The sequence below is a fragment of the Vicia villosa genome, linkage group LG6 (genome assembly GCF_029867415.1).
Source record: "Vicia villosa cultivar HV-30 ecotype Madison, WI linkage group LG6, Vvil1.0, whole genome shotgun sequence".
Classification (NCBI taxonomy): domain Eukaryota; kingdom Viridiplantae; phylum Streptophyta; class Magnoliopsida; order Fabales; family Fabaceae; genus Vicia; species Vicia villosa.
The window spans coordinates 11,076,309-11,148,397 of NC_081185.1; the positions used below are offsets into that span (position 1 = coordinate 11,076,309).

General features: G+C 37.1%; 2 protein-coding genes and 1 pseudogene across 2 annotated transcripts; all 3 read right to left on the reverse strand.

Annotated features, from left to right (window-relative positions):
• Nucleotides 1-17,185: 17,185 nt before the first annotated feature.
• On the reverse strand, nt 17,186-17,929 carry LOC131613190 (uncharacterized). Its single transcript, XM_058884882.1, has one exon. The coding sequence runs from the start codon at nt 17,927-17,929 to the stop codon at nt 17,186-17,188; it is 744 nt and encodes a 247-aa protein (XP_058740865.1).
• Nucleotides 17,930-25,565: 7,636 nt separating this feature from the next.
• LOC131608899 (phenolic glucoside malonyltransferase 1-like) lies at nt 25,566-27,394 on the reverse strand. Its single transcript, XM_058880483.1, has one exon. It carries the CDS (start codon nt 27,377-27,379, stop codon nt 25,964-25,966), a length of 1,416 nt encoding a protein of 471 aa, XP_058736466.1. The 5' UTR covers nt 27,380-27,394; the 3' UTR covers nt 25,566-25,963.
• A 2,161-nt stretch (nt 27,395-29,555) lies between these two features.
• LOC131611224 (probable WRKY transcription factor 21) lies at nt 29,556-42,454 on the reverse strand (annotated as a pseudogene).
• Nucleotides 42,455-72,089: the final 29,635 nt, after the last annotated feature.

The window sequence follows — 72,089 nt, forward strand, 5'->3', positions numbered from 1 at the left end:
TTCTGAGCGTGATACCATCAGAACTTCAGTGCTTCTGTTCTCTTGTTCTTCTGATGCTTCCATAGACCCATGTTCTGATTCTGCTTCGACCATCTTCTGATGTCTTGCCAGACCATGTTCTGATGTTGCATGCTGAACCCTTTGAGACAAAGCTTCTGAGCGCTGAATTATGCATACTCTTTATATATTTCCTGAAAAGGAAATTGCATTGGATTAGAGTACCATATTATCTTAAGCAAAATTCATATTATTGTTATCATCAAAACTAAGATAATTGATCAGAACAAATCTTGTTCTAACAATCTCCCCCTTTTTGATGATGACAAAAACATATATAAATGATATGAATTTGCGATCAGAAAGAACAGACGGCAAAAGACAAATTACACAGCTATAGCATAAGCATATGAATATGTCTCCCCCTGAGATTAACAATCTCCCCCTGAGATAAATAATCTCCCCCTGAAATAAATACTCGAAGAACTTTAATAAAAGACTTCCCTGATTATTTCGGTAGAGACGATCATATAAGCTTCTGTCTTCAGAGAATTCATAGCTTCTGACTTCTGCTTCCATTGGACAGCTTCAGAACTAGAATTTCTTTAGATCCCTAGAACACTCACAGCTTCTGATTCCTGCTTCCATCTAGGACAGCTTCAGAACTTGAATTTCTTTGATCTTCTGAACATTCACAGCTTCTGATTTCTGCTTCCATTCAGGACAGCTTCAGAACTTGAGTTTTCTGGATCTTTAGAACATTCGCAGCTTCTGATTTCTGCTTCCCTCGGATAGCTTCAGAGCTTGAATTTCTACCAACATCACTTCATGCTAGATTTGTATCAGAACATTGTTGAATGTACCAGAGCATCATCAGAGCATCTCTACATCCTGAAATGTTACAGAACAAAAACTAAACGACAAAAGTCAGCATGAACGAGTTAGAACATAATATATGTTCGAACACATTATATGTATCAGAGCCATATAGGCTAAAATAATGTATCAGAGCAAATAGAATTTTGTCAGAACAAATAGACAAATATGGATCAAATTCTATTATCAGTGCTTCTGATTTCTGAAGCTTGATAGCACTCAGCTTGCTTCAGTTTCCATGGTTTTGCTTCTTGTGTTTGCTTTGAAGATTCTCTTTACTTCTTTATACCTGCAAAACACTTAAACCATATAGAACTTGCAGTTCTTGTTAGTAAATGTGTGGGAGCTTTACCCAGCAACTGATAGATTAATCAAATCATTTATCATTTATCTTCTCCCCCTTTTTGTCATAACATCAAAAAGAATATTTCAAAAGATTCAGATGAATAAAACGACAAATAAAATCACTGGAATGTAAAAACAAAGAAACTTTTCATTGATAATCAAAAGATATTACAAAAGGTTCCTATGTTTAACAAGATGAGAAACATTCCTAGCAAATACATAAAAAGTCATCCCAAGAGGAAATGACTACAAAAATTAAAAACAGCACCCTAGCAGGACACGCTCTGTGTCAACCCATCAAGAATCCCTGTGGACTCTTGTCTTCCAGACTAGAACCTCCACTGTAGGAGAGATCCAAGTGACCAAAGAGGAAGAGAGGGACAGTTCACAGACAGAGAGCTAATGTTGCAAACGGGGCTTTCCCTTAACATAGAAGTTAAGAATATCATTCTTAACCTCCTCCCATAACTCAAGAAAGTCTTCTGTCTTTGGGTGAAAGTTGATAACAACATCAAGGAAGAGGTCTGACTTGAGAGGTATTAGGAGAGCCATCCCGAGATATGCAGAGATCTGTCGCCTTTGAGTCATAGATCTTCAACAGGCTTAGGGTGAACGCTAGGTTTGAGCTAGGATTTTTAAAAGAAAGAGAAAACTAGTTTGAGCAAGAGACGAAAACGGAAGAGAGAGAGAGAAAAACTTGATGAGGAATGCAAAGAGATAGAGAAAGAGAACACAGATAGAGTGTAAAAAAAAAAAGAACATATATGAGGGAAGGAGAAGCGTTTGAAGAGTATTTAAAAGAAAATAAAATGAAACGAATGATGAATGGCATTTAATGTTACATGACATGAGGAGAGATAATAAAGACAAATGAGGTGACTAGCACAGTTACCTATGGTCGGCGTCCCTTCAACTGCACGCACGCTTATCCATGAATAGTAACGACAGGTTTACCATCCCGAGATAAAACGTTACAGCTGTTTTGCTTTAAAAGAGGTTCTGAATCAACTTAGACAATGAAACGTTAGTAATAACCGAATCATAATTTCTAAAAGATTTCAATCAAAACTTCTGATTAAAAAAAAATTCACATTCATTTCAGAAGATACTCATACGTAAGAACTTCTCATCTTCTCATTCTGGGCATAAATCCATACTGATGTTCTTCAGAATGAACTTAAACCTATCTTCAGCCAGGGGTTTTGTAAAGATATCAGCCCATTGATGGTCTGTATCAACAAAGTTTAAAGATATAACACCCTTCTGAACATAGTCCCTTATGAAATGATGTTTAATCTCAATATGTTTAGCTTTTGAATGAAGAATAGGATTCTTAGATAAACATATAGCAGAAGTATTATCACAGAATATAGGAATGTTACTCTCAAATATCTGATAATCTTCCAGCTGACTCTTCATCCAGAGCATCTGTGTACTGCAACCAGCAGCAGCGACATATTCTGCTTCTGTCGTTGATAGAGCAATAGTTGCTTGCTTCTTGCTATACCAGGAGATCAAATGACTTCCAAGAAATTGGCAACTTCCTGAAGTACTCTTTCTTTCAATTCTGTCTCCAGCATAGTCAGCATCGCAGAATCCTACTAAGTTGTATTCTTTAGATTTTCTGTAAACTAAGCCAACATTAGTAGTACCTTTCAGATACCTTAGAATTCTCTTAACAGCAGTTAAATGAGATTCTCTAGGATCTGATTGGAATCTAGCACACAAACAAACACTGAACAGAATGTCAGGTCTAGAAGCAGTCAGATATAGAAGAGATCCAATCATACCTCTGTATAACTTCTGATCTACCTTCTTACTTACCTCATCCTTACCTAGGATGCATGTTGGATGCATAGGAGTTTTGGCTTCTTTGCAGTCTAGAAGATTAAACTTCTTCAGAAGTTCCTTCACATACTTGGTTTGGTGAACATACGTTCCTTATGATGTTTGATTTATTTGTATTCCAAGGAAATACTTGAGTTCTCCCATCATGCTCATTTCAAACTCAGCCTGCATAGACTCAGCAAACTCCTTTCCAAGTGTAGCATTAGATGTTCCAAAAATAATATCATCTACATATATTTGACAAATTAAAATATCCCTTTTAAAGGTTTTACAAAAGAGAGTAGTGTCCACTTTTCCTCTAGTGAAACCATTATCCAGAAGGAAAGAACTTAAGCGTTCATACCAAGCTCTGGGAGCCTGTTTCAATCCATACAATGATTTCTTTAATTTAAAAACATGATTAGGAGACATAGAGTCTTCAAAACCAGGAGGTTGATGGACAAAAACTTCTTCATCTATATAACCATTTAAGAAGGCACTCTTAACATCCATTTGATAGAGAGTGATGTTATGTTGAGTGGCAAATGAAATTAATAGACGAATAGATTCTAACCTGGCCACTGGTGCAAAGGTTTCTGTATAGTCAATCCCTTCTTGCTGACTATAACCCTGAGCCACCAGTCTGGCTTTGTTCCTTACCACTTCACCTTTCTCACTGAGCTTGTTTCTGAAGACCCATTTTGTACCGATTATATTGAATCCATCTGGTCTAGGAACAAGATCCCAAACATCATTCCTTGTAAACTGATTTAGTTCTTCTTGCATAGCAATTATCTAGTCTGGATCTTCTAGAGCATGATCAACAGAAGTTGGCTCGATCAAAGACACAAGACCTAATTGACAGTCTGCATTGTTCTTAAGGAATGCTCTTGTTCTGATTGGATCATCCTTCTTTCCAAGAATGACATCTTCTGAATGACCAGAGATGAGTCTGGATGATCTTCTGACAGATGGTTCTTCAGAAATGCTTAGATTCTCCAGAGAAGCTGATACTTGATCTTCAGATTCTTTGCTTCTGAGAAGCTCTGCTTCTGATGCGTTGCTTCTTGGCTCAACAACTTCTGATATATCAATATCCCAATCTGCAAAATTATCAAACTGCTTTGGTTTTTCAGAACCAAGCTTATCATCAAACCTGATATTGATTGATTCTTCTACAATCAATGTTTCAGTATTGTATACTCTGTAGCCTTTTGAGCGTTCAGAATATCCAAGAAGGAAACATTTTTGTGCTTTGGAATCAAACTTACCAAGATGATCTTTAGTGTTCAGAATAAAGCATACACATCCAAAAGGATGGAAATATGAAATGTTGGGCTTTCTATTCTTCCACAATTCATAAGGAGTCTTATTTAGAATAGGTCTGATAGAGATTCTATTCTGAATATAGCATGCAGTGTTTATTGCTTCTGCCCAGAAATGCTTAGCCATATTGGTTTCATTGATCATGGTTCTGGCCATTTCTTGCAGAGTCCTATTCTTTCGTTCTACAACTCCATTTTGCTGTGGAGTTCTAGGACAAGAGAAATCATGGGCAATACCATTTTCTTTGAAGAATTCTTCAAAGGATCTGTTCTCAAATTCACCACCATGATCACTTCTAACCTTTATGATTTTACACTCTTTTTCAGATTGAATCTGAATGCAGAAATCAAAGAACACTGAATGAGTCTCATCCTTGTGTTTCAAGAATTTTACCCACGTCCAGCGGCTATAATCATCTACGATGACTAATCCATATTTCTTCCCTCTGACAGATGTTGTTTTGACTGGGCCAAACAGATCAATGTGCAAGAGTTCTAATGGCCTTGAGGTAGAAACAACATTCTTGGACTTGAATGCAGGTTTGGAGAACTTGCCCTTCTGACATGCTTCACAAAGAGCATCTGATTTGAATTTCAGATTAGGGAGTCCTCTGACCAGATTCAGTTTGTTAATCTGAGAAATCTTTCTCAAACTAGCATGACCTAATCTTCTGTGCCAGACCCACTGCTCTTCAGAAACAGACATAAGACAAGTCACCTTCTGACTCATAAGATCTTGCAGATCTGTCTTATAAATGTTGTTCTTCCTCTTGCCTGTAAATAGGATTGAGCCATCCTTCTGATTTACAGCCTTGCAAGACTCTTGATTAAAGATTATATCATAACCATTGTCACTCAATTGACTGATAGATAAGAGGTTATGTGTTAATCCTTCTACAAAAAGTACATTAGAAATGGAAGGAGAGTTACCAGACTTTATAGTTCCAGAGCCAATTATCTTGCCCTTCTGATCTCCTCCAAACTTGACTTCTCCTCCAGACTTAAGCACCAGGTCTTGGAACATAGACCTTCTTCCTGTCATGTGTCGTGAGCATCCAGAGTCCAGGTACCATGACATGTTGTGCTTTGTCCTTTTTGCAGTCAAGGATATCTGCAATAGGAATAATCTTATCCTTAGGTACCCACATTTTCTTGGGTCCTTTCTTGTTAGATTTTCTCAAGTTCTGATTGAACTTGGGTTTAACATTGTAAGCAATAGGAGGAACAGCATGATAATTTTTAATGTGAGTTTCATGATATTTCCTAGGTTGTGTCACATGCCTTTTGGTGTGTGTTATGTGAAAACTTTGAGCATGTGAAGTGTGCCTAATATCATGGGAGTGGCCATACTTGAACTGATCATACAATGGCTTGTATGTGAATTTCATTTCATCAACAGGTTCAAGTTTGTATGGGGTTTCACCCTCAAAACCAATGCCGACTCTTTTGTTTCCAGACACAGCATATATCATAGAAGCTAGCTGACTTCTGCCAATACTTCTAGATAAGAACTTCCTGAAACTTAAATCATATTCTTTCAGAATATGGTTTAGACTAGGAGTGGATTTTTCTGAATCAGAAGGAGATCCAACATTATTGGATAATTTTAAAAGTCTTTCTTTTAATTCAGAATTCTCCAACTCAAGCTTCTTTGTTTCAAATTCAAATAGCTTTTTCAGCTTTTTGTATTTGAGACTAATCTGAGACTTGAGTTCCAGAAGTTCAGTTAGACCGGAAACTAACTCATCTCTAGTAAGTTCAGAAAATACCTCTTCAGAATCTGATTCTGATGTAGATTCTGATCCGTCATCTTCTGTCGCCATCAGCGCACAGTTAGCCTGCTCATCTTCAGAGTCTGAACCATCTTCTGACTCATCCCAGGTTGCCATAAGACCTTTCTTCTTATGAAACTTCTTCTTGGGATTTTCCTTCTGAAGATTTGGACATTCATTCTTGAAATGTCCAGGCTCATTGCATTCATAGCACATGACCTTCTTCTTGTCAAATCTTCTGTCATCAGAAGATTCTCCACGTTCAAATTTCTTTGAACTTCTGAAGCCTCTGAACTTCCTTTGCTTGGTCTTCCAGAGTTGATTTAGCCTTCTGGAGATCAGGGACAGTTCATCTTCTTCTTCAGATTCTGATTCTTCAGGATCTTCTTCTCTAGCCTGAAAAGCGTTAGTGCATTTCTTGATATTGGATTTTAATGCAATAGACTTACCTTTATTTTGAGGCTCATTTGCGTCCAGCTCTATTTCATGACTTCTCAAGGCACTGATAAGCTCTTCCAGAGAAACTTCATTCAGATTCTTTGCAATCTTGAATGCAGTCACCATAGGACCCCATCTTCTGGGTAAGCTTCTGATGATCTTCTTTACGTGATCAGCCTTGGTGTATCCCTTGTCAAGAACTCTCAATCCAGCAGTAAGAGTTTGAAATCTTGAAAACATCTTTTCAATGTCTTCATCATCCTCCATCTTGAAGGCTTCATACTTCTGGATTAAAGCTAGAGCTTTAGTCTCCTTGACTTGAGCATTTCCTTCATGAGTCATTTTCAAGGACTCATATATGTCATAGGCCGTTTCCCTGTTAGATATCTTCTCATACTCAGCATGAGAGATAGCATTCAGCAAAACAGTTCTGCATTTATGATGATTCCTGAAAAGCTTTTTCTGATCATCATTCATTTCTTGTCTTGTCAGCTTTACGCCTCTGGCATTTACTGGATGTTTGTAACCATCCATCAGAAGATCCCATAGATCACCATCTAGACCAAGAAAGTAACTTTCCAGTTTATCTTTCCAGTATTCAAAGTTTTCACCATCAAATACCGGCGGTATAGTATAACCATTGTTACCGTTGTATTGCTCAGCAGAGCCAGATGTAGATGCAGGTGTAGACTTTTCACTTTCATCAACCATCTTTTACAGAAGCGTTTTTCTCTTCCTGAATCTTTTCTAAACACGGTTAAGTGCTTGCACCTAAGAACCGGCGCTCTGATGCCAATTGAAGGATAGAAAAACACTTAGAAAGGGGGGGTTTGAATAAGTGTAGCTTTAAAAAACTTGACAGATAAAAATAAATTGCACAGTTATTTTTATCCTGGTTCGTTGTTAACTAAACTACTCCAGTCCACCCCCGCAGAGATGATTTACCTCAACTGAGGATTTAATCCACTAATCGCACGGATTACAATGGTTCTCCACTTAGTCCGCAACTAAGTCTTCCAGAGTCTTCTGATCACACACTGATCACTCCAGGAACAACTGCTTAGATACCCTCTAAGACTTTTCTAGAGTATACTGATCCACACGATCACTCTAGTTACAACCTGCTTAGATAACCTCTAAGACTTCCTAGAGTATTCTGATCCACACGATCACTCTAGTTCCTTACAACTTAATGTAATCAATTCTAAGAGTATTACAATTGCTTCTTAAAAGCGATAATCACAAACTGTGATATTTCTCTTAACGTTTAAGCTTAATCTCACTAATATATTACAACAGCAATGTAGTGAGCTTTGATGAAGATGAAGATTCTGAGTTTTGAATTTGAACAGCGTTTCAGCAAGTTTAATATGAGTTGTTTTGGTGCAGAATCGTTAACCTTGCTTCTCATCAGAACTTCATATTTATAGGCGTTGGAGAAGATGACCGTTGAGTGCATTTAATGCTTTGCGTGTTCCGTACAGCATCGCATTTAATGTTATACGCTTTTGTCAACTACCTCGAGCCTTGTTCACGTTGTGTCTACTGACGTAGCCTTTAGTAGCTTTTAACGTTCCTTTTGTCAGTCAGCGTAGCTTGCCACTTGTACTTCCTTCTGATCTGATGTTTGTGAATACAACGTTTGAATATCATCAGAGTCAAACAGCTTGGTGCATAGCATCTTCTGATCTTCTGACCTTGAAGTGCTTCTGAGCGTGATACCATCAGAACTTCAGTGCTTCTGTTCTCTTGTTCTTCTGATGCTTCCATAGACCCATGTTCTGATTCTGCTTCGACCATCTTCTGATGTCTTGCCAGACCATGTTCTGATGTTGCATGCTGAACCCTTTGAGACAAAGATTCTGAGCGCTGAATTATGCATACTCTTTATATATTTCCTGAAAAGGAAATTGCATTGGATTAGAGTACCATATTATCTTAAGCAAAATTCATATTCATGTTATCATCAAAACTAAGATAATTGATCAGAACAAATCTTGTTCTAACAGTTTAGACATTTGTTTTGTCAAAAGTTCCACTTGTGAAGTTAGCAATTTGTTCTGAGCAAGTAGAGCATCACTGTTGTTCAACTCTAACATTCCGGGTTTCTTATCTCTTACCGTTCGATCATGATTGCCTTGACGATCATTTAGAGCCATTCGCTCTATTATCTGAGTAGCTTCTTCAGGTGTTTTGGACATGAGAGAACCGCCAGCTGTGGCGTCCAAAAGTGTCTTGTTTGTAGCTGTGAGACCGTTACGGAACATATGGATTTGGTCAACGTCTGAAAAACCATGTCCTTTGCACTTTCTCAACATAGCTTTATACCTTTCCCATGCTTCATTCAAAGATTCATTACTACCTTGAGAAAATACTGCTATTGCTGTTTTTGCTTCGAAGAATCGGTTTTGAGAGTAAAACCTTTCCAGAAATTTTTCTTCCAATGTGTTCCAATTTGTCATCACTACCTCGGGTTGATCCAGATACCAATCCTTTGCCTTAGATAGCAAAGAGTGTGGGAACAACCTCTTAAATAATGCTTCCTCATTAGCTTGAGCGACACCCGTAGTACCCGCTAACTCATAGAATCGAGTAAGATGCGTGTACGGGTCTTCATGGTCCAATCCGGCGAAAGGACTTGCACAAATCAATTGTATGATACCGGTCTTCAGTTCTGTCGGTCGCCCGTTGGCGGCAGTTCTCGCGAACTGAGGATTGAGTCTTGGACTATTAGCACATGGACCATTAGCAGCCATGTTGCCAACAGTAGGTTGTATAAAAACTTCCGGTTCTTCCTCCGTGAATAGTTCGTGAAAGAAGAATCCTTCTTGCGACTCGTCAATGGTTTCAAGTTGTTGTGACGATGTCGCGGTTGCGTTGTCTCTTGCTTTTGCTATGTTCGCTCTTTTTCGTGCTTTGCTATTTAACCTCCTAGCGGTCCTTTCGATCTCGGGATCAAAAAGAAGTTGATCGCTAGAAACTTTGCTGCGCATACACAATCTTCTGCAAAACTAGCAAACACGTGAAACAACCAAATAGAGAAAATAAAAATTAAAACTCAAAATAAGAACTATTACAATGCATGCAATATTGACACCAATCCCCGGCAACGGCGCCAATTTGTTGAAAGTATTTGTGGGTAAATATTTTCTGTAATATATCGTATTCACAGGGATTGGTTAATATCACTGCCGTTCTATAGTTGTTTATTTTGAGTTAAGAAATTTGGTTTGGTTTGTTTTATACTAATAATAATATCAAAAGCAAATAATAAAATAAAAGCAAGTAAAGGACTTTGTGTTAACAAATAAAGAAAGATGTTGAGTCTTTAGGGTTCATCAACCTAATCCTATACAATTATCAATTAATTCACAATAGAACAATCCTTTGAATCATTATCTTCACTTATCCTCAAATAAGATTCCATGTCTGCAAATCAAATTAGATAACTTTTACCGGTATGAGATTCGATCTCTCCAAATCACAATAACGATAATAGTAATTAAGAACGATAATTATGAAAACCCAATTACAATTCCATCTCTGCAAATTGCAATTGAATCAATATAGTAACCTAGGGCAAAAGTTAAATCCTTTCTTTCGATCAAAGATTCAACGATAATTTAAGAATAAAAACAAGATTTCTTATTGATAATGAATTCAAACAATTGTTCACAGGAATTAATCAATGGTAATGTACATTCATAGGTTAACTACTACCTTAGACTCAACAAGAGGGATTTAGCTCTCCATAGACATGAAGAACATACAAGAATCAATGGAGGAATTCATCTTCATCAATAGAATGCCTTCAATTGGTAAAGAATCCACCTTCTATTGTTATTCTCAGCTTCAGAATCAGATAGCTCTCCTAATTTCGCTCCCACAAAAGTATATCTAACCACTTGGAAAACTAGGGCTTTAAAACAGAACTTTTGGGCTTTTAACGCCGAGGCCGCGGCGCGGCAACGGGCTGGCGCGGCGCGCCCCTCAAACAGAAGTATTTTCGCGGCGCGCCTAGGAACTCTCGCGGCGCGCCCTTTGCACTTTCCATCTTTTTCTTCAGCCTTTGAGACTTCCAGCTTTCTTTCCTCCTCATGTTCTTCTTAAGTTCTTATTCAGCTCAAAACCTGCAACAATAACACCCACAAGTGATTCGATTTGCTTTACGCACGAACTAAACTTATTCAGTTCAATTCTTAATAAAAACCTATGGATTCATCACATTTTTGCATTGGTTTAGAGAAGAAATCACTTATATTAACACATGAATTTACCATTAATTTACTCCTAACAGGTGGAGACGCTGATTTAAAGGATTTTTTATATTTTATTTAGTGACTGACGTGCAAGGGTGTTTTCAAGATTTCCAACTAACTTAAGTGAGTCTGCACTATTTTGGAGAGTTTTGAAGATGAATTAGGGATCTTTTTGCCACACGAAGAATTGGAGGATTGAGAGCAGAAGCCTATGCAATTGGAGAAGAACAGTGAACTCTCATGAGCGGATGCCATTGAAGATCAAAGTTCATCATCTCTATTGTAATGTCTTTATTTGATATCTTTGTAATTTCTTTGGATGATATGAGTAGCTAAACCCCCCAATGCTAGAGGGGTGTCCCTGATTAATATTTGTGATGGTTTTGAATTCCGAATTTCAATAACATATTTCTCTTTCACGTTCAATTTAATGGTATAAGGTTTTTAACGCTTTCCTCGTCGGACCAACTGGATTGATTTATGACTGACAATTAGGATTGACCTCCATTGTTAGGGTTTTAATACCATTATACTATAGTAGATATCACCTAGGACTAGGGATACCCTATAGTAACCAGAACATTCTTGATAATAATAATGCTTGAATTCATCACTAATATCAAAGGACTTTGGGATTAGGTTTGAATGTTTAAAGGTTTGCCCACTAAGGACTTAGGAGAAAACACCCTTAAGAACTGGTAATTGATAAGTTGAATTTTGTTATGAAACAAAGGTTCAGAATTGTTACATGTTAATGCACACACCTACCCTGGCAGATTACTCATATTTGGCCAAATACATCTTTTACTTTTATTTGCAATTATAATTTCCAAACCAAAAAACCCCAAGGCTTTTTGTTTAACTGAATTCCTACTAACGCTATTATATCACGCTGTCCTTGAGATCGATATTCGGGGAATTTTCCCTTTATAACTACAGAGGCAAAATAGTAAACTTTCTATTTTTCCGATCAAGTTTTTGGCGCCGTTGCCGGGGACTGCCAGATTATAGAGTTTTTAGATTTATTTCAATTAGAATTTTGTTGCTCTGCGACTAAAATTTTATTTTCTGCACTTTTTATTTTTTTTCTAATTCTAATATTTGTCTAATCTGTGTATGCGAGGTAAGGCCTCAGCTGAATTTCTTTTTGACGCAGAAATTGAAAGATCTTGGCACGCAAGGGGCAGACAAGCTCGTCAAGCTAAACTGGAATCTGAGGAAGAAGTGATTACAGTTCATTCTGGTTCAGACACCGAAAGTGAAGAAGAGATCATGGGCGAAGTACCACCCCCAGAGAGACTTCTCAGAGACTATGGTGCTAGAAACACACCGGGAGGAAGACTAACAATTGTCAACCAACCGGTGAATGTTCCTAATTTTCAATTACATCCAAGCACCATCACTCAGCTCGAAAGAAAGCCTTTCACCGGAAAGGTTAATGAAGATGCAAACAAGCACTTACAGAGGTTTCTGACCATGAGTACAACTTTAAAAATCGAAGGTCATACAGAAGAGGCCAAGAATCTGAGAATGTTCCCATTCACCTTGGCAGAAGAAGCAGAAGAGTGGTTTTATTCCCTTCCAGCGGGCAGCATTACATCATGGGAAGAGATGGAAAAAGCTTTCTTAAATGAGTATTTTCCTGCATCTGTATTTATAAGGAAGATATATGACATCCTGACCCTCAAGCAGAAGGAGGGTGAGCCCTTTGGAGATGCCTACAAAATATTCAAATGAATTCTAGTAGCATGTCCCACTCACAATATGGACAAGACTGAACAGATGCAAGTATTTGTCAATGGGCTCAGAATGAAAACAAAACAGTTAATTAATACAGCAGTTGGAGGCTCGACAAATTTTACAACAGCCTCAGGCATCATCAAAATCACTGAAGCAATAGCTGCAAATGAGCATTTGGAATTGTATGACAGGTGTGCTAGCAAACCGGAAGGAATCATTGATCTTAAGCTGGAAACTTCGAAAATTCAGGTTGAAGATGCTATAGCTGCAGAAGTTGAAAAGAAACTGAAGGCTATGAACATAGGTACACAACAGGTGGCTCAAGTTCAACAAGCTCAACCTGTAAGTTGTGAAATTTGCCATGGGCCACACCAAACGGTGTACTGTGTTGCTACTCCCAAGCATATTGAAGAAATCAAATTCCTGAGGCAAAACAATCCGTATTCTAACACCTATAATCCAGGGTGGAAGAATCATCCAAATTTTGCTTGGAAAGATCAACAACAACAAGGCCCCCAGAAGGCAGATTGGGAAGTGACAATTGAAAGATTGGATGGGCAGTGCTCTCAGTTCCAAGAAGAAACAAGAAACAACCACAGAAACACCACCGCCTCAATTAAAAATCTGGAAGTTCAAGTGGGTCAAATAGCACATCATCTCACTCTACAGGCACAAGGTACCCTTCCGAGCTCAACTATGAAAAATCCGAAAGACCAAGAGAAGGTTATGCAGTTACAACAAGGAGTAAAAAGTTGTCCGAATTGAACCAAGAGAGAGAGGAAATAGATGACCCCATGGTAATAGAGGTGGATCTGGAAATAAGAGAGAATCCAAAAGAGCCAGAAGTTGTGGTACCACCGGTTAAACCATATGAAGAAAAAAATAAGAAAGACGTTGAACCGGTGATAAAACTACCTTTCCCTTCCAGAGTGACAAAGAAGGGTTCAAGAGAGAAAGACTTTGAGAAGTTTACTGCTTTGTTCAAAAAGTTAGAGGTAAATCTACATTTTTTGAAGCACTTGAGCACATGCCCTTGTATAAGAAATTTATGAAGGAGGTGTTGGCGAAAAAGAGATCACCAGGAGGAGAACCAAAAATTCCAAATGAGAAGTGTGGTATAGTCTCGTCAGCAAGAAAGATCCCAATCAAGAGTAAAGACCCTGGAGCGGTGCCGATACCGTGCACTATCAAGAATATAACATTTAAAAAGGTACTGATCGATTCTGGGTCCAGTGTGAGTTTAATGCCATTATCTATTTTCAAAAAGCTTGAATTGGGAGGTATTAGTGAAAGTAAGACAAAGTTACGGTTCGCTGATCACGCCGTTAAGAAATCATATGGGGTGGCTGAAGATGTATTAATGGAGGTTGATAAGTTTGTATTCCCTGTTGACTTCCACATCATGGACATTCCGGAAGATGAAGAAACTCCTATCCTTCTTGGGAGACCCTTTTTGTTGACAGGCCACTGCAATTTCGACATTGAAAAAGGGACACTAACACTAAAATCATTTGACGAAGAAGTAACCTTGAAGATGTTAGGAGTTAAGAGACATAGGGCAGTTGTAAATGATCAAACTTCTAATGGTATGACAGAAAGTGAGGAAAAGAGCAAAAGGTCTAAACAGTTCCAAGAAAAAGTGTCAAGCATAGCCTCTCGAGTGGAACCAACTCATATAGCCAACAAATGTTCCAAGAAAAAGAAAGGTGAAAAGAAGAATGTGGGAAGTAAATTGAAGAGAAAAGTTATCCATGATTTTCATCTTCATGAGTTCAGGGTTGCGGAAGTGAGAAGCAACAAGGTTTGGAAAAGGAAATACCCTCCATAATAAAGGGTAAGGGACCGTCGAGCCATGCGACATTAAATGAAGCGCTTCGTGGGAGGAAACCCACAGTTTTAATAATTAATTACTCTGTTTGTTTGTTTGTTTTATTTTCAGGAAATAAAAGAGGACGTCTCTAGTAAAAGCTCAGAAGTGATCATTGGAGTGCAATACCCTCTGTGAGTCACCTCTCTCGAGCTCGTTCTGAAACATTAAGGTCAATGTTTAGTTCAAGTTTGGCGGAGGCTCTTCTCTTTCCATTTTATATTTTTATGTTATTGGTATAATGTGAAACCATAAAGTGAATTCTTCCCAAAATTTGACCAAAATTTTAATTTTTGTTGAAGAGTTTTGATCTTAAAAAGCGATCGGGAATATTATATAGAGATGAAGGGATGATTGTTTGAGGACAGAAAGTTCGGAATAATGTGACAAGAAGAGGTTTGTTTAAACACACTTGGTTCCCTAAAATAAATACGAGTCTAACGTGTATATTTGCACCATAGTACTTGTCTCTTGAGAAGTACTCCTCGAGTAGTTTATTGATACAGTCTGGCATAATTCAGATTCACGTGCATGATGACTGGTTGAGAAAAAAAAGATGTAAAGTTGGCACCAAATGATGAAAAGGCGGTAAAAGGCAATCGGCTCGCTAAGTTGGGTAACCCTCACCCGGTTATTCAGCCCAAAGGAGATTGATCCCCAAACGTCGTCCAAAAGGACAATATATAACTGCAAAGTTTCAAAATTTCATCGGTAATTAAAAGTAGCAAATGCTGCTAGTTTGGTGCCAGAAAAAGAAAATAAAAAGCCTTGATTTGTCTCATGCATGTGATGATTATTATAAGAAATTTGTGCCTTAATATGATTGTCCGAATGAATGAGGAGGAAAATCGGAAAGAGACTTAAGTGCAAATCATAGTTGGAGAGGTATCCGAAAGGGGAGCTTAAGGTTTAATGTTGTAACAGAAACTCGTCGCGTCATGTGAATGTTGGACCAACTGTTTCTTGATCAATATAAACGGATATCTCACGTATGAAGACCAGTGTGCTCTGAAGGTCATTAACTCTTTTAATTGTCGCTTGAGGTCAAGCAACAGTTTAAGTTTGGGGGAGTTTGATCAGTAGTTTTCACACATATATTTACCGTTGTTTTTAAGTAACTTTAAGTTATGTTATTTAGTGTTTTATTTCATTATTCGTCATTTTATGCTTTGGTTGTATGTTTTAATGTTTTCAAACTCATATGGGGAAACCGGAGTAAATCAGTGCAAAACTCGGAGTTTCGAAGGAAGTTCATAAGCATGTTTCAGGAGGCCTGACACGGGTGGCCGTGTTGCTCAACACGGGCCGTGTCAGGAAAGGAGATGGGCGTGAAGTTTGAGATTTGGGAAAACAGTGAAGCAACACGGGTGCCCGTGTTGCATAACATGACCCGTGTTGCACGTCTTGGGACTAAAGAAGAAAAAGGAAAATAACAGTGAAGCAACACGGGTGCTCGTGTTGCAAACCACGACCTGTGTTGCACATCCTGGGACTCAACAAGGAAAAGAAAGATAACAGGGGACCAACACGGGTGCCCGTGTTGCACAACACGGCCCGTGTTGGGTGGCGACGCTGATATAAAGGATTTTTTCTATTTTATTCAGTGACTGGCCTGCAAGGGTGTTTTTGGGATTTCCAACCAACTTAAGTGAGTCTGCACTATTTAGGAGAATTGTGAAGATGAATTAGGGATCTTTTTGCCACACGAAGAATTGGAGGATTGAGAGAAGAAGCCTATGCAATTAGAGAAGAACAGAGAACTCTCATGAGCGGAAGCCATTGAAGATCAAAGTTAATCATCTGTATTGTAATGTCTTTATTTGATATCTTTGTAATTTCTTTGGATGATATGAGTAGCTAAACCCCCCAATGCTAGGGGGTGTCCCTGATTAACATTTGTGATGATTTTGAATTCCAAATTTCAATAACACATTTCTCTTTCACGTTCAATTTAATGGTATAAGGTTTTTAACGCTTTCCTCGTCGGACCAACTAGATTGATTTATGACTGACAATTAGGATTGACCTCCGTTGTTAGAGTTTTTATACCATTATATTATAGTAGATATCACCTAGGACTAGGGATACCCTATAGTAACCGAAATATTCTTGATAATAATAATGCTTGAATTCATCACTAATATCAAAGGACTTTGGGATTAGGTTTGAATGTTTAAAGGTTTGCCCACTACGGACTTAGGAGCAAACACCCTTCAGAACTGGTAATTGATAAGTTGAATTTTGTTATGAAACAAGGGTTCAGAATTGTTACATGTTAATGCAGACACCTACCCTAACAGATTACTCATATTTGGCCAAATACATCTTTTACTTTTATTTGCAATTATAATTTCCAAACCAAAAAACCCCAAGGCTTTTTGTTTAATTGAATTCCTACTAACTCTATAATATCACGCAGTCCTTGAGATCGATATTCGGGGAATTTTCCCTTTATTACTACAGAGGCAAAATAGTACACTTGCTATTTTTCCGATCAATGACCTTGTGAAAATATCTACTATTTACATCACCATCATTGAGCCACCTCACCCTCGCCTTTTGGATTAGCATATTCTCTCTAATTTTTAGATTCAACCAAAACTTACTATTCGCCTTACTCCTTGCTTCTGCCCATATCTCTTATTCTGCTTCATGATCGTCGATACCATTGATCTCCCTAACCCCTCCTCCATATCCAAGTCAAATTTTCCAAACACATTGATATTCCACCAAAGTAATCTACCTTTTAACAATCTCAATTTTTTCCTTTAAGACATAGTCTCCTATACCATAAACCTCCAACTCCTTCCACTCCCTCTCTACAAATTCCAAAAGCTCTTTATGTTGGAACCAATTGTTGTTGAATTTGAATGGCTTTGGGCCCCAATCCTCTCTATTCGTAACTAACCAAACAGGACAATGATCGGAAATATCCCACATACCAATAAGCTGAGCCACTACCCCCCATGAATCAAGGACGTTGTTAGAGATGAGAAAACGGCCTATGCGACTTTTGAACTTCCCATCTTCACTGTACCAGCTGAACTTCTTCCCTTTGCATGACACATCAATCAGACCAATATCTTCAATAAAACGGGAAAACTCTTCCCATTGAGTGTGGCAGCCCCCGATAGTCCCCCATTTCCTCTCCTTTCCTTCTTTAACAGCGTTGAAGTCACCTCCTATTATCCATTCACCGTCTGTGTATCGAGACTTCAAATCCAAAAGATTTTTCCACAACTCCCGTTTAAGTGATAGAACACAAGCAGAATAAACATTACAAATATAATAGAGATTTTCCTTCCAAAACACTTTTATACAGATATAGCCATTACCCCTAATGCTAAACATAAACTCCATAACTCTAGAATTCCACAAGGATATTTGGCCACCCGACATACCTTCCGAGTTGGAAACAGAATAATCGATTCCATCATCACGCCAAAAACTACGAGTCGTCGCCTCTGTACAAGATTGCATCATAGTTTCTTGAATCAAGAAGAAATCCGCCTTGCCCTTGCTGATGATATGGTGAATGCACTTTCTCTTCACCGCACTACAACCCCCTCTGATATTTAACGTTCCGATAATCATTAGGAAACGTTCAAGCTCTCCTTCACTCCTTCCTTTGGAACTATGTGGTATGTCTGTTGAAAATAAATTAAGGGAAACTGATGGGTTATTTCTAAGAAATTACTAGTACCTCATTGAATTCTACAGTTAAACCAATAATGGATAGATAGTTATAGCTAGCTAACTATTCATTCTACTCTTATATTATATGTAGCTTTGAACTAAACATAGACGTCTATTGAACAAACGGATATTAGAACTTATGTTATTTTTAATGTAGAAAATGGATCGAAGTTGGATGTATGATAGAGTAAACCCCGATAGGTATGGTTTGAAAGATGACTTTGTTAGTGGAGTTGAAGATTTTGTTAATAAAGTCATGAATCGGACTTAATTTTTAAACGGGGGGGGGGGGGGGGGGGCTAAGGTGTCCTTGTGTAAAATGTGTCTGCACTCGTTGAAGACGCCTAATGAGGTGAAACATAATTTGTACAAATATGGTTTTTTGCCAAACTATTATACATAGACTGATCATGGAGAAACAAATCAAAATGTGGACCTTAATGGTCATTCTAGTAGCGGCGGGAATGTTGGTGGAGATAATACAGGTGATGGAGAACAATTTGATGCAATGAATGAAATGGTCTCTGATGTTTTCCGGCCATTTGTTAATGCCTCAAATATGAATGCTAATATGGAAAACGAAACAGTTAGTGAGGGTGAGGTACCAAATGAAAAAGCTCAATGATTTTATGATGAATTGATCCCTGCAAGCCAACCGATTTATGAGGGAGCTTCTGAATCCAGACTCTATTTCCGTTAAGTTGTTGGATGCCGTGTCTAATTGGCATGTTCCTCTAAAGGCCATGGGTTTTTTCTCCCAAATGCTAATCGATGTTTGTCCAGCTAAAGGATGGTTACCTGAAAAATATTACCAAGTGAAAAAGTTATTTAAGTTAGGATTAGAAGTTGAGAAAATTGATTGTTGTGTGAATGGATTCTTATTATATTTTAAAGAAGATAGCACTTTAACTCAATGTAGAGTTTGTGGAGCTGCTAGGTATGTTCCTCGAAAGTGTGAAATGGGAATATACAAAGATGTGGCAGTGAAGAGAATGTTCTATTTTCCAATCATTCATAGGTTACAACGAATTATTGCTTCAGATGAATCTGCAGCTCAAATGTTCTATTATTTTTTTCAATGAATAAGATTTGAATTTGTATTGACATATTTTAACATGTACTATAGTTTTTTCAATAAAGTAAACTACTCTTGGTTTACTATTGTTGTAATATGCACGATAGTTTTTTTTTTTTTCAATAAGTAAACAACTCCCAATTTAAGCCAAAAATAACAAAATTAATATTTAAAAGTCTTCAATTATTAAGATTTATCATCTGTATTAGAAATTTGTTAAGGGTTTTTGCAATTGCCTTGTTAAATTGTTCAAGGTAACTGTTGCTTGTTTTCTAATGAATAGAACATAATGAAACAATATATATTATTTATTACTATTTGCTAATAGTTTTTTTTTTCAAATTTTGTGGCCAAGATTTGTTCCAAAGCACAATCCTTTGCGAAAAATATATTGGTGAATATATAAGCGTTGTATTTACTAGAAGGTTTGAAATAGATAGAATTAATGCAAAAAAATAGAAAAGAATTATGGATTTTACACCTTTTATTATAAAATCTGGTGTTAGAAAGGAACACGATGGCAACTTGTAAATAATTAGTAATAAATTTAGCACTTTACTATAGATACCTGATTTTTGTAAAAACGAGTGTTCAAAATTTTAGAATCTTAGATAGAAAATATCTCCTATCGGTTAGCTTTTTTTTTTTTTTTTAATCTTTCTCTATGCTAGTGAACTTGTTGTAAGCATGATGTTCTCGTTGATATGGTACTAATTAAAATAAATGTTATCTCCTTGTTGTCCTTGAACTATAGTATAAAGGTTAAAATAATTTATCCTTTTCATTTGATGAGTTCAATTTCAGTATAGTACTAATTTGATAAACTGAAAAGCTTGTTTATTTCATTTGAGAAGTTGGCTATTTAAAAGCCTTACATAACAGAATTAGAGAACAATCTGCACTAGCCTAAAAAATAGGACTTCCTAAAGACTAGGCAACTTATTAACAACACATAAAATAACTCCTACAACCTAGAAAATAACTCCTACAAACTAGGACATTAACGTTAACAAATTCTCCCTTAAACTAAGTAGATTACTTAGTTTACTTCACATACTCCAAGTAAATCTCTAAGTTTCTGAAACTGTTCCAACTTGAGAGGCTTTGTTAGAATATCAGCAACTTGATCCTGTGAGCCACAATGAACTAAACAAATTGCTCCTTCCTTGCATAAATCTCTTAGAAAATGGAATCGAACTGCAATATGCTTACTCCTTTTGTGCATAACCGGATTTTTGGATAATTTTATTGTTGAACTATTATCACAAAAAATGGTTGTGCATTCATCATTTTCATAGCCAAGTCTTTTAAGAACCATTTTCATCCACATTGCTTGACAAGCACATGTCGCCGCTGCTACGTATCCAGCCTCCGTCGTTGACAGTGTCACAATTGGTTGCTTTCTAGATGACCAAGCTACTGCTCCTGAACTGATCATGAAAGCATATCCCGAAGTGCTCTTTCTATCCTCCAAACATCCTGCGTAATCGCTATCGCTGTAGGCAGTCAACATGCTACTTGCTCCTTTCTGATATAAAATGCCAAAGCTGGTAGTTCCCTTCACGTACCTTAGCACCCTTTTTGCAGCATTAAGATGAAGTTCTGTAGGTTGAGACATGTACCTACTAATTAAGCTCACAGCATACATCAAATCTGGACGGGTTGATGTTAAGTAGATCAAGCTTCCAACTAGCTGCTTGTAGAAAGTGCTTTCAACCATAACTCCATTCTCATCTTTTGAAATTTTGAAACCAGGAACTATAGGATTTAAAACAGCATTGCATTCTTCCATTTGAAATCTTTTAAGTACATCACATGCATACTTCTTTTGGCTAATGAAGATTCCATTTTCCAATTGTTGCACCTCAATACCAAGGAAATACCTCATCTTTCCTAAATCCGACATATCGAATTCCTTCATCATTGACTTCTTAAATTCCCCCATCATTGATTCATCATTCCCACAATATATTAAATCATCAACATATAAACTTACAATCAAAAGTTTACCTTGGATGCTAGTTTTAACGAACAGAGTCTGCTCGCTGGAGCACTTCTCAAATCCCTCCCTTAAGAAATATGATTCGATGCGACTAAACCAAGCTCGAGGAGCTTGTTTGAGTCCATAGAGAGCTTTTCTAAGCTTGTACACTTTATGAGGTTCATCTTTCTTTACAAAACCAAGGGGCTGCTCTACATAGACATCCTCCATTAACTCGCCGTGCAAAAATGCAGATTTGACGTCAAGTTGATAAACCTTCCATTCTTTTTGAGCAGCCAGTGCAAGAATAATTCTGACAGTGTCCATTCGAGCCATTGGTGCGAAGACTTCAGCATAATCAATTCCATATCGCTGCACATACCCTTTGGCGACCAATCAGGCTTTAAATTTCTCCACTTCACCGTGCTCATTCAGTTTTGTTTTGAAAACCCACTTTACTCCAATCTGCTTTGCGCCTTTTGGTAAATCAGTGAGGAACCATGTATTGTTCTTTTTTATGCTCTTGATTTCAACCTCCATAGCTTTCTTCCAATGTTCACTTTTCATAGCTTCTTCAAAATTATCAGGGTCTGAATTTGTACCTACAACAAAATTAATTTCATTATCTGAAAAACCTTCTCCACTCACATAATCATTCATCCAGGTAGGTGGCCTCCTGTTTCGTACTTCTCTATCGGAGTGTGAGGAAGTGTTGAAAATTGACGGATGTGTTGTTGCATCACTTGTCTCAATTTCATCTTCAAAAACAGCAGCATTATCATGGAAATTTTGATGTGCAGCCTCCAAGTCCCCATCAATTTCCTCTTCTACAGTTATTTTATCTTCACTTTCTCCCCATTCAAGCTCATCAAGTATCTGCTGCTTATAGCTCTTATCCCAATCCCATTTTTTCTTCTCTTCAAACACAACATCCCTGCTAATTACTACCTTCTTTGACACGGGATCATATACTTTGTATCCTTTTGATTCATCACTAATTCCCAACAGAATCCCACTTATACTTTTGCTTTCCAACTTCGTTCTTTTTGCATCTGGTACATGTATGTGGCACACACACCCAAAGACCCTAAGGTGTTCAACTGATGGCTTTGCTCCACTCCAAACTTCTTCTGGGGTTGTATCTTTTAAGGCTACAGTGGGGCATCAATTAAGAACATAAACTGCCCACTTCACTGCTTCAGGCCAAAAAGGTTTTGGAATGCCTTTTTCAGACAACATGCTTCTTACACAGTTCATCACTGTACGATTTTTCCTTTCAGCGACTCCGTTTTGTTGAGGAGTGTACGCCGTCGTCAGTTGTCTTTTAATTCCATTGTCTTTACAGAAATCGTTGAACTCAATAGAGGTGAACTCCCCCCTCGATCTGTTCGTAGGCATTTGATAGAAAGACCGGTTTCTTTCTCAACAAATGTCTTAAATATTTTGAATACAGCAAATGTATCTGACTTTGCATGCAAAATATACGACCAAACTTTCCGGCTATAATCATCAATTAAGCATAACACATATTTTCTTTCACTATTAGAAATAGGTGAAATTGGACCACACAAATCAGCATGAATAAGTTCTAACCTTTGTGTTGCTCTCCATGTGCTTCTTTTTGGAATGGGCTCCCTGTGTTGCTTTCCTTTCAAACAGTCTACACAGACTTCATTTGAGATTGTCAAATGAGGCAAACCTTGCACCATTTTCTTACTCTGCAACATTTGGAGATTTGTGTTGCTGATATGTCCCAATCTGCAGTGCCAGAGGTGTGTGAGGTCCTCACTTGCTGCATTGAAACATACCTCCTGTTTTGGTTGGAGGGACATTGACAACATCTTGGCTACCAAGATGAACATCCGATTTGCCGTCATTTTAGTTTGAATGATCGAACCTCTCTGTGGATGAAAGATTTTGCACATTCCAGCTTCTATAAGGATGGAAAGACCTCTTTCCTGGAGTTGCCCAATGCTTAGAAGATTATTTTTGAGTTCAGGAACACAAAATACATCACCGACAGTGAAATTAGCATTATCAACCTCCATTTTGATGCTTCCTTTGCCAGAAACTTGCATTCTAGTGTCGTTGCCCAGCTTCACAGTTTGTTGAGAGACACTTCCAAACTCATAGAATAGAGTTTTGTTACCACACATGTGATTACTACAGCCGGAATCCAAGAACCAGATGTCTTCTCGCTTTGCTCCAATTTCATCGACATAGGCTATCAGCAACATCTCCTCCTTCTCGTCTAGCTCTGCATAATTTGAATGTTTTCCTAATGTAGGGCATTCATATTGGAAGTGGCCATAATTGTGACATCGGTAACATTCAACATTAGCTTTGTTTAGATATGTTCTCCCTCTTCCTCGACCTCCTCTAATTTCTCCTCTTCCTCTGCCTCTCCCTCTTTCAGATCTCCCTTCATGAGTCACCTTCAGCAATACTTGTTCTTCTCCGTCAACATTCTTCATTCTCTGCTCATGGATCAACAAGCTACTTTGAAGTTCATCAACGGTAAGAGTGTCGACGTTGTTGGATTCTTCAATGGAGCAAACAACATAGTTAAATTTTGGTACAAGGGATCTGAGAATCTTCCCTGTAATATCCCTTTCTTGTACGGTTTCTCCACACGCTTTCATCCGTTTGGCAATGGAAAGAGTTCGCCCAAAATAGGCATTAACAGTCTCTCCCTCCTTCATTCTGAGTATTTCAAACTCAGACTTCAATGTTTGCAATTGAGCCCTCTTCACCCTCGTGGAACCCTTGAACTTTTGTTTCATAGAGTCCCAAATCTGCTTGGAAGTATCATCATTGAGTATGGTCTCCAAGATTTCTCTATCAATTGCTTGATAGAGATAATTCTTTATCTTCATATCTTTTAACCGTTGCTCCTCTATCACCTTCATTTGTGCTTCTGTCGCTTGAGTGCCTTCTGGAACTGTGTCGAGTCCCTTCTCAATTAGCGTCCAATATTCCTTTGCACGAAGGAAATTCTCCATCAGTTTTGCCCAGTGCTCATAGTACCCATCGAATCGTGGAATTGCCGGTTGCACGAACTTTCCGTTGGTACTGCTACTCTCAGCCATCTCTACTCTCACACGGTGTTTCACTCTTTGCTGAAGCTTTTTATCAGGCCCTAATCGTTGAGCTCTGATGCCAAATGATAAACTGAAAAGCTTGTTTATTTCATTTGAGAAGTTGGCTATTTAAAAGCCTTACATAACAGAATTAGAGAACAATCTGCACTAGCCTAAAAAATAGGACTTCCTAAAGACTAGGCAACTTATTAACAACACATAAAATAACTCCTACAACCTAGAAAATAACTCCTACAAACTAGGACATTAACGTTAACAAAATTTTGGTATTATTATTTGTTCTTTCAATATATGTAGAGGTACTTGAAGATCACAAATGATACAAGGGAGAGGTCATTAAACCTTCTTCAAACATAGTTTTTTTTAAACCACCTAGAAAAAATCAATTCCCAAATGGTGTGACAGAAGCAATCATATCATATTAATACATCATCTTAATGTATGATTTGAGTATACGATGAATAATTTTACAAGATTCCTTGCTTCCCTCTTATTGGTTTTTCTTGATTTCTCATAGCCTGATAAATGTTGTTCATCTTATCGACAAAATTTGAGACGGGTTCTGCCACACAATCAATGCTTGATAGTTTTATCTTAATATAATTATATTTTTTATTTCCTTTTTCTTTTCCACATATAATCCCTTTGTCTATATGTATTTGTAGCACTTTAGCTATTGTATTGAATGAAATCCACCATTTAATCTCCTAATTTTTTTATCACATTATTCTGTGAATTAATAAGTACATTAGGGTTAATTGATATGAAAAAATCGAAAAAAGTAAAAAGGAACAACACTAAAAACACTCACTTGTTTTTTTTTAAAAATGATTTCACACAGTTAAAATTAATAATAGATGATAAATTGTGGTCGGCAAAATTGGTTTTTAAATCTGAATTAACATTTAATACCTATTTTGTGCCAATGTTGGAAATTCATATTTAACACCTGTTTTTACTGATAGCAGGTGTTATACTGGTTAAAATTCAGTGTCAAATGAATTTATCATATCAGTTTTAAAACAGGTGTGAAATATCGTATTTACTATACCTGTAGCAATGACACAGGAGAAAATAGGGTGTGAAATGTCTAAAAAACAGGTGTTATATCCTCTTTTTCACTAGGTCAGGAACCATTAAACTGTGTGCATTTCGAGGGATTGTACGAGTTATTTCTATCAAAGTTTGGGAGTTTGTGTCTTTAGTTACTTAATTAAATCTTCATATTATATTTTCAAATCCAATGCAAATTTTCTTCTCTATGAATGTGGTTATAAAATATGAATATGTAGAATAAAACTTAAAAGTACAAAGAACAAGAGGTGCTCGGAAACATAATACAAAAGGAAAATACATAATAAGAACAAGAAGTCGAAAACAGGAGGAGACATCAAGGAACAAAATCACAAGTGCTACAGAACCACCTCGCTAATCTCAGGTTAGAGCTCAAACCTATCAGATTCACCATCAACAGATAATATTCCAACAGAAGCGGTATATAAGATCCACCACGATACTCTCTTTGTTAATCAAAATACAAACCATAAATTCTTGAGGCATATTGTCCAATTACTCTTTTGATAATCGATGAAATGACTTGAAATTCTTCGTTCAAAATAAAAATAATTTTAAAAAAACTTCATAGTTCCACTTGCTCCCCAAAGTCAATTATCACATAGTCCTTCAAAAAACAAAGTGCTAAAGAGATCCATTACATCTTTATTTAGAACGAGACCAATTTCAACTCCACCATTACCATCTTTGCTATCTCCATAACCAATTATTAAACCTCTATCGATCGACACTATTTCCACCTTTTCTGGCCTTCCATAACCAAAATCATTCTCATAAACACTAAATCTATTAGACCCAGCCACTGCAACTTTTGTATATCCCTCATTATGTATAGATTTATCTTTATCACCAATTTTCTCTCTTTTTAGAATTCCCTTTTCATTTATCATCTTTATTTTCTCATAAATACACTTGGCTACTACAAAGACACCATCTTCTTTTTCGAAATCAAATGAATCTAAACGAATGAAATTCCCCCATATACAGTTTCCAAAATAGTTATTTGGTAATGGTGGTTCCAACCTTGCTCTATAATCTATTGGAAAAGTAAAACCAAACTTTTCTTTCTCTTTTTCAACTCCATGAATAGCTTTTGCAATAGTAACAATGGAATAAGCACAAGTGAGAATAAAAGTTGATAGAGTGTGTGGCTTTGATTCATTTGCGTCGAATATTTCCCATTTGGATAACACATTTTGCTTTATCTTATCCAAGTTTTCACGTGAGAGCTTGAATGTAGCACGGACAGAGTCTTCGAGTTTTGGTTCAGCAAGAAAAATCTTTAGGCTTCTTTCATTTCCTTTTTCAGTTGGAGATATCCTGGATAAAATCTCGATTGCATTTTTTTCATTCGCGCCTTTGATGATATCTCTGTTGAATAAAGGCTCTAACTCTGGCAACAAAGTTGGTGTTTCAAATCCAATTATTTTGTTGCATAGATAAGCCCAAGCTTTGACGAACATGGATAAAGATTTTCCATCAAAAATAGCATGGTGTTGCGTGATTCCTATGCTAAAGCCACAATTTGGAAAAAGAGTGATTTGGAGCGACATAGTAGAAGCAAACAAATCTGATGATTCCAAGTTAGGAATAAAAGAGCGAGTCAAAGAAGCTTCATGCGGTGAATTTTCAATGACATGATCAAAATCAGCATCAGATTCTGCAATGAGCAACGAAACTCCATTATCATCATCATTTGAAATGAATTGGATGAATGGTTTTGAAGAATCAGAAGGCCAAACGATTTTACCAGCTAAAGGGAGAAAGTGTTGGAGGGTTAAAGAGAGCGAAGATTTTAGATTTGGAACAATTTCATGAAAGAAACATGAAGGGTGAGAGTGTGGATCATGGAGTGTGTAAAAGTAGATTCGCTCGGATGGGTGGAACCTTAGAAAAATTAGGTCATACGAAGTGAGAGGGGTTGTGGTTGTTGATTGGGTTGATGATGATGGTGGAACAACTTTGACATGTTCATAGATTTTAATGTTGTTTTTGTTGTATGCCATGGAAAGCTATGAGATAGTATTATTGATTTCTTTGTAGAGAAAGTGTTGCAAAACGTTTTATATATATACAGACAAATGCATGTTTAATTCATATTTTAGAGAAAGTTTTGCAACATGTTCCAAATATTTTATTTGTTATATTGGGCGTGGCTTTTATTTTAGAGAAAGTGTGGCAACATGTTCCAAATATTTTAGTTCTTGAAAAAAGTGATGTAATAGTCTAAACATGTGTTAGCAAGAAAACATGGAAATGCACGTTCCATTTTTATTTTAGAGAAAGTGTTGTAACATATGGCGTATATTTTATTTGATAGATTTGTTAACAAGCACGCAAGCCAGCTACGTATATTTTTCATATTGAGAATCTTTTCTAATAGAAAGTGCTGCTGTTTATTTTAATATCTACAGATCTTTCAATGAAATTTTCGTTTGGATGTATTTGACCATCTTGTTGAAATTTAACTACAAGTTAGTTTTAATATTAAATTCAATTTTATATTATAAAATCATAACTATCTCTATAACTACAAAATATAGTGTATGTAAACTTAACTAACTAAGCTATTTACAAGGAATTAATTTAACGATTAAAATTAAGTAGTGGCGGAATTAATACTATCCCTTAAGCAGGAATATCGACAGAAAGTAGTCCAAGCTTGGCGAAAAAAAGGAAGAGAATGAAGGTTAGCGAGCAGTTTGGTGAGAACATCAACAATTTGAGCTTATGATGGGATTGGAAAGAGTTTTATTAGCCCGGATTCCAGTTTTCTCGTATGATGTGGCAATCGATCTCGACGTGCTTTGAGCACTAATGGAATATGGGACTGTGAGCAAGATATACAACAGAACCACTAGTAGGAAAAAAAAATACTTTTTAAGTCGGTTAAAAACGACTTCTTAAGACAGTTTCGAGACTGACCTAAGAGTTACCGACATAAAAAAGTTTTGATTTCTTAAGTCGATTTTGGATATGACTTAAGAAAAGGTTATTAGGTCATTTAAATCACAACCGACTTAATAAGTCTAGATTTTCAAAAAGCAACAATAACATTTATACCCGACCTAAGAAATTTCTTTCTCAAAACGAATATCTATAACCAACCTAACAAGTTGGATTTATTTTTTAAGCCCATTTTAGTACAGGCAGTTCTATAGAGCCTTTATACAGCAACTTTACAGAGGAAATTCAAAACCATACAGCAGAAGTACCTAGGGAGTAAACCAACAATCTCAACAATTCAAAAGAGCAAATACAACAAATATCATGGAATCCTAAGGAGCAACATTCAAATCACACTAGTACAAAAATGTTAATTTACACCCGTTTTTTATTAAATTTACACCCATTATTTTTAATAAAAATCGGGTGTATATCCACAGGGTGAGAAATGTCTAACGCATTTACACCCATTTTAAACGGGTGTAAAACGAGTGTAAATACGTTCGTTAATACTCCCTATTTTAAGAATATCGGGTGTAAATATGTTCTACGTTACACCCTATTTTAACAAAAATCGGGTGTAATTGGGCGTAATTACGTTTTTAATTACACCCTATTTTAATAAAAATCGGGTGTAATTACGTTTTTAATTACACCCTGTTTTAATAAAAATCGGGTGTAATTTGGCGTAATTACGTTTTTAATTACACCCTGTTTTAATAAAAATTGGGTGTAATTGAGCGTAACTACGTTTTAATTACACCCTGTTTTAATAAAAATCGGGTGTAATTGGACGTAACTACGTTTTAATTACACCCTATTTCAATAAAAATTGGGTGTAATTGGACGTAATTACGTTTTAATTACACCCTGTTTTAATTAAAATCGGGTGTAGATACCTTCTTAATTACACCCTATTTTAATAAAAATCGGGTATAAATACGTCATTTATAAATGAACAATTATATTATATTTAAATCTATTTACACCCTATTTCATATACACCATTTAGTTATATTTCATTTTCAGTCATAATATTGCAAATACTATAAAATCATACACATAAAAATCATATTTTAACTAAGCTAAAATATTTTTAATATTAACCAAAAAGTATACAAAATCATGTGCATTCATAATATTTCAAGTACTATAAAATCATACACATAAAAATTATATTTTAACCAAGTCATAACACTTTCTTCATATATAATTTTACGCCATACTTGACGGTTCGGTGTTCTCTAGTTCAATTGAATCCAACCGCTTTCCACATGTAGCATTGGATTCTTCTTCATATATAATTTTACGCCATACTTGACGGTTAGCTTCGGTGTTCTCTAGTCCCATTGAATCCAACCGCTTTCCACATGTAGCATTGGATTCATCCATGGCCAAAATACCACGACCTGGAGAAGCAATTGCTTTCCACAATTCGATCCGGAGGAAGACCTTCTACATTCGTGTACACCGACTTCATCTTCTCAAGCAAAGTCTACAAAATTATTCATTATATAGCAATTCAGAGCCACACAACAAACCTCTAATTTCTTAAAACATGTTAAAAAAATGTTTTAGTCAACATATACACAAACAAGAATTATCAAAATCCCAACAGGCTAGTACATCATGATCATGTTAACAAACTAAAATATCCCACAGAGAAAGATAACACCATAAATCAATTTTCTAGAAGCAAAGGTTGAACTTGAATATACCTTAGGTGAGGAGAGCCCTTGATCGGCTTCTGCCCGTACTTCCTCCACGAGTAATCATCAGGAGGGATATCAGCAAGTTTGTTGCTGATAGCAGGCGCCTTAATTGATATCTTCACTCTATGCTTCCTGTGAATAAAGACACATAAAGTTATTAATGTCATATTATAAGAGATTCTTGAAACTCTAAAGTAGCATAAATTCACAATTAATATAGCCACCTGTAGCGGGGAAAATCTGATATCGAAGTCATAGGATTGACTCGAATCAATATTCCGTTTGAAATCGCCACCGCGCTTTATTTTTTCAAAGGAAAAGGGAAAAGAACGTAAAACCCAAAGTTTTGTTTTTTTAAAACAAGAAAGAGAACTCAGGTTCGGGTGTTGATTATATGAGGGGAAGGTTTAAAGCACCCCTCATATCCGTGGTACTCCACGGGAACCTTTTTGAAAATCTGTGTTGTGTGTGTGCTAAAAAACGGTTTGTTTTATTTTTAAAATAAGCTCGGCAAAGCGTTAAGCTTTGGGCCTACATACCTCCTCGGTGCAATGGAGAAGTCAGAGCTAATGTAGTTCCGTTTAAAGGGAAAAATGTTTTTAAAACGAATAAACACTTTGTTGTCGTTAGAGAGAAATACTCAGCCATTGATCTTGAGCATGAGAACAAACAAGTTCTTTGCATCGCAAATGAAAGAAGGGAGCCAACTCGGATAAAATCAACGAGTATGCCACTAGCTCTCTCACGCGGAAAAGATCTCGTTATTATCAATCAATTTCAAAATCGTGGGGTATAACCACTCGTTTCGACAATTAACGGTGTCTAAACTTTTGAAGAAAAGCCACTAAGGGCGAAAGATATTTTTAAGAAAAAGGTTTTGAAAAGATTGCAAACATAAGAATATTTTGGAAAAAGGGAGAAGATTTTGAAAATTTAAGAATGGGAGGAGATGAAGAGGCTAACCTAATGCATAAAATAAAAGCTAAGGAAAGAAACGGTCTAACCAAATAAGAAGCCAACACTTGACATTAAGAGCCAAGGTAGTTTTCCCATCCTTTGGATTTATCAATACCAACACATTAACACTTGGGGATCCACATGAACTTATTGTCTTAGAACCCTTTTTCATTAAGCACATTAAGATTCTGACGAAAGTCGGGCAGAGTAACGGCTGTTTTCGGGTAAAATCCTTATCTCAATGCCTTGGAATTAACCATCAAGGGCTTTCAAGGAAATACCTGCACACATAAACATACAACAGAACAATGCCAGACAGACAGAACAATCACAGGATAGTAATAGAATGAGTCTAGAGGTACTAGGTCCATAAGTCCGAATCTCCAAAGTGCTAGGGATAGTAACCGATAGTCCAAAGGGAGCCTTATGTATTTTTTAGATTTTGGTTATTTATTAGTGTTTTAGCGAAAAAATAAAGTATGGTCCAAGTGGACAAAAGAAAAATAACAGAAGCATAAACATATGTCCAAATGGACAAAGAGAAAATGACGGAAAGTAAATATGATGAAATGATAAAGTAAAGCGATAAAGCGAGAAATATAAAGAGCGGTAATATAAAGAGCGGTATAGTAAAGGTGCGGAAATTAAAGTTAGTTGTTAAATGTTAAAGATAACCATCTTGAAACTTGTCAAGTATGTTATCAAAGTTAGTAGGAAGATCTATGGTGAGTGAATGATGTACTCGGATTTAAATTCAATGGGGTTTATCAGAAGCTTGATAGAATCATAGCGACTACACGATAAAAACCTCCACAAGTCTTAAATCAACCGCATACAATTCTCTTCCATATTTGATCTTTTTTATTCGGGACACGAAATATTGCGCTATGTTAAGCAGATCGCCAAGTGATTTATGTAGAAATCACCCTACAACGAGGCCGGTCAAAACTTTATGTGCTAATGCATGCGAGAAGAACGATATGTAGATCGCCTTCCGAAAGCAATACCGCACGAAAAGAAAATAGGTAACGATCTAGTCTTCACTAAGAATCCATAAGAATTCTCAAAGTATTAAGACTTTCATCGATCAAAAGAAAAAAAGGAGAAGAAGAAGATAAAATGCATAAAGATAATCAACTCACACTATCATTAATATCATTCATCTAATATTATGGATTTGGTTCTTTCAAACCTATCAACATCCTAGATCCAATGATATTAATGAAATGGAGGAAGAAGAATAAAATTCACAAAAGATAATCAACTCACACTATCATTAATATCATTCATCTAATATTATGGATTAGGTCATTTCAAACCTATCAACATCCTAGATCCAATGATATTAATGAAGTGGAGGAAGTAGGAAACCAAAACAAGCATAAAAAAGGCAAAAAACCACATTCTGCCAGCAGGAAATCGATTTCATGCAGAGGGAAATCGATTTCCATAGTGCAGTTTTCAAAAAAAACAAGTCACGCTCAGCAGGAAATCGATTTCAGCCTTAAGGAAATCGATTTCCTCAGTGTAAAAATCAGCAAAAACAGCATTTAGAGGCATAAAACTTGACTTGAACAAATGTACAAACACCTTATGATCAAACATCAATTGGAGCACGAATTTTCCATCAAATCACCATCAAATAGCACCAATATAGCATCAAAGATGCATCACACACAAGCAACAAAGATCTACATCATGATATACAAAAAGGATGAAGAAAATTACCAAATCTTGAACAAAACTTAGATCTACTTCAAGAATCACCAACACAAATCTTGATCTCTCAACAATTGAAGAAAAAAGAGTGAAATGGATGGTGGTTTAGCTCAAAGTTTGTGAGGTTCAAGATGTGACTCACAAACTTTATGAAAGAATGAAGAGCTTTGGTGAATTTGGTAGGAATGAGGAGAGAAATTGCAAGAGGTTTTTTGGCTCTCAAAAGCTTGAGAAATGAATTTGCAAGAACTTTTTTGGCTATCAAAAGCTTCCGATATGAGAGAGTAGAGGTCTCTATTTATAGAATTGGAGCAAGAGTAGTGGCAAATTGGTCTTTTTGTGTTTGGTAATTAGCTTGTGTTTAATTGGTGATTAAAGTGGCAATTAAATGGTAAAAATGGTAAAATGAGGTTAAAGAGGGTTTAATGAATGAGTTAATTTTGATGAGGTGGAAAATTGATAAAATGATCAAATAAAAAAGGTGCCAAAATGATGTCAAGCTTCCCTCCTTATATTTTTTTTGAATTTTGCGCACAGGAAATCGATTTCCCACAGGGGTAAATCGATTTCCATATTGAAACTTTCAAAAATTCCCTTTCTTGCACTTTTTGATTTTTGCTCGATCTTTTTCCTGCAAAACACAAACAAGAGAAACAAAATGCATATTTTTGTATTTTGGTTAGTATAAAACAAATTAAAGAAAATTAGGTGCTTGATAGTTCCCCTCAAAGACGAAGCAAACATAACACCGAAAAATGAAATCTCAAGATTGTGATCTTGATTAATGATTGAGATGCAAATGATGTATGATCTTAGGGTCAAAAATTGGGGTATGACAGATGCCCCTATTTAAGTTTCTTCTATCCGGAGATGTGAGGGTTAAAATCCTCAGCTCGACGTAATTGAAGAGACTTAAATACAAAACACACAATTTTTGAACCTAAGGTATGATGTGATGCTAATGGATGCATCAAGTATGATTATGGAATAGAGAGGAGTATAACACCAATGGGGAGATAAGAAAGGATTCCACTGGGGGAGAAGGTATGTGTCATCCAGGGATAAAACTTGGATTCCACAGGAGAAAGAGACAGTCAACAGAAGCTTTCAAGATAAAACATGATTGCACTTCGAGAAGAGAATATCTGAGGCCTACATGAATGTGGCTACATCAAAATGAATATCAAGGTAAAACATGATTGGTCAACATCAAATGACAACCAAGGTAAAACATGATTGGATATCGTCAAAGGATAATCAAGGTAAAACATGATTGGATAATCATCAACGGACAATCAAGGTAAAACATGATTGGATAACCATCACAGGTCCATCAAGATAAAACATGATTAGATGTCATCACAGGGATAATCAAGGTAAAACATGATTGGATAACATCAAATGACAATCAAGGTAAAACATGATTGAAAAATACCAAATGACAATCAAGGTAAAACATGATTGGATAACATCAAATGACAATCAAGGTAAAACATGATTGAAAAATACCAATGACAATCAAGGTAAAACATGATTAGGTAACACCAAGGTCAATCAAGGTAAAGCATGATTTGAACTTTGGGAAGAATGTATCAGAGACGTTCAAGATAAAGCATGGTTGAAGGGAAACAAGATAAAGCATGGTGTAAGCGATCATGATAAAGCATGATCAGAGACAATCAAGATAAAACATGATTGAAGGGAACCAAGATAAAACATGGTGGCGATCGGGATAAAGCATGATCAGAGACAATCAAGATAAAACATGATTGAAGGGAACCAAGATAAAACATGGTGTAAATCTTTCAGGAATGACACTAAAAGAAGAAAAGATACATCTAGGAATAACACTAGACGGACAAGACAAACAAGCATCTGTTTTGGATAGGTGCCAAGTAAGTTGGACTTTGATCTCAAGGTGAAAATGTTGATAGCAACAAAACCTCGAAAAATGCAAATGAGTATGAAATTTGTTTCAATGCATGATGTTTAATTTTTCTATGCATGATATATGATCAATGCAACGCAATTGTTTGTTACAACTGAGGGAGACTCTTTTGTGAGGCACGAAAGGAACTCGATTCCTCAACACGGGAACTCTGCCAATTCTGCTTACGAAGAAGATGCTTGGACATACTTCTTGTCACATTGGTAACTGTATCAGACTAGTGATCCTTTAAGAAGGATTGATGAACTGCTTGGGGATTGCTGAAGAAGATTGCCCCTAATTCATTAATTGTTGCAAGTTAACTGATCATGGCTTCAGTTGAAATGTATTGGGGATGAACTGATCATGGCTTCAATTCTTGAAATGCATGTTGGGATGGCTTGCCCCAGTATAAGTCTTGAAATGATATTCTGATCAACAAATCTTGAATGAACAACAGGATCTTGAAATAACGTGCCCCTGATAGGATCACTGATCAAGTTTCTCGACTGTTTGAACTTCCTGAAAAATGAGTGCTTACTTGAAAATAAAATGTTCATTCAAGAATGGTAATTTTAATGCAATGCTCAAAGAACATTTTTGAAATCAAAATCATTTTTGGAATGATGTTATTGATGTAAAGCAAATGGAATCATTGGTCAAAACAAAAAGGTTAAGACATTCAAAAGCAAAGATATGGTATCAAAACAAAAGATTGGAAAATCTCATGGGAGTCAGCTTACGCAACCTTGTTGTAGTATGCTTTCAAACAAACCTTGCCTCAATTAGGTCTTTTAAAGGTTGTAACGTGGCCAGGTTCACGGTTTAAGAAACAAAGGATATAAGGCTCAAAATTTGATTGTACCCACCCCCTTCATGATGATCTCCAGTCCTAAAACTCAGTTAATTCAACTTATGCATTCAGGTTCCAAGAGGCTTCTGGAATTGCACCTTTGATAATGATGATAGTTCACAAGCAAAGAGAACTTTTGAGATGGCAGTCACTTCTTCCTTTTGGTAGTCACAACATTGTGTTGTTCAGGAATTTATTGACTTCTCTTTTTTCATCTTTTCTTTTTATATATCCCTAACTTTTGCCTGAACTGTTTATTTTTGAACTTACAGTCAGCGGGATGCCCTTATTTTTGCCTAAGTCATCATTTTTGGTTTTGACTTAGCAGGCTTTTCTTTGTATACATTTTTTGATACATTTTTTTTTGAAAGATAGTGACTGCCTTGCTTAATGATTGATGAACCATCATTGGCTTTTAATTGGCATCTCCAACATTTCTTTGATGTATGCGGAAGAAAGCTTGCGATTGAAGCACTTGTTGAAAGGTGTACTGAATGATTCTCTTAAAATAGAATGCACAGCCAAATTAACTGAGAACTACCCTGCCCCAGGTTAAAATGCGGGTTTTTTCATACAGAAAGAAACTCCAACTTCGAAGGCTCAGAGGGGTTGACAAGGGATTAACTTCCTTATTTCTCCAGTGTTTGGGAATTGAAACAATGCCTGTACATCATCAGCAAAGTTTTATTCGAAAGCATACAGTTCAACAACTTGGGTATTTCGTTGTCATCATCCTCCCTCCAATCTTTGTATAAAACACAAGTTTGATAGAGAAAGAAAATGGAAGAAAAAGTTTTGTAAAAGAAAGCATAGACATAGTATATGTGAATGAATTCAAAATATGCAATGCTCATTTCATTAAAATCACCATTCAGAAACAAACAAAGTCTAAAAGTAAACAGTACAATAAAGGAAATACAAACAGTACAGAAACAAGGCCTAGTGACTAATCAGCAACCAAGATGAGCTATCTTGTTTGAAACACTTGGCTTTAGGAAAATCGGAGGAATGTAACAAGACTTGCAGGATTTCCATAATTTGATTCATCTGAATTTTCAACTCGCTGACCTCTGCTCTTAGAAACTCTTGGTCTTGTTGAAGTTCTTCCATACTTTTCAGATACATGCTTCTAGTTCAATGTGTCGAGGAATCAGCTTGACAGATAAGCAAACCACTCTGAAGATGGAGACAGACAAGGATAAGTTTTCTGGACAACCTGGATGTATGTATGCAAATGATGCAATTGCTGTTTTTTTTTGTTTTTATTTATTTATTTGATTTTCAAAGAATTCAAGTTATTACTTTGTAAACATCAAAACATGAAGGAGGTAAATCCTATATTGGATCAAAGCATTGATCAAGTTATCATCAAGATCAATCATCCATTTTGGTGGATTAGAGTTTTCACCCCATCAACACCCAAGATCCATTGAGTTTGATGAAACTTATGATGTTTACAAAGAAAAACCTATGAGTTCCTTGGAAATCAAATGAATGCATGGATGCATGGTTTATGCATCAATCACAATCAAGATCACACATGGTCGCACAAACAGGGTTCAAAGGTTCGACGTCACGAGCATGGAGTCAAAGTTAAGAACCACCCACAAAGGTATGTACTAGGGAATTTTGTACCTGCCGAACGGGTTCTACAAAGGTTCCCAGAGTTTTCAATCTTCTATCGGATACTACCGGCACGCACAATTGCTCATAGGCGCCAATAATATGCCTAAAAAGACCTCTTCTGAGCGTAGTATCGCATGACAACAAGCTCAAATTGGTACTTGATCTTGTTTCTGCACTACATCCTAAAAAAGGCTTAGATGGGTTAAAAGGGTTCTAGGTCATTCAGCTTCTACGGACACTCACTATTGAAAGTAATAGCGTCCTTACGATAGTTCGTAACAACATCTACTACCTTCCATGAGGCCTCCACTGATTGGAATTCCACCATATGATGCTCATGTTAAGGATTGCTCCTGACATGCAACTATTGGTCTTACTACCTCCTATCTCAAGTTACTCACCAAAGTTCGGGTTAGAACTTTATCTCATCACAGAGGAACCATCGAGCACTAAAAAGAAAATAAAAAAAATAAAAAACAAAGCACACAATAATATATACAGATACAAAACACACAGATAAACAAAAATAGGCTTAACACACTTAAAACTGGATCCCCAGTGAAGTCGCCATTTTTCTGTAGCGGGGAAAATCTGATATCGAAGTCATAGGATTGACTCGAATCAATATTCCGTTTGAAATCGCCACCGCGCTTTATTTTTTCAAAGGAAAAGGGAAAAGAACGTAAAACCCAAAGTTTTGTTTTTTTAAAACAAGAAAGAGAACTCAGGTTCGGGTGTTGATTATATGAGGGGAAGGTTTAAAGCACCCCTCATATCCGTGGTACTCCACGGGAACCTTTTTGAAAATCTGTGTTGTGTGTGTGCTAAAAAACGGTTTGTTTTATTTTTAAAATAAGCTCGGCAAAGCGTTAAGCTTTGGGCCTACATACCTCCTCGGTGCAATGGAGAAGTCAGAGCTAATGTAGTTCCGTTTAAAGGGAAAAACGTTTTTAAAACGAATAAACACTTTGTTGTCGTTAGAGAGAAATACTCAGCCATTGATCTTGAGCATGAGAACAAACAAGTTCTTTGCATCGCAAATGAAAGAAGGGCGCCAACTCGGATAAAATCAACGAGTATGCCACTAGCTCTCTCACGCGGAAAAGATCTCGTTATTATCAATCAATTTCAAAATCGTGGGGTATAACCACTCGTTTCGACAATTAACGGTGTCTAAACTTTTGAAGAAAAGCCACTAAGGGCGAAAGATATTTTTAAGAAAAAGGTTTTGAAAAGATTGCAAACATAAGAATATTTTGGAAAAAGGGAGAAGATTTTGAAAATTTAAGAATGGGAGGAGATGAAGAGGCTAACCTAATGCATAAAATAAAAGCTAAGGAAAGAAACGGTCTAACCAAATAAGAAGCCAACACTTGACATTAAGAGCCAAGGTAGTTTTCCCATCCTTTGGATTTATCAATACCAACACATTAACACTTGGGGATCCACATGAACTTATTGTCTTAGAACCCTTTTTCATTAAGCACATTAAGATTCTGACGAAAGTCGGGCAGAGTAACGGCTGTTTTCGGGTAAAATCCTTATCTCAATGCCTTGGAATTAACCATCAAGGGCTTTCAAGGAAATACCTGCACACATAAACATACAACAGAACAATGCCAGATAGACAGAACAATCACAGGATAGTAATAGAATGAGTCCAGAGGTACTAGGTCCATAAGTCCAAATCTCCAAAGTGCTAGGGATAGTAACCGATAGTCCAAAGGGAGCCTTATGTATTTTTTAGATTTTGGTTATTTATTAGTGTTTTAGCGAAAAAATAAAGTATGGTCCAAGTGGACAAAAGAAAAATAACAGAAGCATAAACATATGTCCAAATGGACAAAGAGAAAATGACGGAAAGTAAATATGATGAAATGATAAAGTAAAGCGATAAAGCGAGAAATATAAAGAGCGGTAATATAAAGAGCGGTATAGTAAAGGTGCGGAAATTAAAGTTAGTTGTTAAATGTTAAAGATAACCATCTTGAAACTTGTCAAGTATGTTATCAAAGTTAGTAGGAAGATCTATGGTGAGTGAATGATGTACTCGGATTTAAATTCAATGGGGTTTATCAGAAGCTTGATAGAATCATAGCGACTACACGATAAAAACCTCCACAAGTCTTAAATAAACCGCATACAATTCTCTTCCATATTTGATCTTTTTTATTCGAGACACGAAATATTGCGCTATGTTAAGCAGATCGCCAAGTGATTTATGTGGAAATCACCCTACAACGAGGCCGGTCAAAATTTATGTGCTAATGCATGCGAGAAGAACGATATGTAGATCGCCTTCCGAAAGCAATACCGCACGAAAAGAAAATAGGTAACGATCTAGTCTTCACTAAGAATCCATAAGAATTCTCAAAGTATTAAGACTTTCATCGATCAAAAGAAAAAAAGGAGAAGAAGAAGATAAAATGCATAAAGATAATCAACTCACACTATCATTAATATCATTCATCTAATATTATGGATTTGGTTCTTTCAAACCTATCAACATCCTAGATCCAATGATATTAATGAAATGGAGGAAGAAGAATAAAATTCACAAAAGATAATCAACTCACACTATCATTAATATCATTCATCTAATATTATGGATTAGGTCATTTCAAACCTATCAACATCCTAGATCCAATGATATTAATGAAGTGGAGGAAGTAGGAAACCAAAACAAGCATAAAAAAGGCAAAAAACCACATTCTGCCAGCAGGAAATCGATTTCATGCAGAGGGAAATCGATTTCCATAGTGCAGTTTTCAAAAAAAACAAGTCACGCTCAGCAGGAAATCGATTTCAGCCTTAAGGAAATCGATTTCCTCAGTGTAAAAATCAACAAAAACAGCATTTAGAGGCATAAAACTTGACTTGAACAAATGTACAAACACCTTATGATCAAACATCAATTGGAGCACGAATTTTCCATCAAATCACCATCAAATAGCACCAATATAGCATCAAAGATGCATCACACACAAGCAACAAAGATCTACATCATGATATACAAAAAGGATGAAGAAAATTACCAAATCTTGAACAAAACTTAGATCTACTTCAAGAATCACCAACACAAATCTTGATCTCTCAACAATTGAAGAAAAAAGAGTGAAATGGATGGTGGTTTAGCTCAAAGTTTGTGAGGTTCAAGATGTGACTCACAAACTTTATGAAAGAATGAAGAGCTTTGGTGAATTTGGTAGGAATGAGGAGAGAAATTGCAAGAGGTTTTTTGGCTCTCAAAAGCTTGAGAAATGAATTTGCAAGAACTTTTTTGGCTATCAAAAGCTTCCGATATGAGAGAGTAGAGGTCTCTATTTATAGAATTGGAGCAAGAGTAGTGGCAAATTGGTCTTTTTGTGTTTGGTAATTAGCTTGTGTTTAATTGGTGATTAAAGTGGCAATTAAATGGTAAAAATGGTAAAATGAGGTTAAAGAGGGTTTAATGAATGAGTTAATTTTGATGAGGTGGAAAATTGATAAAATGATCAAATAAAAAAGGTGCCAAAATGATGTCAAGCTTCCCTCCTTATATTTTTTTTGAATTTTGCGCACAGGAAATCGATTTCCCACAGGGGTAAATCGATTTCCATATTGAAAATTTCAAAAATTCCCTTTCTTGCACTTTTTGATTTTTGCTCGATCTTTTTCCTGCAAAACACAAACAAGGGAAACAAAATGCATATTTTTGTATTTTGGTTAGTATAAAACAAATTAAAGAAAATTAGGTGCTTGATAGTTCCCCTCAAAGACGAAGCGAACATAACACCGAAAAATGAAATCTCAAGATTGTGATCTTGATTAATGATTGAGATGCAAATGATGTATGATCTTAGGGTCAAAAATTGGGGTATGACACCACCATGGCAATAACCTCTTCTTTGGGCAATGGCATTTAAAACTGCTGCCACATTTCAGATTTCCCTCGTCGCCTCTAGCAGAACATTTCCTCTTGTGCTGCTGCGAATTCTGACCCGAAGAGATCGGAGCTCCTACTAAATGGAAATGACTTCCATTCAAGTTAGCAACACTTCCGTCTATACTCAAAGATGAAATGAAAGACCTAGTAGACGACATTGTCGGAGTGCCGCTGCTGGTGTTGTTGCTGCATGCTGCATCATTAACCTTTGTTGCTGCTGATGCTGAAAGAACTGATAGTGAGTCGACTGACTCGACGCAGCTTGTTGAGCAAGGGGAAGAGGATTTTTCTTTGAAATGTAAAATTCATACCTAGCATCGAGCATGAGACAAGTAACACATTTAGCATTGCGAACTTAAACGTAAAATTGCATTAGATATAACACACGCCCCATATTTCGAGGATTTGCATATATATATATATATATATATATATATATATATATATATATATATATATATATATATATATATATATATATATATATATATATATATATATATATATATATGAGTCCTTTTCTTGATTTGTAGTTCAGCTGCAGTTCTCCCTAATGTCTCCAAAGGTGCAGCCAACTGAACAAACATCACTGCCAATTTTTAGCTACTCAACAAAAAAGCTTAAATTAGACACACAAAACGGAGTAAGCAATCGGACGGATTGACTTATTTGAGCTTGTCTGTTCCAATCGACTTATTCGAGCTTATTAGCTAATATAAGTAGTTATAACTATAATAAGGCTGTTAAAGAGAACTTATGGAAATAGCTGATGACACATGTCAATAAGCTTTCCAGAATAGCTTATGAAAATAAGCTAACTTTATTTTATCTTCTATCATGGAAATAGTTTAGACATAAACACTTACTTATAAGACATAAACACCACCAAATATGGAATGAAAATTCTCTCAGGCATTAAAACATTTATGAAAGATTTGAATTTGAATACATAGATTACACTTAACATATCCACAAGAAGACAAAAAACATTCAAAATAGAAAGGAATTGAAAAAAAAAAACTAACCTTAATGAACTCATCTGCAATGCCAACAACTCTCAACTACAAACCCCACCTTCTTGAATTCCTCAACAAGAACACAAGCACAGTCAGAGGATTCATCTTTTTCCTGTATGTTCCTCCTTGGAATCACCACCCCAATTTCAAAAACAGCTTCTTCCTTTTCAAGCTCATTCATTTTCTCAACCCAAGTAACTCAATGCACAACAAAAATATCAAAATTGTCAAACTAGTTGTTGTTGTTATCAAATGGGCAGAAGAAAGATCCGTTTTTTGGGCAAGAGGGGTTATGGAAACGCCATAAAAATGGCAACTTTGAAAGAGAAATTAAATTAAGGATCTAAGTTCGAGGAGTTTGAGGAATGTGTTCAGAGAAACGGCCTCTTGGTAACATACGGTGTTGTACACGTGCATGTATTGTACACTTGCTGTTTTTTTCTTATTTATTTAAATATATATTTTTTGTATTTTAATTTTATTTTTTAAAAACTTTTTTTGTAGGATTTAATTGGTAGTATATAAAAGGAATATTAAACTTTGGAGTAATTTTATAATTTTATTCTTTCAAATTGAGATAATAATTTTATAATTTTATTATTTCAAACTGAGACAAGTTCGCAATGCTAAATGTGTTACTTGTCTCATTTATAGTCAGAAACATGCTCTTCACACAAGCATATAACAAATAAGAGATCTAGATTTTCTTTGAAATGTTCACAAAGACAATAATACACAAATATCAAATCAAAGTATATTAAAAGAAAAGACACAACACAACATAACAATCTAAACCAGGAAAGATAGATCATAAATTAAACACATATTTTACCATACATATTCTCAGTATTACCTTGTTGCATTCCCTTTGGTGAATTGAAAAACAAATTGCAGCATGACAGAGACTCTTGGATCCCACTTCTACAAAGATGCTTTTGCCTTCATCGACACTTTTTAATCAAAAGAAACTATAGAAAATCCAGAATAAACAAAGTTTACCAGTAAGTCTTGAGAGGCCTTTGTATCATTGTCTCCAAATGATTTGGGCTCCTGTCATACCCCAAATTTGTCCTACCCTTAATTTCTAACTGGCTCATGCTTTTCATTTTACATGTATATTTCCACTAGGGCATTAACATAATTCATGCATCATTAATCAATAAATTGAAGTTGAGATCAAAGATCTTGAAAATTGAGGTTCCTACTACACCCAAGTGGGATTCATCTGGGAATACCTGTGAGCGTGGATCAAAGGGTTATTGGTTACTATGGATTTCTTGGGCCTTCTTCATTGGTTAAAAGGAATGTGCTTAAAGTTGCTTGAATTACAATACAATTAGGGTGTCGCTCATTGATTCCTAAAAATTCCCCTAATCAATCATGTTGCAAATTATCTCTTTGGCTCTCATACAAGGCTTTGATACAAACATGATAGTTGGCATCTTATCTTATGGTATCCACGCGAGTTAAGGAATGTCTGAGATGTGCATCTAAAACTTAGAAAGGAAGAAACTTCATTGGGAATTCAAGATCAACATTGATTACAAGTTCCATTCAATATCCATTACATTACACATGAAAATTACAACAAAAAGTCTGTGGTTAACTTTTAGTCATAGTTGACTTTTTAGTAAACCATTGACTTTTGTCAACTGTTGACTATTGACTGAGTTTGACCAGATTCTGGCCTTAGACTTTGACCTCTGACTCCTACAAAGACTTCTTCAAGAATCTTCCTAAACCTACCCTTCAAACATTGCACTTCATAAGCCTGCCATGCCTTTGATACACCAATGCCAAACATCATATCCATATACATTTCCAACCATATCCAAAAGGTCATATTCTACTACAAGTATCTACGAAAGCCATATTTAACAAAGTCATGCTGTTACTTTACATTTTGCTACATCATATGAAAAATTACAAATTACACAAAATCTGTTTCTAAACTTCATCTTCATCGTCCGCAAACATCCACCAAGCCTGCTTTGCCATTCTATTGCAAGTGCGTGTCCTCCAAGCGTCATGCCATACATCAACCCAAACCTGCAAGCAGAAACAGAAGAAAAATAACGGTTCACCAAATGCTATACAGAATCTAAACCCACTTGTAGTTCCAACAATCGGACTGAACCGTGCCTCCGCCAATGTTGCCACTAAACCGAACCTGCGGAAACAATAAATCGGCATTTATCAAGCCTGCGAGAAAACAAACTGCAACTTGCAATTTCAACAAAAATGCATCGGTTCAGAAAGTAAAATAAACCGCAACCTACACATTAATCCAGTCCTGCAACTTCGAGCCTTAGCAAAACCGTTTCCGCATCAGCATCATCACAGAACCGAGCTGCAAAATAAACCTTCACAATGAGAGCCAAGTGATATGGCAGCAATATTAGGAAAATTAAATTGGTTCGATGAACCAGATGGAACTCAAAAGCCCATACCACAAAACGCAAGGGTTCATTTCAAAGGCCACCAGTGTTGGAAAATTCTACTGTCGGTTCAATGGAAGTCAGCTTAAAAGGCCCTGCAAAAACAATTTAAAGGTTATTACCAAATGCAGCAGAGGAATTCAATTCAAGTCGAAATGCTAGGTGTTTAGGTGTCAAAACATGATTCAATTATAAGGAAGTCTGAGGCGCATATCATCAAGACAAAATCATACCCAATCTCAGTTCATCCAATAAATCAGCCAGAATAAGTCCACAAAGGAAAAAAGAAGAATCGTGTTGTGAATGAGCACGCCCTTTTAGTTCCTGCAAGTATCATTCAAAATCATACACGCATATCCAGGTACATTCAGCATACTTCAGTTTCAAGATTGCGTCAACAGCAAAAAACCTATTCAGATTCAAACCAAAAAAAAAGTATACAAATCCTACATTCAAACCATCTCACTACTAATAAAACCACCCTTGCATCAGTTCATCATTCTCCATGACAGAAAGAACCAACATCATAACAGAAAATAACTGAATCCAAACCAACATAACTAACTGAGTCAGCTTTCTAACAAACTAACTCAGTGAGTGAACTAACTGATTCATTCTTAACTAACTTCAGAACCGATTCAATCCTCACCCTTCAATTCCTAACAGAAAACCAATCCAAGGGCTCACCTCTTCCTCTCCTCTAACTAATTCAGTTTCCTCCATTCCTAGTCAGCATCTCCCAACCTCAATCCTCACCTATCTAACTGAAACTGAACCTCACTCCAAACCTAACTCAACCGAACCTAGCTCATCACCTTCTCTATATAATCACCCTTCCCTCCATAATTCAAACTTCACGCCATTTTTTCACACTTCAATCATCAATCTTCATATTCACCCTCTTCTCCACCATTTTTGCTCATCATCACTCTCTGCAACACACACACTCATTCTACACAGTTCAACCACTTCATCACCATTCTCCATCTTCACTCACCACCACCATAACCACCTCCTTCATCCCTCTCTCGCTCTGAATCCTCTCTTCTCCCTCAATTCTCTCGATTCATCTTCACCCTACACTCAGAGCTCTCACCTTCAACCTCCATTAGAGCTTCTCGTTGAAGCTTTAATGGAGTGAGCTTAACCACACTCTCCCGCTCAATCTCTCTGCCTCACTCTCGTGTTACTCTCTATTTCGTACAACAATGACGACTCACAGCAAAAGAAGATGAAAAAGAAGAAAGAAGATTCGTAGAAAGAAGAGAATAAGAGGCGAAGTGCTTGGATGCTAATTATTACCTGGATTTCACGAAGACGCGTCCTTGGTGTTCTTAGGACGCCGCCGGCTTGAAGAGTCACCGGAAGCTACTCCGGTCGGTAAGCTCCCTTATCATTCGTTCTTGCGCTCTATCATGATGTTTGTTTCGTCTCCGATTGACTGAATCCGTTGATGCTTAGACTCGTGTTTGCTGTTAGACCTAGGGTTTGCTTGGTCTCCCTTTCTAATTGTTAGATTTAGGCGTTAAATCTGAGACTAAGAGAGATATCGGAGGAGATTGAGGCCGGATTAGGATTTAGGGTTGAATTTGGGGAAGAATCGGTGCGTGAGGTTTGGTCATTGGTGGCGGTGGGGAGGACGACGGCGACTACGTCGCCAGAAATCGCAAGAGAGAGGGGATACGAGAGCGAGAGAGAGGAAAGAACGTGAGGAGTCACAATTTTGACTCTGGACCCTGACTTCATGAAACGCACCGTTCCTCCTTTTTTATTTTTTTTAATTTTTGTTTGATTTTCTGATAAGTGAGTAGGAAATAAGCTTGGGCCATGACATTGCTGATATACCTCCATAGGCCCATCGCACCGTTTTTGCAAGCAAATCTGAACAAAAAACAATTCCACTAGCCAGTCCCCTTGGGCCCAGCGCCAATTACTCAGGCACCACGATTTTCAGTTCACACCCCCGGGCCCATGTTTTCTTTTTGGCATCACAAAGAAATTTGCAAACAACAAAAATTCTCCCGGGCCAGTCCTTTGGGCCCTGCGCCCATTACTATTCACCACCATGAAATTCAGTTTTGCGCCCCTGTTTACATTTTTACTTTAGATTTTATTAATTTCTTTTGCCAATTTCTTTTAGGTGATAAATGCTAATTTTCTTCCTATCATTTTTAGACCTTCAAACACAATTGTTGACACATAAAAATGTTCATAAAAAATAGTAATTGAAGGCTATTTCTATTAGTCTTTTTAATTGTTGCAATTCAAATTTCTTCATAAAAACCATAAAAATAATAGTACTTTTAATTCACTTTTGTGCTATATTTTGACTTGTTCTTTTTCATGCTATTTTCAATATTCTACCTAGCGCTTTATTTTTCATGCTTCTTTTAAATCCTAACCTTAAGTAGAAACCATGATAATATTAGGTAGAAATTCCCATTCATATTAGGCTAGTTTACTTAGGCTAGTTTCTTTTTCATCCTTCTTCTTTTACAACACATAAAACATCTAAAAATACTTGAATAAATTCCCCATAAAAAATACAAAGAAAATACTTAAAACACTAATAATCAAAGTGAAAATTCTTAAAAAGGGAATGGAAGCTTGAACGTCCCTTGCTTAAGGGAATGTTCGAGTGCTTGGATCTCCCTTGCTTAAGGGTCCCATTCAGGCGTAAGTTCCCAACTTCTAAAAGACACAAACCAAAGAGTAACTCGAGTTTCCCTTGCTTAAGGGATTTCCTCGAAACACTCAAACTCTCTCTCTCTCCTCTCCTTTCTTAAGGGCATTGTTATCTCCGCTCTATTGCATCCTAGGCTGTCCCCTTATGCAAGAGCGCGAGCGTTAACTCCGCCCAACTAAAAAACACAAAAACAAACAAAACTATGGAGCCGAGCTACGGTAACTCTGATTCCTGAAAAGGATACGTAGGCAGCGGGGTAGGGCCCGTGCGAGTACAACTCTTTATTTTCCCTACATTTTGCATTCATTTCGCATATAGACATAGACATAGTACACACCCTTTAGATAGAAACAAACATAGGTGGATACCATCGAGTACGATGGGCGCGAGGGATGCTAATACCTTCCCCTTGCGTAACCGACTCCCGTACCTAGATTCTCTGGTCGCAAGACCTTGTTCCTTCCTTTGTTAGGTTTTCTGATATTCCTTTCCCTTATGGGATAAATATATTGGTGGAGACTCTGTTCATTTTTCGCGAGCGTGCGACAGCTGGCGACTCTGCTGGGGACTACCTAAGCAAGTCGATCCTAGCCTTTGTTTGTTTTATTTTATTGGGTGTTTATTTGTTTTTTATGTCTATATCTTGTATATATGTTTGCATGTTTATCTTCTGCTTGCATATCATGTTTATTTCTGCTTGCACATCATGCATCTGGACTATATTATGGGTCCCCGTGGGGGCCACATATTTTTCTGCTTTGTTTTGCAGGTGGGGAGTTTGTGTGAGGTAAAAGGCCCACTACCCAGGCCGGTGACACATAGGATTAGCGTGGATGCTCATGTTGACTCCCGTGGCTCTTGCTACGATCGAGCTTGACATGGGGTACCACAACTGGGCGAGGTTCTTTCATGGAACACTGTGTCTGGCACGCTTGTTGCCTCAAACACTTTGTACCCCGTGGGAACTGTAGACCCTAGTGACCATTAGGGACCACTTGTCCGTGTCTAGACTTCATACCTGTGAGATTGGGGTGGGACAGGAAACCTTGGCTCCTACATACCTTGGCTTCTTCATGTTTGAGGTTGGACCTTTATTTGGTCTATTCTCATGGTGCTTGATATTCTGGTATTCAAAGAAGGCGTCAAACCTTTGATCCTGTGACATTTGACCTATGCAGGGGTTTTACCTCAGTTATTCAGAGGATTGAACAGTGGTTACTAAGAATATATGGACCTTGATCCCATGCTTGTGCATTGCATAACATCATTGCTTTATCCACTCCATTCATGGAAGATCCTAAAGTCTATTTCCAAAAAAAAAGGAGAAAAAAGAAAAAGAAAAAGGAAATAGAAAAGCGAAAAAAAGAAAAGAAAAGATACTCTATACAAAAAAAAAAGCCTTGATTCCGAAAAAATAAAAGAGAAACAGAAGTCTGTGAAAAGACTTTAGGATCACTCATAAATGGAACATGCATTCATACTATCATGCATTTCATGGTTCTTTTAGAGACTTATGGGACCCTTTCTATTCAGATTTCAAGATCATCAACAGATTTGACTTCTCACCGCCACGAGCTCCGAGATCAACTATGGAACAAATACGTGAGGAAATGGATGAGATGAGGGAACAAATGGGTCATCTTATGTTGGAAATGCAAGAATTGATCCATAATCAGGGTGCACTAAAAGAGGAAAACAGTCAGTTGAAGACTCAAGTGAGTTTGGTCATGGAAGTTCTGGAAAAGGTACTAAGAAAGGAGGGTGATGTTATTCCTACTGCTGCAACAGAGGTCGTTGATCTCTCCTCTCCAATAGGATCTCCTCCAATTCATGGGATGTTTTACGGAGTCCATCCACCACTTCAAGTGCCATTACCTCCACGTCAATCTGTTCATGTCCTTAGAATGAATCAAGGAGGCCGAATATGGGGGCAAAAACCTAAGATGCCTCAAAGGGTTCTTGATCCGATCCCGATGCCTTATGCTCAGTTACTTCCCCGCTTGGTGGAACTTCGGTTGGTTGAGCTACGCGATTTGTCCATGCCTGAAAAGCTTCCCCCCAGTTTTGATGTCAATGCTCGATGCGAGTTCCATTCTGGGACACCTGGCCATGATATTGAGAATTGTAGGGCGTTGAAGCAGCAAATTCAAGATCTCATTGACTCCAAAGCAATATCATTCACTCCAAATGGCCTGCACATAACACGAAGAGTTCATGCATAAGTGAATGTCCGTATTCCAGAAAGTATCACCAAAAAAAAATAAAAAATAAAAAATAAAAAATAATAATAATAATAAGCCCAAATGGAGTCAAGGCTCCTCAACTAGGGCGATCATCATTTCATTTCCGTATTCTCATTTCAGTATTTCCTGTTTTGTAAAAGGCTACTCACTTGTTTGAACTCGTTGGTATGATAATAATAAAAGCACCACAACTTCTCGAGCAACTTTGTCAGAATCTTTTTTCAAAAAGTAATCAAGGATGTTTTGTAGAAGCATCTCTCATTCTCAAGGTTCTTGTGCTCAGTTGTATCCGTGGAGGTTGGTGTTTGAGCTCTCTTGCAACAGGTAGCTTCTCTAAGTTTGGTGACCACACAAGGTTCCTCCATGTTTGATGGCAAATACTTCTTCAATGAATATGCTTGGGGCTCCCGCACGAGGGATAAGCAAGACACACTCTTATCTTGAGCATCGCATCATTCGCATTGCTCGAATCCCTAAAGCATTACAAATTCTTGGGTGACTTCGTCAGAATCTTCTTCCGTGTGATAATCAAGAGTGTTCTTCACAATGCTTCTCATTCTCAAGGTTCTACTTCATATATCAGTTGCCTCTTCTCAGAATTTCCTTCTCAGTGGCCTTCGTTTGTTAACAGAGACGAGAAGAATATGAGAAGCAAATTGATGTGATTCTATTGCCTTGTGCCCATTTGCTTCCCTGTTTGTTGGAATCTCAATTGGTTAAGATTCGAGTATTGGGTCTTCTCCACCACAAATAGATCTCCTCAATTTGATGACCATACAAGGTTCTTTCCATTTATGATGGCGATTACTACTCTAGCAACTGCTTAGGGCTCCCGCACGAGGGATAAGCAAGACGTACTCTTATCTTGAGCATTGCATCACTCGCATTGCTCGAATCCCTAAAGCAAGGTAAAAGTTTACGACTCATGGGTGACTTCGTTGGAGCTCTCTTTTGGAGTAATTTGAAGTGTTTGGAAAGAACTGCAAAAAGTATTCAAGATCAATGAGTCCAGACGGAGTCAAGTCTCCTCAACAATGGCATTCATTTAGTTTCTTTATTGCATTCTCATTTGTAACATTCCTTTGTTTGTCTAAGCATTGATAGCATGTAAAAACTTGTTAACTTCTGAATGAAAATAAAAATACATTGTTTATGTTCGTCTTGAAGCCACCCATTCGTTATCACTCATAAAATGTTTTTGGCATTACGATACCAACTTTACTAATCACTTGCTTAGGCAAAGAGCTGAGGGAGAATGATGAAAGATAAAAATGCAAAATCTCTAATCATGTGTTTTTGAATAAAACCCTACTGAGGATGTACAGGCATTATTTCAAATCCCCAAACACCGGAGATATAAGGGAGATAGACCCTCGTCAACCCCTTTGAGCCTTGAAGTAGGAGTTTCGTTTGTAATCACAAAAACCCTTATTTTAAACCTTGGGGCAGGGTAGTGTTCATTTAACTTGATCGAGCTTTCAAAACTCACCAAAAGGGCATGCATCTAAGGATACAACAATGGCTATCCTTCAAAAGGTTGAGGAATGTCAAAACCGCAATGATTATCCTTATTCCATCAAGAGATCAAGAGATGACGATACCACAATGGTAATCCTTCATCAAATCAAAGGAGTGAGGCAGTTGCAATCACCTCCAACGAATCAAAGACTATGCGAGGTCACACGACTTGTTCAAAAAAAAAAAGAGAGCAAAAAAGAAATGGCAAAAAATAAAAATAAAATGATGAAAAGGAAAATGACAAAAGAAGTATAGAAAAAAAAATGATGATGAAATTGCCAAGGAAGAACAAAGTCGTGTGACAATGAATCAGAAGAATAAAAGGTGAGCGACCGCCATGTCCAAAGAACCTCATTGATTCCTCAACCATTTCAAAATTCCTTGTGAGGGATGAACACTCGTATCAAGCTAAATTGAACATAGGACTAGAGAACATCACGAAGGGGGTGGGTACAAATAATTTTGAGCCTAAAAATCCTTTTTTTCTAAAAACCGTGAACCCGGCCAAATTACAACCCTCAAAAGTCCTAATTGAAGTAGGGTTTATCTTGAAAGCGCACCCCGAAGAGATAGTGTTTAACTGACTCCCAATGAAGCGTAACTCATATCTATGTTGGTATCGTATGCCTGCTTTATCTTTCATATGCAAAAAACGAGGTTGTGTCAACTAGTGATCCATTCACGAGAGGTCACAACCTCATTTCAATAAAAAGTTTCTTTAAACTTCAAGACTAACATAGGCTTTGCATTAGAATCATCATTCTTAGAATTAACATTCTTTTGCATACAAAACATCTGCTTAAACATCAAAAAATTTCAGGATGAGAATCAGTGAGTAACTTGATCATGTCAAAGTACAAGAGACTTGAGAACTCCGAGGAGGAAAAGCTAATCATCTCAAATGTTGACCATCAAGGGGCAGGTTCTCTAAAAAACTCCGTTGGGCATGAACAGTTAATGCTTCCTTTGATTACCTTGAGGGGAAGAGTTTGAAGACTCCGTTGAGTGTGGTAAAGTTGTTTCCATATTTGTTTGACTTCAAAACAATGGAAGCTTGAGGATTCTAGTAAGATGTACCTAATCAGGGGCAATTGAATCAAGGTTTGACCTCTCAAAGTCAGCATATCTGGGGCAATCATGTCGATAAATCTCTTCAAGTTTTGATCAATCTGGGGCAATCACATCGAGGAATCTCTCTTGAATTTGACCGATCTGGGGCAGTTACGTCGAGATTCGACAAATCTCTTCAAGGATCCTTCAGTGCATATCCCTTCATGGGTCATGAAGCTTGGGGCAAAATCTTGAGTTATATGGTCTCTCCCCGAGCACGGAGTCTATTTCTCCCGAGAGTTTGTTCTATTCCTCAAGCATAGGAGTTTATTTCTCCTAGGAGCTATTCTACTCCCCTAATCAAGGCTCCTTATCTGGACCTCTCATCCCCAACATGGTGAATCAAGGGAATCTCCTCAAGCTGAAAATCCTTCAAGCAGTGGCACATGGTGAGAAGTCCGAAGTCATTCTACGTTTTGGAAGGCAACAACAAGAGTGTGCCCTTACAAGTCAAAGTCCAATATCTTTTGGCACCTCTACATGGTCCTTAACGCCAAGGGTATTCTCCCTGGAGTTTACCTCACTAATGCCTTTATTTGGCATCCTGCATATAGTGTTCACTGCATATAACATTGCATCCTCAAAAGCGTAGCATATCCGTCAAAGCGGATCATTACGCCATAGAAAAATTCAAACATGCATACAAAGCATAAGCCAGATAATATAAATCAGCACCCAATCGAGACAATGACACTTCCCCACATAAAAAGCTGTCCTTACAAACTCTGATTGATATCTGCTACTACACCATAAATCTCCTCAAACCATGGTGCCAATACCTGGTATCCTTAATCCCCGGAAGAAGTCTCGCTTTTCTCTCTAGTGTGAATCGGATGCAATGTCCTTCTTCGTCAGAATCGTTGTCTCCGAGGTTATTTCCCGCGTGTTGCGCGCAGAATAGAGCGTGAATGAGGGTGGGCATTCAACCCATCTCATTTTTCAATCGTTTGAATAACCATACTTGGTGTGTGGCAATTCGAACGATTGCCGCTCTTGAAGAGTTACACCTCGCCTTTGGCCTGAGGGATTAATGTAATTCTTATGCTTCGCAAGCATCCATATCTCCGTAATCTCCAATGGTTACTATCACCTTCTTGTCGAGTCTAGGCGTTACTAGTCTCGTCGTGGTTATTTCCCGTGTGCTGCGTGCAATTTAGAGTGCGAATGAGGGTGGGCATTCAACCCATCTCATTTTTCAAGCGTTTGAATAAACCATACTTGGTGTGTGGCAATTCGAACGATTGCCGCTCTTGAAGAGTTACACCCCACCTTTGGCCTGAGGGATTAATGTAACTCTTATGCTGCGCAAGCATCAATATCTTCGTGATTGAGTCTAGTCGTCACTAGTCTTCGTGGTCCCTTCCTCCGTACGGGAAGACCTTTCAAGTCCAACCCCCGTGTTGTCAAAGCCCAGTTCCTAACCTGGCAAACCATTTTTCGAAGCCCAGTTCCTAACCTGGCAAACCCTTTCAAAGCCCAATGTTCAAATTGGCAAACTATTTCGAAACCGAACCCCGATGTTGAGTCTTAGATCGTACGAGATCTATTCCCTGTCTGTTTTGAAGATCGTACGAGGTCTTCTCCCGATGTTGAGTCGTAGATCGCACGAGGTCTATTTCCTTTCTGTCCTGAAGATCGTACGAGATCCTCTCCTGGTGTTGAGTCGATGTTGAGTCATGGATCGTAAGAGATCTTATTCTTTCAGTCCTGAAGATCATGCTTAGGTCTTCTCCTGGTGTTGAGTCGATGTTGAGTCATAGATCATAAGAGATCTTATTCTTTCAAGTCCTGAAGATCGTACGAGATCCTCTCCTGATGTCGAGTCGATGTTGAGTCATAGATCGTAAGAGATCTTATTCTTTCAGTCCTGAAGATCATGCTTAGGTCTTCTCCTGGTGTCGAGTCGATGTTGAGTCATAGATCGTAAGAGATCTTATTCTTTCAGTCCTGAAGATCATGCTTAGGTATTCTCCTGGTGTCGAGTCGATGTTGAGTCATAGATCGTAAGAGATCTTATTCTTTCAGTCCTGAAGATCATGCTTAGGTCTTCTCCTGGTGTCGAGTCGATGTTGAGTCATAGATCGTAAGAGATCTTATTCTTTCAAGTCCTGAAGATCGTACGAGATCCTCTCCTGGTGTCGAGTCGATGTTGAGTCATAGATCGTAAGAGATCTTATTCTTTCAGTCCTGAAGATCATGCTTAGGTCTTCTCCTGGTGTCGAGTCGATGTTGAGTCATAGATCGTAAGAGATCTTATTCTGTCAAGTCCTGAAGATCGTACGAGATCCTCTCCTGATGTCGAGTCGATGTTGAGTCATAGATCGTAAGAGATCTTATTCTTTCAGTCCTGAAGATCATGCTTAGGTCTTCTCCTGGTGTCGAGTCGATGTTGAGTCATAGATCGCTACGAGATCTTATCTTTTCAGTCATTGTTTCATGCAACCGCTTCCTTTGAGAACCTTGTATTGGCACCTAGGCTACGTTACAAGCTATCACCGTTCATCCATCATTCACTGTATATATCTCCACAAACAAAAATTCTCTTTCCCCAGCAGATATCAAAAGAAAAATAAGGATAACACTTACACCATATTCTCTTTAGGACAAATTTCTGGTACTTTGATATTTAATCTTCTTCTACCTTGAATGCTCGAAAGGCTAGCGCCAATCTCACCTTCAGGTTTAAGACGATTAAATAGGGGCAGCTGTTATTCCCCAAATTTGTCCTACCCTTAATTTCTAACTGGCTCGTGCTTTTCATTTTACATGTATATTTCCACTAGGGCATTAACATAATTCATGCATCATTAATCAATAAATTGAAGTTGAGATCAAAGATCTTGAAAATTAAGGTTCCTACTACACCCAAGTGGGATTCATCTGGGAATACCTGTGAGCGTGGATCAAAGGGTTATTGGTTACTATGGATTTCTTGGGCCTTCTTCATTGGTTAAAAGGAATGTGCTTAAAGTTGCTTGAATTGCAATACAATTAGGGTGTTGCTCATTGATTCCTAAAAATTCCCCTAATCAATCATGTTGCAAATTATCTCTTTGGCTCTCATACAAGGCTTTGATACAAACATGATAGTTGGCATCTTATCTTATGGTATCCACGCGAGTTAAGGAATGTCTGAGATGTGCATCTAAAGCTTAGAAAGGAAGAAACTTCATTGGGAATTCAAGATCAACATTGATTACAAGTTCCATTCAATATCCATTACATTACACATGAAAATTACAACAAAAAGTCTGTGGTTAACTTTTAGTCATAGTTGACTTTTTAGTCAACCATTGACTTTTGTCAACTGTTGACTATTGACTGAGTTTGACCAGATTCTGGCCTTAGACTTTGACCTCTGACTCCTACAAAGACTTCTTCAAGAATCTTCCTAAACCTACCCTTCAAACATTGCACTTCATAAGCCTGCCATGCCTTTGATACACCAATGCCAAACATCATATCCATATACATTTCCAACCATATCCAAAAGGTCATATTCTACTACAAGTATCTACGAAAGCCATATTTAACAAAGTCATGCTGTTACTTTACATTTTGCTACATCATATGAAAAATTACAAATTACACAAAATCTGTTTCTAAACTTCATCTTCATCGTCCGCAAACATCCACCAAGCCTGCTTTGCCATTCTATTGCAAGTGCGTGTCCTCCAAGCGTCATGCCATACATCAACCCAAACCTGCAAGCAGAAACAGAAGAAAAATAACGGTTCACCAAATGCTATACAGAATCTAAACCCACTTGTAGTTCCAACAATCGGACTGAACCGTGCCTCCGCCAATGTTGCCACTAAACCGAACCTGCGGAAACAATAAATCGGCATTTATCAAGCCTGCGAGAAAAAAAACTGCAACTTGCAATTTCAACAAAAATGCATCGGTTCAGAAAGTAAAATAAACCGCAACCTACACATTAATCCAGTCCTGCAACTTCGAGCCTTAGCAAAACCGTTTCCGCATCAGCATCATCACAGAACCGAGCTGCAAAATAAACCTTCACAATGAGAGCCAAGTGATATGGCAGCAATATTAGGAAAATTAAATTGGTTCGATGAACCAGATGGAACTCAAAAGCCCATACCACAAAACGCAAGGGTTCATTTCAAAGGCCACCAGTGTTGGAAAATTCTACTGTCGGCTCAATGGAAGTCAGCTTAAAAGGCCCTGCAAAAACAATTCAAAGGTTATTACCAAATGCAGCAGAGGAATTCAGTCGAAATGCTAGGTGTTTAGGTGTCAAAACATGATTCAATTATAAGGAAGTCTGAGGCGCATATCATCAAGACAAAATCATACCCAATCTCAGTTCATCCAATAAATCAGCCAGAATAAGTCCACAAAGGAAAAAAGAAGAATCGTGTTGTGAATGAGCACGCCCTTTTAGTTCCTGCAAGTATCATTCAAAATCATACACGCATATCCAGGTACATTCAGCATACTTCAGTTTCAAGATTGCGTCAACAGCAAAAAACCTATTCAGATTCAAACCAAAAAAAAGTATACAAATCCTACATTCAAACCATCTCACTACTAATAAAACCACCCTTGCATCAGTTCATCATTCTCCATGACAGAAAGAACCAACATCATAACAGAAAATAACTGAATCCAAACCAACATAACTAACTGAGTCAGCTTTCTAACAAACTAACTCAGTGAGTGAACTAACTGATTCATTCTTAACTAACTTCAGAACCGATTCAATCCTCACCCTTCAATTCCTAACAGAAAACCAATCCAAGGGCTCACCTCTTCCTCTCCTCTAACTAATTCAGTTTCCTCCATTCCTAGTCAGCATCTCCCAACCTCAATCCTCACCTATCTAACTGAAACCGAACCTCACTCCAAACCTAACTCAACCGAACCTAGCTCATCACCTTCTCTATATAATCACCCTTCCCTCCATAATTCAAACTTCACGCAATTTTTTCACACTTCAATCATCAATCTTCATATTCACCCTCTTCTCCACCATTTTTGCTCATCATCACTCTCTGCAACACACACACTCATTCTACACAGTTCAACCACTTCATCACCATTCTCCATCTTCACTCACCACCACCATAACCACCTCCTTCATCCCTCTCTCGCTCTGAATCCTCTCTTCTCCCTCAATTCTCTCGATTCATCTTCACCCTACACTCAGAGCTCTCACCTTCAACCTCCATTAGAGCTTCTCGTTAAAGCTTTAATGGAGTGAGCTTAACCATACTCTCCCGCTCAATCTCTCAGCCTCACTCTCGTGTTACTCTCTATTTCGTACAACAATGACGACTCACAGCAAAAGAAGATGAAGAAGAAGAAAGAAGATTCGTAGAAAGAAGAGAATAAGAGCCGAAGTGCTTGGATGCTAATTATTACCTGGATTTCACGAAGACGCGTCCTTGGTGTTCTTAGGACGCCGCCGGCTTGAAGAGTCACCGGAAGCTACTCCGGTCGGTAAGCTCCCTTATCATTCGTTCTTACGCTCTATCATGATGTTTGTTTCGTCTCCGATTGACTGAATCCGTTGATGCTTAGACTCGTGTTTGCTGTTAGACCTAGGGTTTGCTTGGTCTCCCTTTCTAATTGTTAGATTTAGGCGTTAAATCTGAGACTAAGAGAGATATCAGAGGAGATTGAGGCCGGATTAGGATTTAGGGTTGAATTTGGGGAAGAATCGGTGCGTGACGTTTGGTCATTGGTGGCGGTGGGGAGGACGACGGCGACTACGTCGCCGGAAATCGCAAGAGAGAGGGGATACGAGAGCGAGAGAGAGGAAAGAACGTGAGGCTATTTCTATTAGTCTTTTTAATTGTTGCAATTCAAATTTCTTCATAAAAACCATAAAAATAATAGTACTTTTAATTCACTTTTGTGCTATATTTTGACTTGTTCTTTTTCATGCTATTTTCAATATTCTATCTAGCGCTTTATTTTTCATGCTTCTTTTAAATCCTAACCTTAGGTAGAAACCATGATAATATTAGGTAGAAATTCCCATTCATATTAGGCTAGTTTACTTAGGCTAGTTTCTTTTTCATCCTTCTTCTTTTACAACACATAAAACATCTAAAAATACTTGAATAAATTCCCCATAAAAAATACAAAAAAAATACTTAAAACACTAATAATCAAAGTGAAAATTCTTAAAAAGGGAATGGAAGCTTGAACGTCCCTTGCTTAAGGGAATGTTCGAGTGCTTGGATCTCCCTTGCTTAAGGGTCCCATTCAGCAGTAAGTTCCCAACTTCTAAAAGACACAAACCAAAGAGTAACTCGAGTTTCCCTTGCTTAAGGGATTTCCTCGAAACACTCAAACTCTCTCTCTCCTCTCCTTTCTTAAGGGCATTGTTATCTCCGCTCTATTGCATCCTAGGTTGTCCCCTTATGCAAGAGCGCGAGCGTTAACTCCGCCCAACTAAAAAACACAAAAACAAACAAAACTATGGAGCCGAGCTACGGTAACTCTGATTCCTGAAAAGGATACGTAGGCAGCGGGGTAGGGCCCGTGCGAGTACAACTCTTTATTTTCCCTACATTTTGCATTCATTTCGCATATAGACATAGACATAGTACACACCCTTTAGATAGAAACAAACATAGGTGGATACCATCGAGTACGATGGGCGCGAGGGATGCTAATACCTTCCCCTTGCGTAACCGACTCCTGTACCTAGATTCTCTGGTCGCAAGACCTTGTTCCTTCCTTTGTTAGGTTTTCTGATATTCCTTTCCCTTATGGGATAAATATATTGGTGGCGACTCTGTTCATTTTTCGCGAGCGTGCGACAGCTCCCATTTGATATGCTCCTCAGCTATTGCAGTCAGTATTTTTATCTTGGTTGGTTGGACCATCAGGGGCTTTAGCAGAAAATTTCTCAACCAACTGAAAAGACAACACTAAATTAGAAATAAAAAAGGCACAAAACGATCTTCAGCATGATCCTATTCAACATCAAGTAGGTAAAGAAACTTGCCAAGCGATTTACACCACAGTCAGGGCGCAATTCAACTGCTGCAGAGACAAATTCTTTTCCATACTTTGAAGCCATATGCTTCTTCACATCCGCGAGCTCAGGTATGTCCAAACATCTTGGAGTTGCAAATATTACACTAGAAACTGCCTCCTTCAAATCGATGGGGCAATTTCTGAAAATATTTAGGGGGAAAAAGAACAAAACTGAGATCAATGCAGTGAAAATACACAATCATGATGAACAAACTAATTGACTGCAAGATCAATCATTTCAGAAAGAAAAATTCAAATGCCTCTATTCCTTTAGACACACACAAGTAAGGTCAAAGCAGAAGATACAATAAAGAAGTAAGCTTTAAAGTTCAGAATACCAATTTAAACATGATTTCAATAGCGAAGTACCAAAAAAAACAGTAACCCGTGCATAAAATCATTAGGAATTGACATTTTCTAGACTACATAAACTATTTCGTATTCTTCTATAACACCTTAAGCAATGACATAAATCACGTAAACCATTGATCAATGGGATCACTGAGATAGTGAATGTTATCTTGTAGAACAAAGATCCTTTGCTCAGGAGATTTGACATGATATGCTACATCTCTAATCGAACGCTTGGATTGATCCACTTAAATCATACAATTACTTTTCACTCATTAGGGTATAATATATGAAATTATCCTAGAGTGACAAAAATTTGGTTGACATGTCTTAACAAAAGAATAAAATACAGGCAAATTGAGGAGTTCTACCAAAACTACAGAATATAAACCTCTAGACACATAAAATTTCAAACATAAAAAATGATATTCCCCCTAAAATTATCGATAACTATACTAAGGTTTTAAATCGTAGTCATGATAGAATCAAATGCAGGGAGATAGTCAACTTGATGAGTCACAAGAAGTACCGTATTTTTTGCCCAACATTGATATCCAAGGTTATATTTTCTAATGTTGCCTTCGATAAATTATCTTCCCATGAAAAGTCTGCAGACTTGATTAAAATTGAGCCCTTCAACCTCATTCATTTGGTCACATAAAGTTAGCTAAGTCTGTTCGGTTTCTGAAAACATTTTCTGTTTTCATTTCCTACAAAAATTACTTCTAACAGCAAGTTTTCATGATTTCCTCTACAAATCACAGAAAAACAGACAGCAAAGTCAAAACATAAAATAAAAACAAAACACTTTCTCAAACTGAATACTCTCCCAAGTTTTCATAAACTATGAAGCACGGACACTCATGAGTACAGAGAGATGCTAAATGATGAATACAATATTCCTTCATACATCATCAACAAATGAAAGCTAATATAGAACTTGCATACAAAATGAGGTATATATACATTTTCAGATGAATTTTAGTAACATTTCAATATGTGATTAAACATTGATGTGAATTGCAGAGCTAAACCACACTATCAAAGACTTCATTTCAAACAAATTCGTTTCAAACAAAATTACACATTCCAAACAAATTCATTTCAAACAATATGAACTAATTTGTGAGTATAAAACCCTAATTCTTCAGCTACCAATGTCGCTCAAAGTATAAAACCCTAATTATTCAGCTTACCAATGTCGCCACTGTGAAATGGTTTCCTCTCAGCTTGTTATCGTCAGTACGAAATGGTTTCCTCTTAGCTTCGGTGAAGTGAGAGTGAGCGAGTGAGCAAATGAGCGGTGTTGGAGAAGAAGAGAGCTTCGTCACAGAAGGGTGTCTGAACGAGTGTGGAGAAGAAGAGAGCTTCGTCACGGAAGGGTGTCAAAACACTTGGATTTAGTTCGAACTTCGTCACAGAAGAGAGCTTCAAACTTCGAAATGCATGCGATGGAAACCCTCGAAACGCGAAATGCAGTGGAAAAGGATTTCTTGAAATGCATGCGATGAAAACTTGTTGATTGAAAAATGGGTTTTGTGAAAAAGTTGAAGAGAAATTTTTTTATTATCTTAATGTTTAAAGTATAATGTTTGATCTAATAAAGAGTTTTAATATAATGTTTAATGAATTTTATTTGCCTAATAAATTTAGACCTATTAATATTTATTCATTAATTTGTGAAATAATATTTAAATTATTTCTATGTCACATAGATTACATATTTTTAGTTATAAAATAAAAAAAATTATATAAATTTACACCCGTTTTTTAGTTTAAAGGGTGTAATTGAGATTTGATTATAATAATATTTTTAATTTAAACCCGTTTTTAGAAAATAGGGTGTATATTGTCACCTGATAATACTTAAATTGACATTTTATTTACAAAATTGCCACTGTATTTCTCATTTACACCCGTTTTTGGTATATCGGGTGTAAATTTTAAAATTATATTGTTATACTTGTACTAGTGTCATAACTAAATTCATTCTAAGGAGCACAATAGTCACTCGTTAAAGGAATAAAATTGACACATGGTTTCTCTGAGTTTTAAGGAGCAAGACAAGAATAATTACATCATTTCAAATAAGCAGGCACAACATTCAAAGAATCCTAGTGAACAGAATTTAAATCGTAAACCTAACAGATGGTAGATAGCCTGAAACCCACCACTTATACCCGACTATTTCATAATTGACAATTGCTTCTTGATGTATACCTTAATGTAGACCAATATATGGGTCAAGCATTTATGTCTAAAGATTGATTGCAGATTCTTTATGTATCTCCAAAGTAATGTGTTCATTGTCGTTAGCCGAAGATGTCTCATGATTTTCCTTTTCGTCAGTAGAATTCAACTCTTGTCCATATGTGGAGTTATTCTATTACCGTCCTAATGATGTAATGGATTTTCTCGATGTATATAAGTGGTTGGACGTAGAGATATTGCAAGTTTGGTGCACGTAAGTATTGTTGAATATACATGTCATTATAGAACATTATCATTTTTTGTATTTCCTCAATTAATTTATTCATTTTCTTTAAGCATTTAGGTACATTCACCGTGTTTGTATAGAGTTAAAAAAATTGATATTTTGTATCGCTTGATTTAATAGCACTTTCTTTAAAAGTGCTATTAAAAAGCACTTTATGTTCGGGCGCTATTAAAAAGCACAGACAATGTGATTTTCATAGCATTTTGTGGAAAAACGCTATTATTAAACTTCAGTAAGATAGAACTTTTCTCAAAATGCTATTAATATTATACACTAAGAAAGCACTTTTGAAAAAACGCTATTAGCTTTTTGATATTTACACACCAAAAGAGTGATTTTGTGTAAAAAAAAAAGGTACTACAATAGCGTTTTGTAAAGAGTGATATTAATGAAACATCCTATAATATGAGTTTTATATCAATCAATTGTTTATTAAAAAAAATGAAACATCCTATAATAGCACTTTTTAGAGAAAGCGCTATCAAACATGAAACAAAAAACGTTTACAATAGCGGCGTGTGTAGATGTTTTGATTGGCTGCATTTTATGGTAAAACATTCATGTGTATTCTGTTGTCTTGACTAAGGTCATGACATGTGGTGTGTAGTGTTAAAGGTTATACAGGTTCTGGTTGTGTAAGCTAATACATGCTGTGAGTTGGATGTCATGCTCGACGTCATGACATCAGTATTTGACAGCAGTAGCTGCTACATTTTCTATTCTATTTCTATTATGTTTCCTTATTTATCTCAGTCTTTATTTTGGGAAACTAAAGATTGTGCTGATTGTACATCAGTAATAGAACAAATCATGGGCTGGCTTTTTGGCACCCTGATATGTGAGAAGCAGAGAATTGAAGTGAAGAATACTGTTTGCTGTGATTTATGCAGAACAGGTACAACATCAAGATGTTACAAGGAATGTCATGACTTCAACCATGACGTCGCGCCTGCAGAACTGAGGAAGGAAGATTCAGTTTGGTTTTAAAAGATACAGAATATTCTATGTGAATATTATGTAATCCTATGTGGCGCAGATTTAAAGGTCAAGGAATCAAGTCAGAATATTGTGTAATCAAATCTGAAGATTGAAGATTCAGCAGTTACTAATTTAGGAGATAAATTAGGTAACTTATGATTAAAAGGCCTTGTTTGTAGCAGAAGAAATCTGCTGATTTGTAACAGCAAGGAGTGCTGCGATTTTAAGCCCAAGTCCAACTAGGATCAGGTTATATATAGGAATCTTTGTAGCCTTGTAAACCTAACGATCATAATGTAGTCATTAGGGTTTGTTGTGTAAGTGAACCACCCAGGTTGTGGGATGGTCACTGATTTGTGCCTCGAAGCCTGTAGGTAAGAGGTTTATTATATTCACTCAGAAGCTGTGAAGCAATGAGTGAAGATTGTGTTCTTGGAACTACTCCATTATGTATATTTAAATTGTTGGTGATTAAGCAGTCGATGCAGTGGCTGAGTTGTTGACTGCTAGACATCATTGCTATGATTGGGAGTGGAATGGAGATATTTCATATCCAGGGAGAACCTAGGTAGAAGGGTCATTGGGTAGTGATTAAGTGAGGAGTTGTAAACTGGGAGTTTAGCTCTGAATTGATACTGCTAATAGTGGACTTCATTCCTGGCTTGGTATGCCCCCAGAGTAGGTTGGTTAGACCGAACTGGGTGAACAATTCTGTGTGTCCGTTACTGTTTGTATGTTGTTCTTTATTTTCTGCAAAGTTTATTTGTAAGTTCAGTTTGGATATCATATCATCGTGCCTGACATCAGTGTGTGATTTAATGACTGTGCTAACACAGAATCTCTGTGATTCCAACACTTCCAGACTTCTGGATGTTAGAAGTAATAAATAATTGAGGGATCTGTATGTACTGCCTCTGCTAAACTGATGACAGACCAGATGTCACGACATCGTATATGACATCTGGGTTCTGTCTAACCAGAATTTCAATTGGTATCAGAGCAGGCATCCTGTCTATTTCTGGATGAGATCCATGGGAGATACTTTCTGGTTGTTGGAGGTAGTTGATTGTTTGAACATTCATGTTCATATTGAATGGTCCCTAGAAGTGGAGGATGGACCTATGTGTGGAAGACTGGACCAAACTGACCATAACAGGTGTATTCTCTTGGCAAGGGAAGATGGTGTTACTGATATCCAAATGATTCATGCGGGAGTGAAGAATTTGGGGTGTTTTATTCAGCATATAGCAGGGTACAGAGAAGAAGATTGTCAAAACCTTCATGCGGGAGTGAAGTTAATGATAAGGTATTCTTTGTGCTTATCTGTTTCTTTCTGGTCAGAATATTGGTTAGGTCTTGTTGTGTTGCTTGAAGAAGAAGCAAGCATATCGTTGGATTGTTCAGCTGCAATTCTTGGATGTCATGCTTACAACTGGTTCTGGGAGTAAGCATTGTGTAATCTCTGTTGATATATGGCTATTTTCTGCTGCATAGCATCTGATGCATAATCCTATCTTTGAAAGAAGATCTCTAGGGTTATATGGTTTTCAACAGAATTTGTAGCAGATTGTTCTCAACTTTAGTACAAGTGTCAAAGATACTTGAAATCTTTTCTCAAGTCCACTCATAAAGGCATGGGAATTAAGGTTGAAGAGGTTCATATGATCAGTGTTCCTCATGTTCATCTGCAAAGTTGTTTGATAATCCTCAAGATTGTCAAGAATTGTGTGTTCCAAAAGAAGGAATTGATGGAATACTGGTATGCAGCTACCAGTTGAAGAACAGATGTTCAGGTGCTAAACTTATGTAATGTGTGTACATTTGTTTGGAACCTACCCCTGATCTGGAAGAGGAGACATCTGCTTTTTGTGTTGATTGGTCAGAATACAATCAATTGAACCTTCCATCCCAAATGTTAGTTTATTTCAGGCATAAGCTTATGGGAGTTGGAAGAAGAGCTCAGTGTAAGTGAAAGGATTCATTCAGGTTTTCTTTTCAAGACCTCTATGAAAATCCAAAGATGAGCTTGTATCTGGTATGTTCTTTTGATCGGAGGAACCAGATGTGTGAATTGTTTTCTTAATCATAGAACAGTTAGTGGTGAAAACTGAATACTGTGTATCGTGCATAGTGAAATATGGTTTTGAATATTGTGTGATGATTCAAGGGAGTCAGATTACTGTGTGGAATCTGAGGTATTTTCAGGAGTTATGTCATAAGTGAATCTGTTCCAGAAACCTTGTTGAGGGAATCTCCTCATGGGGTACAGATTGTGGCATCCATTATCTCAAAGTCAGAAGAGAAGTCTGAAGAAAAGTTTATTGAGATATGGCATATATTATCCCTTAATCATGACTGATGTGTAGCTGAGTTGATGATGTTGGTCGTGCTTTCTTTGTCTTTCCCCAAGTGTCATACAGGAGATGTTGAATGAGAAATCCAAAGAGTCTAAATGAATGATGTCATAACAGATGTTGTAACATCATTTTCAAGAAGAATGCTTTCATGTATGAAGAAGAGATCATTTAGAAGGACCTGGTGTGAGCAGCAAATTCTATCTGAGTGACTAATAGGTGCTTTGACGGGAGACTTAGTACTTATTGGATGTACAGCCTGAATACAGATTCATATACTCTGTCGGGAGCTAAGTATGTGTATGAAGTGTCCATGGTCTGATTTGAACTATGCATCAATTATAGTTCTGTGTTATCTTCAATTAAGCATTAAGAAAGGCAATGGTTGGCTGGTGAGTTGATTCAAGAAGAAGAAACATATAGGAGATGGTGAGTGTCTTGATGGGAGCTGGATATTTACATCAACTATGTGGAAGAAGAAGAAGATGTATGTGATGCTTTGTTTTGTATGTTACATCACAACACTTGAAGACACCAGTAAAGATTAGGTTCAGACCTATCTGTTGAAGACATGTTCAAGAGCTATTTAGAAGTTTCTTCTACTTCAAGGTACATGAAGTGGCAGTCTGGATCTTGTGTAGCAAGCAAACTAAGGATTCCAAATTTGGAAAGTGTGGCAGTTCCAAATGAAGAATGCTTCAGGTTAAGGACAATTATTCAAAACATCCTTATGTTGTAATTCTCAGGGGGAGTATGAAGTATGACAAGACATCAATCAGTGTAGGTGATGGTAACATGTTCTGGCAATTCGTGTTTACTTTCATGATGAAGACTTCAGTAGTGAGTATGACTATGAAGACAGAAGTTTGGTGAGATGATCAACATAGCTGTAGATAAAAAGGATTCTTCTAATTCTAATTCGAGAGTATGTTAATCATTATGAGAAACATCATATTAAGGAGGATTTCAAATTATCTTGGCAGACCATGATCAGAGTGCAACTTGGTAGGGTTATGATCAACAAGTGGAAGAAGTGGCAGTTCTTTATGTTGAGTCTGTGGCAACCTTTCTATGGAAGCATCAAGTTTCAAAAGGTTATTTGTTAATTATTTCAGGTGGAGATAAGGTGGTAGACTTGAATCCGTTGAAGAAAGAGAAGTGGAGTTAGTTGAATGTACTGAGCTGTTCAACTGTATCTTAATGTTATACAAGATGTTATAACATCTAAATTCTGATGTGAGTATATTTTGTAAAGGAGTTACTTTGTAATAGTGAAGTGTGTCAGCTAGTTAGTTGGGCAGAGGGTGCGCTCTTGAAGATATGAAGATGCGTCTTATATTTTCCATTCATCATTACAAGTTTTCCTGTATGAAGCACAAATTATCTCAGATAGGGGGAGTGTCTTCTTAGTTCAAGATATAATTCTAGAAAACTATCTTGGTCTGTTATACTCTATCATCATAATGAAGGTGGTCCAAGTCAGCAGGAGCTTTTTCAACTTAGTTAGAGGAAGTTTCTTATGAAAAGGTTTATTTAACAAGATGTATCATTACAGTCAGCTTTTCTGGGAATGGTTGAATCTAATCATGTGCGTCTGGTATCCACAAATCTTGAACTCGTCTAGTGGCTGCATGTCAACAAGTGTTGGAAGGCTCTTCACAGTTGCAATATACAGTCTCAAGGTGGTCATGTCATGGAGAGTAACTTTTAAGGGGGAGATGTCCGTTGCTTTGGCAACATTTATGGCCAAACAGGGGGAGAAGAGAGTGTCACCCCAGATCATATTGAACAAGATGGTTCTGTTCATGTTATGTGATAGTGTAGCTTGTGGAACTTGTTCAGCAAGACTGATGTTTTGATGTGCTTTGCATAACTGGTAGTTTGCTAGTTCTTTTTCTACTATGTTTCTCTAATGTGGTGACAGAATGTTTTAGCCAAAAATTTGCCAAAGGGGGAGATTGTAGATGTTTTGATTGGCTGCATTTTATGGTAAAACATTCATGTGTATTCTGTTGTCTTGACTAAGGTCATGACATGTGGTGTGTAGTGTTAAAGGTTATACAAGTTCTGGTTGTGTAAGCTAATACATGCTGTGAGTTGGATGTCATGCTCGACGTCATGACATCAGTATTTGACAGCAGTAGCTGCTACATTTTCTATTCTATTTCTATTATGTTTCCTTATTTATCTCAGTCTTTATTTTGGGAAACTAAAGATTGTGCTGATTGTACATCAGTAATAGAACAAATCATGGGCTGGCTTTTTGGCACCCTGATATGTGAGAAGCAGAGAATTGAAGTGAAGAATACTGTTTGTTGTGATTGTGGTGTTGTTTTCTTTTACCTCCCCGTTTCACTTGGGAGGACGGCACGCTAAACCCTTCACGCGAAATTTGGAAGGAGAATGCGCCCGTGGTGGGATGAATTTTATTTCAGTTCTTCCTACGATATCACACGAACTTTCTTATTGGTCCTACGAGTAGGAAAGGGAAAAAAAGATCTCAACTAAACCCTAGGAGTTTGCTAAGTGTGGGGATTTCACCTAGACTAGAAATTCTGGAGTCCGGGGGGTCGGTTATACATAGGGAAGTGTTTAAACACCCTACATATCTGTAGTACTCTACAGGAACCTTCTATGTGTCATTTGTGATTGTGTTTGCTGCTAATGATTGGGAAAGTTTCTCCTTTGTGTTAGGAGAAGGAATTGATTTGATTTGAAAAGACAGACAGACAGACAGACTGACTATTTTTGGTATTTTATTAGCTCGCTGAGATTCCTTGTGAACCTTATGCCTACATATCCCTAGTGGAAGTCAGAGCTTAATGTAGTTCGGGGAACTAACTAGGGAAATTACTTGTTTTTTTGGTGCCTTGCTTGAAGCTCAAGGTTGAAGCTTGGAATTAAATCTCTGTTTACAGTAAAGAGACATGAAATCATCTTTACAGAGAGGTATTTATACTATTCTACCACAAACATTTAAAGGAGTGACAGAATAACTGGATTCATTTCATTCAAGAGGGGAGTCTACTTGGTTGATCAAGTATGACAGCCATCGTGCCTCTAAAATGAAAGAAAGATGCTCATCCAAATTAGGGAAAGTGTACAAGTCTGGGGATGTGCCAGAGCATGTCTTTCAGAGTCCTAAATGGGAGACTTTGATTGAAATTGAAATTGAAATGTTTGTTTGTTTGAATGTGGTAGAGTAGTAAAAATATCTCTCTATAGAGATAAGCTATGTCTATCTACTGTATAAAAGATTTGACTTTAGTTGGCTTGTATGAGGCCCAAGCTTGAGGCTTTTTGATTGATTAATTAATATTATTGACTCTGGGAGATGACTCCACTGGGGATTAATTACAGGGTATTTTTGTGTTCTGTACAAAGCCCAGAATTGAGGCTGACTCTTATTTAGGGATACTCTATTTGTGTGCCTTGTACAAAGCCCAAGGTTGTGGCTGACTGTTGAGGATAATTGAATGAATGACTCTATTTTATGTGCCTTGTACAAAGCCCAAGGTTGTGGCTAACTCTAGCTAGGGAAAACATTATTTTCTGCCTTGTACAAAGCCCAAGGTTGTGGCAGACTCTTAAATGAATTAAGTATGGATGACTCTATGGGGAAAGATCCTAAGTGTTAGGAATCTTTGACACATGAAAGTATGGTTTATCTGCCTTGTACAAAGCCCAAGGTTGTGGCTACTGAATGATGAAGGACTCACTGGGGAGACTCTATTATCTGCCTTGTACAATGCCCAAGGTTGAGGCTGACTCTTAACAGAGGAGTTTTATTGTTTGGGTGCCTTGTATGTAGCCCAAGGTTGAGGCTAACTGTTTTTGTTGGTTTTGACTCTATTGAGGAGATTTTATTTATTGAAAGACTGTTTTTCTTTGGAAGCTAACCCTTTCCAGGGATTTTGACTCAGCTGGTGAATTTGTCTGTTAAAAGACTGACTTTATCATGTGTTTTTTTTGGAGGCTGCCCCTTTCCAGGGGTTTTGACTCTTTTGGGGAAATTATCTCCTAAGAGAAATGAATCTTTATTTTTTTGACATTTTTTATTAATTGACTTTGGAGGCTAACCCTTTCCAGGGGTTTATATTAAAAATGAAAGAATGTGTGGAAGCTAACCCTTTCCAGGGATTTATTGAAATGGAGGTTGATTTTAATTGACTTTGGAGGCTAACCCTTTCCAGGGGTTTTGTTGAAAATGAATGGCAGAAAGATTATCTAATGGAGACTTCTTGTTTAAAGCCCAAGATGAAGGCTGACTCAATGCTGAGGATGACCCAAAGCATGGATCCTAGACTCTGCTAAGGAAGATTGATGAAGATAAGGGTGACAGAGACTGTCCATGTCTCTCATTCCAAAAGGTGTACTCAATGCAAAATTGAGACAAACTTAGCTTGTTTAAAGTCTGGTTTAAATTGGAAGAAACTCACCAGGGTAGGCTAAAAGGTGGCTAAAAACCTGTTCCTATGTTTATAAGAAACCTGATGGGTCCTTGTATACAAGCTCAAGAGGAAGCTGGAAATGCTTTTAAGAAGCCTGTGGGTCCTTGTACAAAGCCCAAGAGGAGGCTAATCGAGGGTCCTTGTTATAGCACAAGAGAAAGCTATGTAGTTTTGAACTTATTTTGGCTCTAAGCAAATGGGTAAGAGGTTTCACCGGGAATAATTCCTCTTTGGGTGGATGTGTCCTATTATTTGGATTCTAAGGTTTTTACCAAGATGTTTCACCGGGAATAATTCATCTTGGGGGTTTGATCTACAGATCTCTAATTAGGAAAGAGCCTTCACCGGGAAGACATTCTCAATCCTAGGTCATATTCCTATAATATATATATAGTTTAACTGTCCTAAGGTTTATACTCAAACGTAGTTCTAAACTAATATATGCACAGTTTATATTTGACAGTAATTTAAATAAAGACTGTAAATTGAAAGCTTGTAAAGCCTAACCTGGATGGAGTGGAGGCCATTGAAGAAGTATGTACAGAGCCTCAACAGTAATTTTTGTTGTTTTGTTGATGACAGTTGAATATATGATAAACAGTTAATGGTTTTTGAAAACAGAAGAAGTGAAGATGGACAAAGGTCACATAGGTATCTGAAGAGTTTCACCGGGAATAATGCCCTTCAAATACCAGAAGAATGTTTTGAAAACAGAAAGAAGATTTTGAAAATACAGTTTTGAAAACAAGCTAAGAAGAGAAGGTTTTTGGGACTTACACTCTATTAGAGGCCCAGTACTTTACAGTACTGGTGTAAAAGCAATTGAAAATGATTTTGAATGATAAAAGGTTTTGTTGTTTGAAAACCCTCATCATTTGATTTATTCGGAGATTGAAAACAGTTTTGAGAATTGACAAAAGTCAACTTAATTAAAGTAAAAATAAAGATTTTTTACTTAATTAAGACCTAAACAATTAGGGTTTTATCATAAACTTTATTTACAAAATGATTTAGGTTAAAACAAAGTGAAAATATGCATTAAAGTATTTAAGAAAACACCTAAAACATACTATTTTAAACCTAATAAAAATACATGAAATAAATAATATTTTTATGATTTTTTTGATTATTCACAAAATAGATATGTTAAATAAAAAGTGTGTGAAAAATGAAGTGAAAATGATTTAATTTGATAAGTGAATTAATTATGTGAAGTTGTGAAGAAAATGAAAAGAAAAAGTGATAAAAAAATATTTTGGCCTCACCATGGTTTGAACCCACGCCCTTGAAGCCAACAATCAAAACACACACCAACCAGCCAACGCGCGCATGGTGTTATAGAGGGCATTTCATTGCAATATGTGTGTTGTCTAGTGCATAGAGTGGAAAAAAGAAAATAAAATCAAAAGGTCTGAGGCGAGGGGGATTCGAACCCCAGACCTTGGGCATGAGGAGACTAAGAGCGCATGTGTGGCCACTAGGGCAAGTTATTCATTCGTTAAGGAAACGCCTATCATTAAAAATAAAACAAACTTCGCTCAGAGATTTGAAAAATGGCGCCACCCTCCATCTTCGTCTTCAACCTCAAGCTCCATCAATTCAAATTTCTGAACTCTCTCAACTCTCAACCATTTGCAATGATGTAAACATGAAACTTGCTCTAAATTCACTCACGATTCTAAATATGTAACTAACATGAATTAATATTAACTACATCTAACTAATTTACCAGAAATCGTGAAGAACCCTAAAATTTCAAAATCAAATTAAATGACTATACTGAAAGATAAATGGATGATGATAGAGGGTTTTCAATCCTCTGATGATGCTGAACAAGATAGAATCGAGCTATTTCACAAAGAGTACTTAAATTAGAGAAGTGAGGTTCAGAAACTTACCTCTGAAAATGGAGGTCGTGAGGATGATAGAGACCACCTGGGCTTGAATGAATGATCTCAATAGCTTCCCTGAGACTCAATGATGCTAACTGGATGCTTATTGTAGCCTGAATCCTTCTGAATTGTTCTATGGACCTCCCTCGATTTCAGCTTCAAGTGAACATGGAGGTTGTTGAATTTGGAGTTACATATGAGCTGCAGCCATCTGGTTAGCTTCACTATGACCTGAGGAGTGTGCCTGGATGATTGGCTTGGCTTGAAACCTCCTGAATTGTTCTGTGGTCCTCCAACTGCAAGTGCTCCAAATGAGAGGTGGAGATGATGATTCTCCACGCCCAGCAGTGTTCCAGAGGTTTGGATCACCTCCAAATGCCTCCCTCAATGTGTTTGAATACTTATTTTCAAAGAGAGAGCTTTGGTTTGAAGAATCCGAGTCTTCTTGCCAAAGGACCTTTGAAAAAACTAAGTATGAAGAAAGAAAAGAGAAAGCAAGA

Bases quoted from the DNA above. Each gene is read 5' to 3' on its own strand.
- LOC131608899 (XM_058880483.1), bottom strand. From the start codon at position 27,379: ATGGCATACAACAAAAACAACATTAAAATCTATGAACATGTCAAAGTT.
- LOC131613190 (XM_058884882.1), bottom strand. From the start codon at position 17,929: ATGATGCAATCTTGTACAGAGGCGACGACTCGTAGTTTTTGGCGTGAT.